At 41.0% G+C, this 72,089-nt stretch overlaps 2 protein-coding genes across 5 annotated transcripts; both read right to left on the bottom strand.

The window, feature by feature from the left end:
* Positions 1-25,866: 25,866 nt before the first annotated feature.
* Positions 25,867-32,711, bottom strand: LOC116312283 (granzyme K-like). 3 transcript variants are annotated; one of them, XM_031729659.2, is made up of 5 exons: positions 32,635-32,711; positions 31,062-31,203; positions 30,074-30,212; positions 26,789-27,058; positions 25,867-26,672 (listed from the first exon to the last, which is right to left on the bottom strand). In XM_031729659.2, the coding sequence occupies exons 1-5, from the start codon at positions 32,696-32,698 to the stop codon at positions 26,508-26,510; spliced, it is 780 nt and encodes a 259-aa protein (XP_031585519.1). In that variant the 5' UTR covers positions 32,699-32,711; the 3' UTR covers positions 25,867-26,507. The 3 variants fall into 3 exon arrangements, with proteins under 3 accessions (XP_031585519.1, XP_039476965.1, XP_039476966.1); XM_039621031.1 differs by lacking the exon at positions 32,635-32,711 and adding an exon at positions 31,274-31,295; XM_039621032.1 differs by having other exon boundaries at positions 26,629-26,672; positions 26,774-27,058.
* Positions 32,712-55,105: 22,394 nt separating this feature from the next.
* LOC116312282 (granzyme K-like) lies at positions 55,106-58,762 on the bottom strand. 2 transcript variants are annotated; one of them, XM_031729657.2, is made up of 5 exons: positions 58,645-58,762; positions 58,244-58,385; positions 57,281-57,419; positions 55,882-56,151; positions 55,106-55,750 (listed from the first exon to the last, which is right to left on the bottom strand). In XM_031729657.2, exons 1-5 carry the CDS (start codon positions 58,706-58,708, stop codon positions 55,586-55,588), a joined length of 780 nt encoding a protein of 259 aa, XP_031585517.1. In that variant the 5' UTR covers positions 58,709-58,762; the 3' UTR covers positions 55,106-55,585. The 2 variants fall into 2 exon arrangements, with proteins under 2 accessions (XP_031585517.1, XP_031585518.1); XM_031729658.2 differs by having other exon boundaries at positions 55,660-55,750; positions 55,867-56,151.
* Positions 58,763-72,089: the final 13,327 nt, after the last annotated feature.

Below are 72,089 nucleotides of genomic sequence, written 5' to 3'. Positions count from 1 at the left end.
GATACAGAGAAAAACCCAACAATTATATGACCCCCTATGAGCAAACACTTTGGCGACAGTGGGAACGAAAAACTCCCTTTTAACAGGAAGAAACCTCCGGCAGAACCAGGCTCAGGGAAGGGCGGCCATCTGCTGCGACCGGTTGGGGTGAGAGAAGGAGAACAGGATAAAGACATGCTGTGGAAGAGAGACAGAGATTAATAACAGATATGATTCAATGCAGAGAGGTCTATTAACACATAGAGAGTGAAAAAGGTGACTGGAAAGGAAAAACTCAATGCATCACTGGAGTCCCTCAGCAGCCTAGGCCTATTGCAGCATAGTTGAGGGAGGCTTCAGGGTCACCTGATCCAGCCCTAACTATATGTTTTAGCAAAAAGGAAAGCTTTAAGCCTAATCTTAAAAGTAGAGATAGTGTCTGTCTCCCAAATCCAAACTGGAAGCTGGTTCCACAGAAGAGGTGCCTGAAAAATTAAGGCTTCCCCTCCCATTCTACTTTTAAAAACTCTAGGAACAACAAGTAAGCCTGCAGTCCGAGAGCGAAGTGCTCTAATGGGGTGACATGGTACTACAAGGTCATTAAGATAAGATAGGGCCTGATTATTTAAGACCTTGTATGTGAGGAGCAGGATTTTGAATTCAATTCTGGATTTAACAGGAAGCCAATGAAGGGAAGCCAAAACAGGAGAAATATGCTCTCTCTTTCTAGTCCCTGTAAGTACTCTTGCTGCAGCATTTTGGATTAACTGAAGGCTTTTCAGTGAGTTTTTCCTGATAATAATGAATTACAGTAGTCCAGCCTAGAAGTAATAAATGCATGAACTAGTTTTTCAGCATCACTCTGAGAAAGGATATTTTAGAGATGTTGCGCAAAGGGAAGAAAGCAGTCCTACATATTTGTTTAATATGTGCATTGAAGGACAAATCCTGGTCAAAAATCACTCCAAGGTTCCTCACAGTGTTACTGGAGGCCTTCATGGATAGATAGAGTTGGGTGTCATCAGCATAGCATTGAAAATGTATGCTGTCTTCTGATGATACTGCCTAAGGGAAGCATGTATAATGTAAACAGAATTGGTCCTAGCACTGGACCCTGTGGAACTCCATAATTAACCTCAGCGTGTGAAGAGGACTCTCCATTTACATGAACAAATTGGAGTCTATCTGGAGACAGATAAGATACAAACCACTGCAGCGCAGTACCTGTAATACCTACAGCATGTTCTAATCGCTCTAATAAAATATTATGGTCAACAGTATCGAACTCAGCACTGAGGTCTAGCAGGACAAGCACAGAGATGAGTCCACTGTCAGAGGCCATAAGAAGATCATTTGTAACCCTCACTAAAGCTGTTTCTGTGCTGTGCTGAGCTCTGAAACCTGACTGAAACTCTTCAAATAAGCCATTCCTCTGCAGATGATCTGTTAGCTGTTTGACAACTACTCTTTCAAGGATTTTTGATATGAAAGGAAGGTTAGAGATTGGCCTATAATTAGCTAAGACAGCTGGGTCTAGAGATGGTTTTTTAAGTAAAGGTTTAACTACAGCCAGCTTGAAGACCCGTGGTACATAGCCGATTATTAGAGATAGGTTGATCATATTTAAAATTGAAGCAGTAATCAATGGGAGGACTTCTTTGAGCAGTTTTGTGGGAATGGGGTCTAAAAGACACGTTGATGGTTTGGAGGAAGTAATTATTGAAGTTAACTCAGAAAGATCAATTGGAGAAAAAAAGTCTAAATGAATATCAGTGGTACCAAAGGTAGCTGTAGATAATATTACATCTGTGATGTAATCTGTGAGAACTATTTCTCCAGGCTAAATGATGATCTTCTAAATTTGTGACATGCCATTTCCTCTCCAGCTTACGAGTTATCTGCTTTAGGCTACGTGTTTGAGAATTATACCACGGAGTCAAATACTTCTGATTTGAGGCCTTATTTTAAACAGGAGAGACAGTATCCAGAGTCATAGCTAGTGAGGAGGTAAAATTATTAGATGATCGACCTCTGTTGGAGTAGCGTTCAGGTAGCTGCTCTGCTCTATGTTGGTACAGGGCATTGAAGATGATAACAGTGGGTGGATTATATTCTTAACCTTAATTACAGCAGGGACCCACCCACAGCTGTCTGTCCAGTATTTGATTAGTCCTGCCACTTCTGTCCCATGTGAGAGACTGTTCTCACTTGCAGATCACATAGTAACAAAAAAGAGAGCTGCCTTGAGCTCTGAAAATATGAACAGGCTAGTTTATCCAAGTCGAAGTAACTGGCTGAAAGAGATGGGTAGTAAATAAGAATGGAGGTATTGTGAGTCCAATGGGTTTGTTATTTTTTTTGCACTAAATTGTTCAATGATCACACTGTTTTAGCCTAATGTACCACATAATGTTGGCTAAGGTTACCCAGAGTTTAAAGGTGAAGCTGTTCAAACAACCTTTTGTTTCTGCCTTATTTTTTTAAGAAGAAAAACTGCACTTCATGTTGAAATTTGTTATTTAAAAACAATACTATTTTGAAAATGTACTTAAAATAACACTTTATTTTTAAGTCTTCCCAATTTTGGCCAGGGATATTTTTTTCTGTTTTCCACTGAAATGCAGTTCAAATGCCTTTGTTCCCCATAAATTAAAAGAGCTTGAGTTTACAATATTCATGTCCATGTCTATTACTTATGTCACTCACTAAAACCCCTTAAAAAAAACAAACATTTGGGCTTTGGGGCAAATTGTCTTGTGCGATTATTTGATTACAAAGCGTCTAATTAGATAACATTTTTTTAATCAAGTCCCACCCCTAGTATAAATGTTTAATGTGATCATCCCCCCCCCTTCCAAAATACACAACAACCTGTCAGAAACACATACAGGTGCATCTGAAAGTGTAAGTCATATACCTACATGTTTGCTGCCTCATTAAACCTTCATCACACAACAGTTAAATAAAATTGTTAATATTAATGATACATTTGACTATAGGCTTTGAAACAATATATCACAATGGCCACAGGCCGATAGCTAAACTGGACTCGCAGAGAACCACAACAGAGACGGCATTTTACAGTTTTTTATTATTAAGTCAACTGATGAATTCGTGGCAAAGTGTTACTAATGATGCGGCTGTGGGGGTGAACGGAGAATTGACAGATTGTGGCAGGGACGGAGCGGGTGCGTCTGGGAAGAAAAGAGAACAAGGTTAGCAAGGTGGCAGGCGCAGGGTATTTTGCGGAGGCAGTAATGTCTGATAATGCTTACTGATAGCCGGGGTGAACTTGGCTTTGAGGGAGAGGTGGTGAGAATCCAGGTGAGTAGTGGCAAAGGCTGAGTTCCACTGTTTCTGAGGCAGTGTCTGGTAGCTGGAGGGCAGGCAGATGAGGTTTTTTGTATTTTTCCAGAATGCTAAGATAATCCGAGGAGAGCTGAAGTTGAAGGCAATGGCAAAGAAGGGCCAGGAAAACTGCAGCACAGAAAAACCAAAGTAAGCAACAAAACAAGTCGCAAGAGCATGAAAAACCTTAGAGCCAATACCAACGTGAGGTTGTTGACCAACTGGCAGTGAAGGAGAGTCTGAGTGGAGCTTAAATCCTCAACCTGATTACACAGAATCAGCATCAGGTGTGCTGCAGGAGAGATGATGGCTCCGACGAGGGGTGGAGACCAAGAAACTCACGTGCCTGATGGAACTTTCTAGACAAACCTTCAGATCCTGACACAATGGCTGTATCCCAATTCAGGGTCTGCAGCCTTAAAGTACGCAGCCTTAACACTCCTCAAGGGCCACGTACTCAAAGACCGCTAAGGCTGGAAGTGCGAGGCTTGTAGGCTTGTGAAATGGAACGGTCTAGCCTCTGTCGCTGTACAAAAGGCCCCGTAGTTACGGTTTTATTCTGTTCAGTTGTTCACCTGTAGTTTCTTAGAGTGGCCAGTAGAGGTCACCCCACCGCTTTGTATGAGAGAGGATTTGGGCAGGGAGATACGTGGGTGAGATATATGAGCGTTTCCGCTCCCGATTACCGGCGGAGAAGTGGTCATTTTGTGAGAAGTGTGCGTTACTGAGCAATGCAAGTCTGTGATGTGTGAGGATGTGGGGATAAGATGCGTTTGTGACTCTAATCGAAGTTAGAGGGGAAATGACTATGCTTCTGTCTATGTTGCTAGCGAGTGCTAAGCGAAGCCAAGCTAAGCTAGGCTAGCTCTCCTGCCGTGTGATTGGGGATAACTGTGTGCTGGGTTAGCTCAGTGGGTTTATATGTGAGATGTGGGTAATAGATGGCTTATGGTAGCAAAGGGGATGTTAGTTTATTTCCCACCTGTGTTTCTGTTGATGGACTCTGAGTTACTATTGTGAACATTTCAGTGATGTACTATTTTCTTTCTGTTCATTTCAGAGACCACACACACACACACACGCTCATATCCACACCGATGCACCCCCCACACTCCTACCGGCGCACCTAAACTTGCATGTAACACCTGCTCCTCTGACAAGCCTGTTACCTCTGATCGTGTGAAGGCAATACATGAGTCTTCACTATCCTCGGTGTCTTCATTGTCTCTCTTCTGAATATTCATCCGGGCCTTGAGCAGTGTTCTGGCCGACACTCCGGGGAGTGGTAGTTGCAAATCTGAACCAGCACCTTACAGTCCTCCCAGTCTGAGCTATCTACCCAACATTTATGGTCCTTCGAGTCGGATGTAAGCTACCTCTACCCTAACAAGATGGATGATATTCAGAACTTCTCAGCCCTTGGTGCGCGCCCACGGCGTAATGTACGTCGTCCCCTCCGCTATGAAGCTTATGAGACTGACTTCTCCGGGCTTGGTGCAGGTTACCAGGAGGAAAGTGAGACAGGAGGCGACACCCGTTCTTCCCACCATCCTCCGTCTGACCCCTCTGATGACCGCTCACACGGCCATGTCACACCATTGAGGGCAGAGTTAGAAGATATGCAACGTGAAAGGTTCCTGTTCCAGCAGTCCCATGACCAGATGAGAGACGGGCTGGCTGATTTCCAGGCCTTTCATGCTAGTTTGCTGCAGCTGCTGGACCGTGCAGAGAGTCTGCAGGTCAGTCCACCGCCCAGAGCCCCTGCTGTTCATCTCCAGCCACCCCCTGCTGAAGAGGAAGTGGACTGGCCTCCACCATCTCCTCCGGTTGTGTTCAAGGAGGAATCTGTCTCCAGCCAGGGCCCAGTTGCGGACCGCATCGATACAATGATGAAAGAGCTCCAGGATCTGAAAAGGGAGTCTATGGCTGCACAGAAGTGTCAGATCATCCCCCCACATGAATCTAAGCCAGGGTTCACTTCTCCTCAGCCAAGGACCACCTACCCTCCAGCACCGCCTCCGAGAGCACACCCCCTCCATTGCAACCACTGCCAGCTCCACCTCCGTCCTCATCTACTCCTTTCTTGACCTCACAGATGTATAGACCCCCCGGCTTAGCAGCGGCCCCAGATTTGACCTACAGGGGGCCTCATCCGAGCATTCCTAAGCTCACACGCTGTGATCCTGGGGAATTTGCTCGTCTAAAGATGGCGCTAGAGAACTTATTGCCCCCGGAGAGTTCAGAGCTCTTCAGGTACCAAGTCTTGTTAGATCACCTACACCTGGAGGAAGCAAAGTTGATAGCAGACGCTTACCTCCATTCTGCCACGCCCTTCAGTGACACCATGAATGCTCTTAACGACAGGCTTGGGCAGCCCCACCAGCTTGCCCTGAGAAGAATTGCTGCTGTCATGGACTCACCTGACATCCACCGAGGGGATGCAGCAGCATTCGAGCGATTCTCTCTCCACATCCAGTCGCTCGTGGCCATGCTGAAGACTTTATTCAATTCAATTCAATTCAATTCAATTTTATTTATATAGCGCCAAATCACAACAAAAGTCGCCTCAAGGCGCTTTATATTGTACAGTAGATAGCACAATAATAAATACAGAGAAAAACCCAACAATCATATGATCCCCTATGAGCAAGCACTTTGGCGACAGTGGGAAGGAAAAACTCCCTTTAACAGGAAGAAACCTCCGGCAGAACCAGGCTCAGGGAGGGCGGCCATCTGCTGCGACCGGTTGGGGTGAAAGAAGGAAAACAGGATGAAAGACATGCTGTGGAAGAGAGACAGAGATTAATAACAGATATGATTCGATGCAGAGAGGTCTGTTAGCACATAGTGAGTGAGAAAGGTGACTGGAAGGAAAAACTCAATGCATCATGGGAATCCCGGCAGCTCACGTCTATTGCAGCATAACTAAGGGAGGATTCAGGGTCACCTGGTCCAGCCCTAACTATATGCTTTAGCAAAAAGGAAAGTTTTAAGCCTAATCTTGAAAGTAGAGATAGTGTCTGTCTCCCGAATCCAAACTGGAAGTTGGTTCCACAGAAGAGGGGCCTGAAAACTGAAGGCTCTGCCTCCCATTCTATTTTTAAATACTCTAGGAACAACAAGTAAGCCTGCAGTGCAAGAGCGAAGTGCTCTAATAGGGTGATATGGTACTACAAGGTCATTAAGATAAGATGGGGCCTGATTATTTAAGACCTTGTATGTGAGGAGCAGGATTTTGAATTCAATTCTGGATTTAACAGGAAGCCAATGAAGGAAGCCAAAACAGGAGAAATATGCTCTCTCTTTCTAGTCCCTGTCAGTACCCTTGCTGCAGCATTTTGGATTACCTGAAGGCTTTTCAGCGAGTTTTTAGGACATCCTGATAATAATGAATTACAGTAGTCCAGCCTGGAAGTAATAAATGCATGAACTAGTTTTTCAGCATCACTCTGAGACAGGATATTTCTAATTTTAGAGATGTTGCGCAAATGGAAGAAAGCAGTCTTACATATTTGTTTAATATGTACGTTGAAGGACATGTCCTGGTCAAAAATGACTCCAAGGTTCCTCACAGTGTTACTGGAGGCCAAGGTAATGCCATCCAGAGTAAGAATCTGCTTAGATACCATATTTCTAAGATTTTCAGGGCCGAGTACAATAACCTCAGTTTTATCTGAATTAAGAAGCAGAAAGTTAGCGGCCATCCAGGTCTTTATGTCTTTAAGACATTCCTGCAGTTTAACTAATTGGTGTGTGTTACCTGGCTTCATGGATAGATAGAGCTGCGTGTCATCTGCATAGCAGTGAAAATTTATGCTATGTCTTCTAATGATGCTGCCTAAGGGAAGCATGTATAATGTAAATAGAATTGGTCCTAGCACTGAACCCTGTGGAACACCATAATTGACCTTAGTGTCTGAAGAGGACTCTCCATTTACATGTACAAATTGGAGTCTATTAGATAGATATGATACAAACCACTGCAGTGCAGTACCTTTAATACCTACAGCATGTTCTAATCGCTCTAATAGGATATTATGGTCAACAGTATCGAATGCAGCACTGAGGTCTAGCAGGACAAGCACAGAGATGAGTCCACTGTCAGAGGCCATAAGAAGATCATTTGTAACCTTCACTAAAGCTGTTTCTGTGCTGTGCTGAGCTCTGAAACCTGACTGAAACGCTTCAAATAAGCCATTCCTCTGCAGATGATCTGTTAGCTGTTTGACAACTACTCTTTCAAGGATTTTTGATATGAAAGGAAGGTTGGAAATTGGCCTATAATTAGCTAAGACAGCTGGGTCTAGAGATGGCTTTTTAAGTAAAGGTTTAACTACAGCCACCTTGAAGGCCTGTGGTACATAGCCGATTATTAGAGATAGGTTGATCATATTTAAGATTGAAGCATTAATTAATGGCAGGACTTCTTTGAGCAGTTTTGTAGGAATGGGGTCTAAAAGACACGTTGATGGTTTGGAGGAATTAATTATTGAAGTTAACTCACTTTAGGCCCTGATGGGGAGGTCAAACTCCAGTGTGGCTCCCATGTGGCTCGACTCCTTAGTAAGCTTCCTTCAGAGCAAAGAGTTGATTTCTGTCGGTGCATGTACAGCCATTCTGGTCAGGCTTACACCCTGGACGACCTGGCTACCTGGTTAAAGTACGAATCCTGGTGTCAGGGCTATGACGGTTTGCCCACTCCAACGATCACCAAAAAGAAGCCTGACGTCAGACCAAGTAGGCGCCCTGTTACGGTTCTTCACGGTGCAGAGACCTCACCCAGGTCACTAGGTACCACTCCAAACAAAGCTAGGCCGCAGCCCTACTGTGCCTTCGGCGATAACCGTGCCCATCACCTGAGTCAGTGTCCAGAGGTCGTTAAGCTGAGTCGCGAACAGCTCACAGACTGGATAAAGACCAACAAGAGGTGCTGGCGTTGTGCTCGTTCCCATCAGACAGCCCAGTGCACCCTCAAGAAACCCTGCAGCCTGTGTCAGGGTCGCCATCTGCAGGTCCTTCACGACGTGAATTCTAAGCCCTTAAAGACACATGGCCCAGTGTCTGCTCCCCCATGAGAAGGTGAGAATCCTACGGGCATCCTGTACCTCGATCATCCTATAGAGAGCGGCCAAGTCCTGTTAAAGGTTGTCCCAGTCATCCTTCACCATAATGGCAAGACTCTGAGCACTCACGCGGTTTTGGATGATGGGTCAGAGAGGACTATGCTGCTACCCACTGCTGCCCAGAAGCTTGACCTTCAAGGCATCCCAGAGACACTTCCATTGCGCACTATAAGGCAAGATGTGCAAACTTTACATGGATCGTGTGTCTCATTCGAGATCTCCCCTGGTGGCAAACCTAAGCTGAAGTATAAGGTCCGCAACGCCTTCATCGCCACCCGTATCGACCTAGCCGAGCACAGCTACCCTGTGGAGTCCTTGAAGCGGAAGTACAGACACCTCAGAGGCCTGCCTCTCCAGTCCTTCAAGAAGGTCAAACCTCTCCTTCTCATTGTCAGTGACCATCCACAGCTCATCACTCCAACTGAAGCTGTCCGTCTTGGTCCACCGGGTGGTCCCGCTGTTATGTGCACCAGGTTAGGGTGGACACTACAGGGTCCCTCCAGCCTTATCGGTTCATCCTCGCTGCCACAACAGTGCCTCTTCACGACTGCTGTTCCTCCCCAGGTGAGTGAGCTACTCAAACATGTAGAGAAGTTATGGCAGGTAGATGTCGTCCCAGTGCCAGAAGGCAAGGTGGTTACCCGTTCAAGAGAAGATAACTATGCAGTTAGCCTGCTAGAGCAGAAGACAGTTCGTGTAGAAGTCGAGGACATCCAACGCTATGCCACCCCCCTCCTTCGCTGCCAGAATATGTGACACCTTAAAGCTAGCCCTAACGCGGTTGTTCCCAGTTTGAGAAGTGTGGAGAGAAGGCTCCAGAAAGATCCAGAACAAGCTAAGATCTACAGGGCGGAGATAGAGAAGTTGGTCCAGGCCGGTTCGGTGGTTAAGGTGTCCCCCTCTGAGGTTGCTCAAGCAGATGAGTCATGGTACATCCCTCACCACCTTGTTAGCCACAATGGCAAAGATCGCCTTGTGTTTAACTGTTCGTTCCAGTTCCAAGGCCAAGCCCTCAACGAACATCTTCTACCTGGGCCTACCCTGAGCGCATCGCTCCTTGGTGTCCTCCTTCGCTTTCGAGAGAATGCCGTAGCCATTACTGGTGACATTAAAGGTATGTTCCACCAGATTCGCCTTCTTCCTGAGGACCGTTCCCTCCTGCGGTTTGTGTGGCGGGATCTGCACCCTGAGGAACCTGTGGCCGTTTATGAATGGCAGGTCCTCCCCTTCGGTACAACCTGCAGCCCATGCTGTGCAACCTTTGCTCTGCAGCGCCACACCAGGGACCACACTTAAGGAGATGATCCGCTACGTCACTCTGTGGGACAGTGCTTCTATGTTGATAACCTTCTCCAGAGTGTGCCAACCCCTGAAGGAGCCCGGGACCTAGTGGACAGCCTAAGAGCCCTCCTGTCTTCTGCTGGATTTGTCCTTCGCCAGTGGGCCAGTAATGAACCCAGCACAATTGGCCACCTACCTGAAGACCTCAGATCCACAAGTGCAGAACTTTGGCTCACTCAAGACAAATCAGACACCTCTGAGCCGACTCTGGGCCTTAGCTGGCACTTCCCCACGGACACCTTGGGTTACAAACACCGCAAAATCAGTTATGGCGCCCCCACTATGCGGAACATTTATAAGGTTCTCGCAAGCCAGTATGACCCACTTGGCTTTATCCTACCATACACCACCTGAGCCAAGATGCTGGTGAGGCGCCTTTGGGATCAGCAGAGGGGGTTGGATGACCCGCAGCTTCCGCCAGAACTACTGCAGCAGTGGGAAACCTGGGAAGAGGAGTTGCCGTTCCTTGCACAAATCCTGCTTTCTCGCCCTTATCTCCCAAAGCATGTCACGGAGTCAGTTAGTGAGAGAGAGATTCACATCTTCTGTGATGCGTCAGAGCAGGCTTATGGCGCAGTGGCCTACATGAGAACGGTGACAGGTGATGGCAGCTCACATCTGGCCTTCCTGATGGCTCGCTCCCGTGTTGCCCCTAAACGCATTCTCTCCATGCCTAGACTCGAACTCTGTGGGGCCCTCTCCGGAGCTCATCTCTCCCGTCTCCTTAGAAATGAGCTCACTCTGGACATGGGGAGAATAGTGCTGTGGTCTGACTCCACAACTGTACTCACCTGGTTGAGGTCCGAGTCATGCCACTTGAAGGTCTTCGTCGGCACCCGCGTGGCTGAGATCCAGGAAGTAACTCACTCGCACACCTGGCGCTATGTGGATTCAGCCCAGAACCCCGTGGATGATATAACCTGTGGGAAGTCCCTTCCAGAGCTAACCAGACCCAACAGATGGAGTCAAGGGCCTCCTTTCCTGCTCCTAAGTCCAGAACAGTGGCCTCCAGAGCCGAGCGGCACCCTGGCTGAGCCACCAGGCCCTTCTGAGCTCCGTAAAGAGACCTTTTGTGGAGTTTCTACCACCTTTGACCCCGCCACCTCGAACTTCAGCGGATATGACACCTGGACACAGCTGCTGGAGGCTGCTATTACGCAGTTGCATGGGGCGGCCAAAGGCGGTGGAACTTCATCGGCTTATGACTATATTCAAGCGGAGATGCACGTTCTGAGAGAAGCTCAACAGGAGAGCTTTCCTGAGGAGTATCGACTCCTTAAGCAGGGGAAATCTATCAGTCGCAGCAGTCGTCTCCTTGCACTATCCCCTGAGTTCCACCGCAAAAATGAGGTCATCCGTGTAGGTGGACGTTCGCCGCTCTGAAGATCTCGCCTTTACCAACTCCCATCCTTTAGTTTTGGATCCAACACATCCAGTCACCCACTTGCTCATCCAGGATGTCGACAGTCGCCTGTGTCATCCAGGGCCAGAGAGGGTCTTCGCGGAGATTCGGCGCACTCATTGGATCCTGAGAGGCCGGGAAGCAGTTAGGCATTTTCAAAGGACCTGTCTTGAATGCCGCAGATGGAGAGCCCGCCCAACTGTTCCCAAGATGGCTGACCTGCCAGTTGCGCGCCTCCGCCTTTACAAACCTGCCTTTTATTCGACAGGCGTGGACTGTTTTGGACCCTTTGAGGTCAAAATTGGGCACCGTGTGGAGAAGAGGTGGGGCATCATCTTTAAGTGCCTTACTATCAGAGCGGTCCACCTTGATGTCCTAACCTCCATCGATACAGATGCCTTCCTAATGGCACTTCGACGGTTCATTGCCAGGAGAGGAACCCCAGCTGAGCTGTACTCAGACCAGGGGACCAACTTCCGTGGGGGAGAAAGGGAACTCCAAGCAGCTTTTGCAGCCATGACCACTGACCTGCAGAAGCTCCTGGCTCCTCAGAAGATCATCTTCCACTTCAATCCACCAGCGGCTCCTTATTTCGGGGGAGTGTGGGAGCGGGAGATTAGATCTGTCAAGACGGCACTCTACACTACAGTAGGATCCCAACCCCTTCAAGAAGAGGTCCTCCGCACGGTCCTTGTGGAGGTGGAAGGCATCTTGAACTCCAAACCACTAGGTTATGTCCCATCTGACATCAGTGATCCTGATCCAGTGACCCCCAACTGCTTTCTGATGGGGCGGCCTGACGGAGCACTTCCTCAAGTGGCTTACCCTAAAGAAGAGCTCCTGAGTCGCCAGAGGTGGAAGCACTCCCTGGTGCTGGCTGACCACTTCTCGTCTCGATTCATCCGACTGTACCTTCTGAGCCTGCAGCTTCGGCCCGAAATGGCAGTCATCCCCCGCGGACGTCACAGAAGGTTCGGTGGTGATGATCGTAGATCCTCAGCTGCCTCGCGCTTCCTGGCTCGTGGGTCGCATCTCCAAGGTCCACCCCAGTCCCAACGGGCACATCAGGTCTGCTGATGTCAAGGTGAAAGACAGGACCTTCACCCGACCTGTGGCGAGGCTGGTGTTACTGCCTGCCCTCCCGGACGAAGGCAAAGGACAATCACTGTGACTTTGTTAGAAGTTGCCTTTTGTTGTGTATACTGTGGGTACTTCATACATTTGGGGGCGGCTGTACAAAAGGCCCCGTAGTTACGGTTTTATTCTGTTCAGTTGTTCACCTGTAGTTTCTTAGAGTGGCCAGTAGAGGTCACCCCACCGCTTTGTATGAGAGAGGATTTGGGCAGGGAGATACGTGGGTGAGATATATGAGCGTTTCCGCTCCCGATTACCGGCGGAGAAGTGGTCATTTCATGAGAAGTGTGCGTTACTGAGCAACGTAAGTCTGTGATGTGTGAGGATGTGGGGATAAGATGCGTTTGTGACTCTAATCGAAGTTAGAGGGGAAACTACTATGCTTTTGTCTATGTCGCTAGCGAGTGCTAAGCGAAGCTAAGCTAAGCTAGGCTAGCTCTCCTGCCGTGTGATTGGGGATAACTGTGTGCTGGGTTAGCTCAGTGGGTTTATATGTGAGATGTGGGTAATAGATGGCTTATGGTAGCAAAGGGGATGTTAGTTTATTTCCCACCTGTGTTTCTGTTGATGGACTCTGAGTTACTATTGTGAACATTTCAGTGATGTACTATTTTCTTTCTGTTCATTTCAGAGACCACACACACACACACGCTCATATCCACACCGATGCACCCCCCACACTCCTACCTGCGCACCTAAACTTGCATGTAACACCTGCTCCTCTGACAAGCCTGTTACTTCTGACCGTGTGAAGGCAATACAAGCGTCTAAACCATCCTCGGTGTCCTCATTGTCTCCTTCCTGAATATCCATCCGGGCCTAGAGTAGTGTTCTGGCCAACACTCCGGGGAGTGGTGGCTGCAAACCCGAATCAACACCTTACAGTCCTCCCATTCCGGGTTATCTACCCAACAGTTGCGCTGCCCAGGTTGCCTAGCAACCATGATACTAACAGCTGGAAACGTTTCATACAGCTTTGTTTGACAGAAGGAGAACATATTTTGTTCATTTGTTTCTACATCAGCTCTGTGTGATTTGATAAGTATCTGAGGCTGAGACAACAGGACTGTAAAACATGCTTGTTGGGCTTCATTTCTGTACTGAACAGTCATTTTAAGCTAGTAAATAACAATTAGCTAATGTTGTTCATGAGACCAAAGTAATCTCACTTTGGTAATGTAAATATAATATGGCCAATATAATAGTTATTATATTAATCATTATTAGTTATTACAGCAGTGAGTTTGAACTACGTGTCAAATACTGAGCTTCAGTAAAGATTCAAGTTACATTTATTTATATGTCCAATCACCTTAAATCTTCACTCAAAGACAATTATCTTTGACAGTGTATATATAGATGTATTATATATAAGAGACAAATATTGTTCTTTTAATATGTCGGCATTACTAAATTTGGCTCAATTCTTACATATATGTGTAAAAAGAAAATGTACGAGCTGTGATAACTGTTTCTGATAGAATGAAGAGTAGACTGATATATGAAATATTCCTTTATTGGGTGAGAAAATCATACCATGTCATAACTGCTTTAAGTCATACAGAATAGATATCAGAGCCTTAAACAGGCTGACTTCTGCTAAATGGGTCAAACTAGGCAGAAAGTATACAAACACATAACATCCTTATAGAATATGATGTAACACTATAGATCAACTTACCTCAGAAAATATAAAGCATATAAACAATTACAGCAATATGATGCAACAAACACAGCAGTACTACTAATCCAAAATACTCAAGCTTCATAGAACTGAAACAAACATTTATTTTTAGCTCCATTCTGCTGCTGATACATACTTTAGGTTTCTGAATATTAAACTTGTTTCTGCCTTTCATAGTGTTTAACTTGAAGGCCCTGAGTACTTTCTCCCACACTGAAAACACTGGAATGATAAAATTATTTGAACATTACCTAATAAGACTGATTCAGGACAGACAATTAGTTATGTTAAACTTTTCTAGTAGTCCTTCACAAACAGGGAACAGTCTGTCTATTCTCTCCATCTGTCAGCTGCTGCTGGCTCTTCCTCCTCCTCTTCCTCACACATTGCTGAGTTTGTCCTGGTGGATCATCAGGGGTGCAAAGCCTCACAGATGATGTGCAGCAGTGGGTCCCTCAGTCTGTCCTCACTCTGGACACTCGCAGTTGTCACACATGGAAATCAAATGTGTGATAAGCTGCAGGATTCAAACACAAGTGTAACTTATAAATACATGTTCATACTTTTATTCCACAATCAGAGAGAAAGAAACAGAGAGAGAGTGCAGGACAGACAGACAGGTGACAGTCTCAGGTGTACACACTGCTACAAAACAGCACAAGAGAAGGAGGATTTAGTGTTTGTGTTATTACGAGTGCTAAACAAGAAGAGTTCCCAGATGGTACAGTGGACACATGTGTGACTCCTGTGATTAAAGCATCTTTCTTTCAGCTTAACGAGTGAACCGTCAGCTCATTCAAACACACGTTAAAGTCCGTTTGGCTCGACACCACCGAACAGAGGCAGCAATATAACATAGCTAACATTAACAGTGCAGTGAATCCTGCTTGTGCCGTGATTGTCACGGTTCTGGGTCCGTTGGACCCAGTATTTTGAGTTTATTATGTTTTGGTTTATATTTGAATGATGGATTGTTTTCTTGTTCTCTTGTTGTGCTGGTGTTGATGATTATAATGATGTCTAGTATTAAGAGTTTCATGTTTCGGTTTATCATTGTTTTTAGGAATTGTGGTCTCACATATTGTTTGAGTTCCATGTGTTATTTTCTGTTTCTCAGTGTCAAGTCTGCGTGCTTGTTTAGTAATTCATGTTTCCTGTTTTATTGTGAAAGTCTTTGTCTTATGTTAGTGTGTGCAGCTTGGTTCCCCCGTCTCGTTAGCCCTGATCCTTCCCAGCTGTGTCTCCCTTCTGTTGCCCATTCCCTAGTTACCTCAGTATGTATTTAAGCCCTGTGTTTTTCCCTGCCAGTTGCTGCATCCTCCACGTTTGTTGTGTGTGTATTCTTTGTCGTCTACCATCAGCATCTCTAGTCTAGTTAGTTTAAGTTGTTGTTTATGTATTGCCAAGCGTGACTCACCAGCAAATAAAGCTGCCGTTTAAGTTCATGTTTTGTCTCCGAGTCCTGCACGTGGGTCCAGCCACTGACAGCCACACAACTCATCATAACAGAGATATTCAGGACTGCAAACCGAGCAGCATTCACTGACTTTCAGCTTGTTGTGTTTGTGGATATATGACTGACTTTAATTATCTACAAAATCATCACATTCTCTGTAAGATAAAGGTCAACTATTGAACGGCATATAAAGTAAAGGCTTTAAAACAAAGTAAACGCTGAAAGTACAAACATCACTAATGTCACATAACGTTGCCGACATGTGGCCAACAGTAATGTTTTAATGTTCTTCATTATTAAACATTTACACATATATAAGTGACATAATATTCAGTACTTACTTTTGAAAGTTTACTCTTTGGCCGCTCCGCTTCCACTGTTTTTTTTCGGCAAAATTATCCACACCCACCGCCGCGCTATGAAGTCTGGGATATGTTGGGCCATGAAGTCTACACCGTCACATCCTTAAAATTCAGGGAAATGAAGGACGCATTTGAGGGCCGCATTTTGAGCAGCCTTTGAATTGGGACAGCCTTCGTCACGTCGCTGTGACGTAATCGGCCTTAAAGTGCGGCCTTTAAGGCTGCAGACCCTGAATTGGGATACAGCCCATATCAGCATGCATTAGTTCCCATGAGCCTATTTTGTTGACTCATGGTTAGATCAAATAATTTGATCGGAAGATAAAAAGCTCTGCACCACTTTTGGTTTCAGTAATTAAGAAAAAAAAGAGAAGACGATAAGAATAAGTGTTCTGCCTGTTACAATGTTCAATATCATATTGGTCAGACGTGTCTGGTCCAAGAGTATCAAATAAATGGAGGAGAAGTGTACCGGTATTCATTTTCAGTTAGAAAGGTGATGTGTAGAGCTGTAGTAACTACCAAAGGAGAAAGTTGATGAGTCATAAATTGAAGCTATGGAAAATAGTTGATGAAGCGGGATGAAGAACAGAGACGATGATTAGTGAGGAGCAGTATGGCCTAGGAAAGAGCATTTCCTGGCATGAAACCAGGATATCCTATACTAGTTGATCAAGTAGTACAGGGAAGGTCAGAAGGAACTGTACTGTATTGTGTGTCTAGAGAAAGGAATTGATAGAGCTGTAAAAAAGAAACTACAGTACTGGGTGTGGAACCCAGGAGTGGCAGAGAGGTTTGTGAAGGTGGTGCAGGACATCTATGAGACAGTGCTGAGCTGTGCAGTAGGAGTGACAGATGGGTTCAAGGTGAGGGAGGGGTTACATCAGGGATCAGCTCTGAGCCCCTTCTTGTTTGCAGTTGTGATGGACAGGCTGATGGATGAGGTCAGTCTGGAGTCTTTGTGGACTATGATGGGAGGAGCTGCAGCTTAGGCTTGTCTCTTTCTTTTGGCACTCGGTCTGGTGTCCAGCTCATGTTACATCTTCTGCAGTGGTCTTATCCCTGCTAAGAAGAGCAAAATGACAACTCCTTCCTATCAACTCACACACACACCTATACACACGGCCTCCAGTAGTTTTCCAGAGCAATCTGACCCTGACTGCAGATGCACATGGATTCTTTTCCAGACCCTACACAATGCACAAATGTGTAAATTAAAGTTAAAAAAATAAATTCCAAGTCCATCATTTTACACCTTTTAATATGTAAATCCATATTTTACATGTAAGCCTCATGTCTGTCCTTCAGCATCCTTCACAGATGTGAGATTAGATGACACCTTCAATAAAACAATTATTGTCTTGTATTTCCCAATTTCATTAATCAGCCAGTCACTTAATGGGTCGTCTGTTCTGATTCATCGGAAACTGTATTATTAGAAATGAGAGTCCAGCACATAATGCCAAACACTGAACACACACCTCCCATCTCTGCCAAGTGCATGTCTAAGGCCTTCCCCCTCTATACCACCATCAGTGATGTGAAAACGAATTGTTCAAACAGGCCTGCAGTGGTATCTCAGCTTAAGCTGGCCAGTTGGATATCATAGTTGTACTTGGATTAGTGTGGATTCTGCTCCAGACCATACAAAATGCAAAAGTGTGTAAATTAAAGATAAAAAATAATTTCCACAGCCTTGGCTCAACTCTCTATATCTGCCCATTTTGGCTAAACCCAGGCTGTAGTCAGAGAAGGTTTCTCCACACATATTTTCAGAAGCCTGGTCTCCAGATGCCACCTCAGTAGTGAGTAAAATTGCCTTTTTCCATATGTGCTCACACTGAGCCATAAAAATTAAATCGCTTCCCTGAGTCCTAAGACTGAGTTTTGTTTTCTGAGCTGGACGATAAACATTCTATCAGTCAAGACATAATTAATGTGTTCCCTCCATGCATGTGAGTGTGTATGAATCCAGATCATCCTATTGTGAAGGAAAGTAGACAGTGTATGTAATAATCACTCTATATTAGTGACAGGTGGATGCAAAACTCACAATTACAAAGAATGAATATCCAAGAAGAGATAATATATACAGAACATGTCTTTAGTTGAACATTGTGACCATTACCATGTCATTATACATTCAGTCATTATACATTCTCAATAGTTGCTCTTTTCTGCTGTTCTTGCAAAGCAATAAAAAAAAAATCAATCAAAACATTTTCTCCTCTATTCCTCTGATACTCTTGCCCAAGACACATCTGACCAATATGAAGACTGAACATTCTGGCATAGACTGCAGTGACACACGTTGGTTGAAATGGCGTGCCGTTTTCTCCGTGTGAAAAGAAACCAGACCACAGAAAAAGCTATTTATCTACTGATTCCGATTAGAGTAAAAAAAAAACTGTAGTTGTGATATTACCCTAACTTTCCCAGGCAAAACATTTCTCCTTATCTTGTATTTTTTATTTTTGATGCATGTATGCACAGAAACCAAATGTTGTGCAGAGTTTTTTTAATGTTGACCTTAAATTATCTAACCATGAGTCAGCAAAACAGACTTATTGGAACTGATGCATGCCGATATAGTTGCAAAGCCTCTGGTCAAATTTAAACAAACGTAAACAATTTTATTTAGCTGCTGTGTGACGGAGGTTTTAGTAGGTATATGACAGACACTTTCAGATATACCTACATGTGTATCTGCTGTCACTGTATTATTTAGGAAAAAAGGTCTATTTTAGGATGAAATAACAAAGATCTGTGAGTACATCAGAAAGATGGGCACAACGGATCATGTGTGTAATGAATACTTCAGGCAGCAGAAACTTAAAGAAGAAGAGGAGCAAGAACAGGAACCATCATGGAAGCACAACCACTGCACGATTTGTACAGACAGATCCCAGGCCAAGCAAATAGATGATGTGGCTGATATTGAGAAATCCTTCCAATGGTGGGACAAAGCCAGTTCATGTCTCCCCATGTTTCCTCCTTTATTTTGAAAGGTCTGCTGTTTCCATGTTCAGTGTGTTTAGTTTTACTTTTTCCTGTGGTGTCATGATCATTTGTGTCAGCTGTGTCTCCCCAGGTTTTTCCACTTTTCCTCTGTCTCCTTCTGTTCTTTGTTGGGTCATCTGTTTGTCTTCATGTTGAGTCACTAAAAGCCACAGAGTTTTTGCTACTGCTCAGGTTCATGTCCATGCTCATGCTTAGACTTTTTCGAGTTTATGTTTTGCATGTTCCTGTTCAGTTTTAAGTTCTTGCCTCTCGTCATTGTTTTCATAGTTTGTTAGTTCTTTCCCAGTTTAGGTTTTAGTTTAGTTTCACCCTTGTTCCACCTTGCCTTGTTTTTTTTTGTTTTTGAACGTCAGCCTGTGTCTGCCGTATATCCCGTGTCTGCTTTTGGGCCCACTGAATAAACACCCCGGCTTTCCCCACCATGACAGGCTGTGCACATTTATCATTCACACTGTTTTCATATATTAAATTATTATTCACGGTATTTATACCATGAATAATAGTAATACTATATACCCTGATTAATAAACGTGGTCAGCCTATACATATGTGACCAGCAAATACATATAAAGGAACCTTTTCATCTTTTGACCAGTGGGCTTTGATCAGTGGTTGTTGATCAAGGGTCATGAGAATTTGCATAATTATGATGAAGGAACTGACCTTCCAACCCATTGTTCCTTCAGTGGGCTGGTTTCAGTCATTTTGCAAATGTACTGTTTATAAGATTGGGGAAACCTGCAGTCAGCTGAGACTGAAGAAGTCACTTGGATGAGTGACGAAACGTTTCTCCCACTGAAAAAGCTACGTCCAGATGAACAGAACCAACCTTTGGAGATTTTCATTTGATATTTGATGACTGAACCTCATTTACAGTGACACTGAGATATAGTGTGAAGGTTAACTACTTTTTGTAACAACAAAATTTAGAATGATTTAAAGTGGGGAGTAAATATTAGACTCTTCATATAGGAAGAGTGCAAAAAACCAATTGCCTTTAGTATTCTGTTTTGACATTACTTAAATTGCTTTTTACAGGAACCTGAAGTGGAGGAAGTTCAAAAGTAACAAAGAAGAAAGGATATTTAAATTCAAGCTCAATTACTCAAATTAAGAAATGAATAAACTTAACATGCTAAAGAATTTATCTGTGTTAAAAAATGTTCACAAGCATCACTTTACAATTAAAACAATACAATTTCACTGGTTTATTGGAGCACTGTCAGTTATATGCTACCAGGGGTCGGCAACCCTAGGCACGCGTGCCACCGTTGGCACGCGAAGGGTTAACTGATGGCACGCACGACCATAGCTGGACTGGCCATCGGGCATACCGGGCATTTGCTCAGTGGCCCGATGATTTTTTTTTTTTTTTTTTTTTTGGTGGTGGATTGGCCAGAAGCTGGTCGGTGTGTAAAAATAACTCAGTTGTTTGGTGTTGGCCATGGCGGAGCTTCCACAGATTCAGTAAAATTAACAAGTGGTGGAGGCCAGCAGGTGGATGAGGGAAGGGGAGGCAGGAGGAGGAGAGACCCGAGGCAGCCGCCGGTCGGAGTGTCAGGTGAACTAAACTTCAGGTAAGAAGTTATTACCTGCAGTCTATCTGGGTCAGATATAAAACAAGTTTAGGTGGAGTTTATTTTCGTTGTGCTGACTTTTTACAGTCAGTTACAATAACTCGTACTGCGTGCTAGCTAGCATGACGGAGTTTCTATACAGCTGGGCGGGTGCTATGATTTTATTGCTAGTGAACTTTATTTTATTCATAAGGTTAGTTAGTAGAGTTGCCAACCGTCCCGTACAAACGGAATCGTCCGGCATTCAGAGAAATTATTACGCGTTTCGTGTTGAGCTGAGAAGGAACACAGTTTGTCCCGTACTTCAGCTAGGATGGAAAAAGACACAAAGCTGGAGTTATTCTGTGTCTTTGCTGCACAGCTGCATCTTCTTCTCCTCTCATTCTCTCCCCTCTCTCTCCTGTTGCTACTTCAATCATAAAACTGATCAATGATCAGCTGATCAGCTTTTCTCTCTTGTTTGTTTATCACTCACTTTGCGCCAGAAAGAGGAAACTGCCGGATGTCGCACTAAACAACAGCAGCACGTTTAAGCTTGGTCAGCTGTTGTTAGAATTTATTTAATATTAATTTCTAGTATCAGCTGATGTTTGCTGGAGCCACAGCTGTAAAAGCTGCTGGTCATGATATCGGTTTGTATATCTGGTGAGAGGGAAACATGAAGATGAAACCAGGAGATGTCCTTACTGAATCATTACAGCTGAACAGGTGATGGAGAAACAGGTTTACCTTTTAGGTGACATGAATGAGTTGAAGGGAAGTTGTGAACTGTTTCTGAGAGACAAATAACACCAGGATCCTTTTCTATGTAGCTGACAGCTGGTAACTGTGCAGGGGCGGGTCTAGCAAAGTTTTGCCAGGGGGGCAGGTAGGGCATTAACAGGGAAAGGGGGGCACAAAGAAATACTTTCTTATTCTCATTTAAAATGTCTGGCTGTTATTAAATAATTATCTGAAGCTTACAACCAAAGTTTTTATCTGACGTAAAATGAATAGAAATCATACTTTTACCAACAAGACAGTGTACATCACTGTCACAACAGCGTTTGTTTTCATTCAAAGGCTTTATGGCTTTAATATCTGGGGGGCTGGTCTTTAGTCAAAATGCATCCATAGACTCGAGACACAATGCATTTTTGGGACTTTCAGGTGTATGGACCAATGTTTTATTTTCTGATCAAACCAGAAATCTTTAATGAGCAGCTAGATTTGTCGCGCATTAACTGGCTGAGTTAATGCCAGTTAATGCGACATCGAAGCAGCTGGAATCTACAGCTGTGCGTGTTCATGGAGCTTGCATTTTCACCTGCTGGACATCACTACCTGACAAGTTTAACTGTCTTCAGAACACTGCAGAGGCCTTATTGACAGTATTTGGCTCTACATATCTGTGTGAGCAGATTTTCTCTCACATGAGTGTCCTCAGGTAGCCGTCTGAACGTTGGACACTCGGAGACTTCACATTAACATGTGTGTCTCTGTATTAACAAACATGCCATATTGGCCCAGTTTATTTTTCTTATCATTGTTGTGAGGAGACCATAAATAGCATTTGTATTTTCTGTTGTACAGTTCATTTGCTGTTATGGAGTTCTTGTTATGAATAAAAAGTGTCTTTTTTTTTGTTTCAAAATAGCTGATAACTATTCGCTGATAGCTGCCAACATTTGCAAACAAATATAATTCTATAAAGTGGTTCTATATAATGTGTAACTGTTCATATAGAGCGTTATTAAATTTATTGCTAATGCAATCATATGGCACACTGACTTCTGAGGAAATTTTAAATGGCACTCGCCATCAGAAAGGTTGCCTACCCCTGCTGTAGAAGAAAAAAGTATTAGTGAAATTTCACTTATATAAAAGGTTAATAGGTCAGATTAACCTTTTTAAATAAAACAATTATCAAAATATCATAACTGCATAGTTACTTCAGTACATGTGTGTTATTATATACATTTGGTTTATGGCTATTATAGAGACTGCATGGAGTTTTCCTCCAGCTGAATTTAAACAATATTAATGTTGCAGTTATGAAAATTTCAGAGTGCAATTTCTCTTTCAGTGACAGTGATTACCACACATTTCTTGTTTGTAACATGATTATTCTGGTTTAAATAAACATTAAATCTTTCTCTTCTCATTTCTTGAATTATGACCAACATCAATATTTGCAGACAATGCACACAAATCTACATGTGTCTTACAGGCTTACAGGCCTGTCTATAAAAACAACAGACAGTATGTTTGATGCCAATTTGATTTCTATATTTCTATCTATGGTAAGAAAATAAAGAATTTGTGATATGTATATATAGAACCATATACTTCTTTGTGTGTGTGTGTAAGGTCTCATGTTCCTACTTGGTGCAGTGTGCAGCTGTCAGGACCCATTGTGGATGGATTAACGTCCCTCCACAGAAAGATTTTTTGCTTTCCACATAGGCCATGAAAGGCAACGAGTGTGGCTTGACTTCTTTCCCTTCAATAATTTCAGACCCATGACCTAGAAAAAAAGGAGATATCCGTCACATAAAGTCAGCAGACGATAAAGCTGAAAACAGATTCATGTAACAAACCTCTTTCACCAGCTGCTTTTCTAATGCTGAAAGATATCAATAATGTGACTATGCATTCTGCTTGTTTAAATGCATGAGAAAATGATTTACAAGTAAATTAAAGTTCAGTAGAAATCATTAATCACCTGGCTGAATGATCAAGAGGAGCATGCATGAAATTAAAACACTGAAATTACTCAGGCAGAACATTTTGCGTTTCGTCTATCATAGATGCTGTATGCACTGAAACCCACTGTGATGCTCACCATATAGAGAGCTGAAAGGATGTGGTCTGACAACTGAAATGAACAAGTCAGCAAAATGGGCTCCTAAACACTTCTAAGGTTGTGATCAAATATATCATTACCAACCTTACACCATTCACCATCACCACCGCCAACAACAATAAAAACAGCAACACACACATATACTTACCCACTTTTTGATCGTGAGAAATTTGACTTGGTGTAGTTCTCATGGATGAATACTTCATTGTGCTTGTATGATGGTTAAACTAAACTTAGATTATTGTAATTTTCATTCTGTGCTTTAAAGACTTCCATATTTCATGACATATTGTCATTCAAACTTATGGGACAACTGAGAGGAATGTGTAGGCTGGTCAGCAGGATACAGCTGAGACAATGTCTCAGCTGTACTTGGAGTAGAATCCAATTGCTTTGCATAATGATTAGTTGAATTTCTTTTAATGTTACTGGTCAAAAGCCATGTTTGGACAACGTGTAAAGCAAACTAAAAAGTAATCTGTTTGTTATATTTGTACTGTTTACTAATAGTTGATCTAAACTACAGTGGTTTACAAAAGTATTCGGCCCCCTTGAACTTTCCCACATTTTGTCACATTACAGCCACAAACATGAATCAATTTTATTGGAATTCCACGTGAAAGACCAATACAAAGTCGTGTACACATGAGAAGTGGAATGAAAATCATACATGATTCCAAACATTTTTTTTTACAAATAAATAACTGAAAAGTGGGGTGTGCGTAATTATTCAGCCCCCTGAGTCAATACTTTGTAGAACCACCTTTTGCTGCAATTACAGCTGCCAGTCTTTTAGGTTATGTCTCTACCAGCTTTGCACATCTAGAGACTGAAATCCTTGCCCATTCTTCTTTGCAAAAATCCGTTCCTCAGCAAACAGGTTAGCAGCTAGAGAAAGGCGTACTAATGATGCAACCCTGGGAATATAATGAGTATGAGGATCGAGGCCTGTTTTTTGTTTTGGTTTAACTAATGAAGTACATGTGTAAGTGTATGTGTCTATGTTTGTCTGGTGTAAGGAGTTTAGAACAGCAAGGAGGGAGCTGCAGTAGGCGGGATTTCTATTCTCAAATTCTGGTGTGTATTTGTTTTTGTTGTTGAGTTTTTCTTATATGGTAATATGAAGAAATGAAGAAGGATACTGTGGTGTCACAATATGATTCCAAGTCATGTCTGTCCAAAACAAGCCATTAATTCTTGCTTGTTATGAACAATTTTGGCTGATATTGCTGAAGTCCCGCCAACCTGCTGTCCACATCTTACGTTTATGAGGGGCAGCCACTCAGAAGACAGATGGTTTAAAGAATGGGAGATGAGCTAAACCAGCTTGTTTTAGTAGCTGCACATGACTAAATCACCGTGGACTGTCAGACATGCAAAGCTGCAAAGCAGTTCTGATTTTAAAGAATTGGCTAACTTTGACATAATTTTCACTTATTCAGCGTCCTTTTCAAGTTTCTTTCTTTACACAGAACATTCTTATGATGACTACCAGCCTTGAGTGGAGAAAACAAAGTCACTAAAAGTGTTTGATCACGTACTGAAAAAAAAATCAAGCAAAAAGAGAACAACAGTAGGGAAACCACAGCAACAACAAAGACAAGTAACAGTAAAAAATGAATATTGAATGTTACTACGCAGCACTCAAGACCAATACTCAAGGGGTGGCTGTAGCTCAGTTGGCAGAGCAGGTCAGTCAGGCCACTAACCAGAAGGGCGGTGGTTCGATCCCAGGCTGCTCCAGTCTGCATGCCAAATATCCTTGGGCAAGATACTAACCCCATGTTTCTCTCCGATGCATCCATTGGAGTGTGAATGTAGATGAATGTTAGATACTCAGCACTTAAGAGCTTAGAAAAAGTGCTTGTGTGATTGGGTGAATGAATTAGTTGTATAAAGCGCTTTGAGTGCTCAGACAGAGTAGAAAAGCGATATATAAGAACCAGTCCATTTACCAACAACACATCTTTTATCTGTACAACCAGGTTTTTAGGTGTGAACACAAATGTGCACACCTGTATGTGTGTGAGCGCCCTTGTATTCACAAGGTTTCTCCATGTAACTCTCTTATAGTAGATGTGGCGAGCTATAGCCCTGCCACCCAGGGCAACACATTCTCATCCCAACACGTAACATACCAATGCTATGTGGCAAATCCTCGTTATGTTCGGAGGCATGAGAGCCATTTGGAATGAATTTATACATGTAAATGTGTTTTACGTTCTGATCGCTTTGGAAAACAAAGCTATCATGTTATGGTTAAGGTTAAGGTAGGGCTGGAATGGACAGCTGGAGCGTGTGTTACCGACACGAGCGGCATTCTATTGGAGTCGATTGAGAATCCAGAGTGTCTCATACGGACGCAGAAGATTACTTTGCATCTGCTGGTTTGTTTCCTGAAAATACAATTACTAAAATGTTTCTTATCCATTAAAAGTTAATCAATTTGAATACTAAAAATAAAAGACTGTCAGTTTTGGATCACAAACATTTTTAAAGGTTTCAGAGGTAGTGTAAAAAGACAGAATTTTAAAAGAATTGCTGTACAAATAATGAAAGCGAGAAGGAAAGATCTGTTTTTTTTATTCATGCCATTAGCTTTATTAGAAAATAGATAATAGATAAAGGTATATAAAAATGTTGCCTGGGGGGTTTCAAGAACAAATCTTTGTTTAAAAAAAAAAAAATCTTTATCCAAATTTTTTTTCATCTTATCATGCTCAAAAAGCAAACAAACAAACAAAAAAAAAACTGTTTACTTGGTTTTATTGCAGTAGTAGCAGACATCTGCTGGAACAAGTAGCACTCATATTTCTGGCTACTTTATATTATTTGGAAAAAGATTAACAAAATTTTGTAGTTAACAGTAGTAAGTTTTATTTTTTCACAAGTAGGACAATAAAAGATGGGTAAAGGTCATTTTCCACTGCAAGAAGAAATTATTTTAGGAACTGTTCTTGTAGAAATTCTTTCAGAAATAACCACATCTATGTAGACTCTACAGTAACAGCAGCCAAAATGCAGTTTTGGAAAATCAAATAATCCACAAACCATCACAATGATTGCCCTAGAGAAAGGCTAAAAAGACGATTTGGATTTATGTTTCTGCAGTGGAAAGTACTAAGGGCTGATATCATATATGTGTAGTTTCTATGGTGAAAGCAGTGACAGATTAAGCGTAAAAGCATTCAAGATTTTTGTCTTGCTTAGCTCATATGTATTGATGCCTGTGGATTCATGGCATTTCATATGACTTCATTGTTTCTTTGATCCAGTTGAGTTGTTTGTTTGAGACAAATGCGTAGACTCCTGGTACGTTCTCTTTACTCTCACACTTCTTTCCAAAAGAAGTAACTCCAACCAGCACCCCATTGCACAACAGTGGCCCTCCTGAATCCCCCTGCAGCAAGAACAAATACATGGTAGTCATTCTTTGACTACTTGTGGATCTGAAAAAGCCAAAATGCCCGTTTAATTCAGAAAACTAATAAAAATACACACATTTTATATACTTACTCTACAGGCATCAGCCTTTTCTTTACCAGTCGAACCAGCACATATCATGTCACTGGTGATAACAGGGTGATGGTTGTAATAATCACGAGAATTGCATTTTTGTCTGTCGATCACAGTCACATTGGCAGACATGAGGACATCAGATGGTTGGTTGTTTTTGGTTAGTCCCCATCCAGCCACCATGCATTTGCTGCCAGCTGGAGGCTCCTTGACAGTGTTGCCCAACCGGAGACATTTCACTGTCTTGTTTAGCGTCACTGGTTCCTTAAGCTGAGCAACAATTAAATGGACATGTTACATACTGATAATGACTGTTTATATTTGACCTTTACAGAGCAGGTCATGATGTAAGTATTCATGCAGCACTGTGCTAAAGTCTTGAACCCCCACTCATGTATTTATACATTTTGTTTTGTAAATGGACAACAGGTGTGTTAAGTTATTGAAAAATCTAATTATATATACACAAAAATACATTAAAGAGAATAACTCTGCTTTTACCTTTTATCCTCCTAGTAATACCCAGCAATTAATATTTGTCCTCTATCAGGGAAATGAGTCTGAGACTGCACTGTCAACCACTGTTTATGCAATCTATATTTTATGCCAAAGCCGAGGTTAAGTGATACTTTTTTAAAATGTTTTTTATAGATATTATAATTCTGCTGCTTAAACTTACATTTTTTCTTCAATTTGAGAGCCTCAGCTTTGATTTAGTAGGATTTCAAAAATGCACAGTAGTTTTACCCCTTCCAAAACAAAACTTATTTATTGTCCTTTGTAGTGGACAGCAGGATTTACCTCACATTTTCAACCAATGTCAGGTAATCTCAGAGGACATATCAGCTTTTGAGGAGCCTGAGCAGGGACTCACAGCCCATAATAACAGGAGTTATTACCTAGGGCTGCCACGATTAGTCTAGTAGTCACAATTACGTCGACTATCAAAATTGTCGACGACCAATTTAATAGTCGACGCGTCGTTTGAAGCTATGTAAGATCCCAAAAGACGCAGGAATAAGTAGTAGGATTTAAGAGTGTAATAACGGACTGAAACAGAAGGTGGCAGCACTGCATGAAGAAGGATGACAGCTGCCGTTAAACCCCGAAGAAGAAGAAGCTGTGTCCCAGAATTCATAGCGTGGCCCTGCTCAGTTTCCAACAATGGCAGCAGCTAGTTAGTTTTACTCTTATTATTCTTTCTGGGTCACAAAATAAACGTTTAACATGTTTTCAGGCGAGAATATAGCTGTTTAAACTTCAAATATCTGCTCAGTTTATCAAGACATCACATATTTTCAAAAGCGCTCCGACGTTTTCGGAGACGTCTGTTACCCACCAGCTCGATAGCTAGCTGGGGTTCAAGGCTCACTAGAGTCGGTGAGAACACCGGACTCCCGACAAATCATTTTCAAACCCACCGCCGTCTTTTGCTACTCAGGTTAAACATGATATATAAGTCACTTAGATAACTTAAAAATGATATTGTTTGGCTTTTTTTTAGTATTTTATTTGTTCCTGAGTAAATCGGTTTGGCTGAGATTAAAGTTATAGTTTTTACACAGCTGAATAAACATCAAGCAGACAACTGATTATCAGAAGTGTGAGATGCTCGAGAATATACTCCGGTGTCCCGTTATATTTTAGATAGCAAGGAGCAGACGACTGAGTTTATTAAACTCCACCAGACAAACTACAAATGTCATTAAAATTTAAAAAACTATCATCTTGTCTTTATTTTTAGTTAGCACATACCTTAAACACTTAAAGTTGTAAGCTAATGATAGTTATATAAGAGCAGATGCATGCTGGTGCAATAAGCTGTACGTTTTACGTCCAATGGATGCATGATCTGATTAGTCGACTAATCGCAAAAATAATCGGTGACTAGTCAACTATCAAAATAATCGTTTGTGGCAGCCCTACTATTAACTGCAGGTCTCTGACATTTTAGACGATATCTAGAAGAGGAGATAAGAGCCTTTTGAACTGAATTTAATCAAACTGAATTTTGTTTCTTTTAAGTGTTCTTTATTTTCCGGCATCGCCTTTCAACAATTGTTTCACAAAACATAAGAACCTGGCAGTCAAAATCTCACCTGCTTTATACAGAATTCCATTTACATCTGAACCTCATTAACCTCTACCATTGAGAAAACAGGGTTGACTAAAGAACACAGTTTAGACAAAGAAACAGGAATAAAATCATTGTTTCACTTAACAAACTCATTCACCCAACTAAACGGTTTGAAAAGTCAATCTCTGCACAAAGTCCGACTCATGAGGTTAGTTTAAAGGAAATAAACAATTTTACACAGAAGAAACACCCCTTCATTTGGTTACACCCAATTGACATGACCAATGACATTATATCCTATAAAAAACAGGAAGTACTGGGGCTGCCGTTCCCATATACCTGTTTCACAGATAGGACATGCACAGAGGAACACACAATGGTAAGTATAAACAAATGAAAGATTCTAATCAACTAAGGACGAAGTGACATTTAGCTTTAAGAACATTTGCACAGATGTAATGAATGTAACCAGTGCTACCACAAACAGACCCGGGATAGTATGCAGAGGCAAGGTTACATGTGCTGTGTTTACATTAAAGCATTATGATCAACTATAAGATAACAGAACACAAAATAACAATGTATGCAAGTGACAAATGGTAAATGAATTCAGTCCTAGCCACTTTGTCACACACACACACACACACACACACACACACACACACACACACACACACACACACACACACACACACACACACACCAACTAAGAGTTTGAGTGGAAAATGAGTACTCTAAATCAAAATGCAACAAGTCTGCCATGGAAAGGCAATTCTCTTCACAGGCTTGTCTCCTGTGTGGTGGTTGATAAACCAAATTCCAGAACTTCAGAGCCCTAGCTCATTTAATACTTCTTATCACTAATGAACTCTGTCTGTCCTCATTTTGCTCCTTCTCAGGCTCCTCAAAAGCTGGTATGTCCTCGTTCTGAACTTTCACTTCTTGCTCTAATGTCTGGCCCTCCTCCACCTCATTCCCTGACAGTTCTAAGTATGACTTTGCTTCGTCATATCATTTTGTGATCTAACAAGACCTTATGTCTGTTTCAAGGGACAGAAGATAAATTAATAACAATAAAAAAGATACATGTTTAGATAATACTTCAATTATCTAAAAATAAAATCTATATATTAATTAAATTAATAAGTATTTTTTTCTGGGTTTATCTTTTACTTCACTTGGTATTTATCAGTAAATGATCAGCTTACCTTGAGCAACATGAGGTCATTGACCGTGGTTACCCAGGAAAAGTCAGGATGAGGAAATTGTTTCTCAACCTCTCTGACCTGCCAAGAATCAACTTCCACTTTCCTGAGGGAGTGTGCTCCCAGGATCACTATAGTCATACTGTAAACAATGACAGTTCATGTATATAAAATGGTAACATGGTGGTAAAATGGTCAGGAGTTTGTAAAACAATCATACAATAATCATAGTATCCCCATTATATGTGTAAAATTTTAACAGTGCTGTTATTGAGCCTTAAATGAATTTCAAGATACTTTCCCACAGCTGAATGAAAATTTCAACACTACAAAGTGTTTTAGATTATGAAATATATTGCATATTTCATGTGTATGTAGCTGTGATGTCTATTTTTTTTTAACTGAGTGCAATTTTGTCTCTCAGACAATGACTATTGCAAACAAAATACTCTGTGAAGATACAACATACAAGAAAATGGACAAAGTATAAATAAAAAATGAACAATAACTTATTTCCCAGTGCTGTAAATGTTGTTGTTTTTTTTATTTTCTCCATTCATTTTAGACAGTTATACATTAATAACTGCAATAAAATGTATTATATGTCACTTGAAAAGATTCTGGACAAAATAAACTGGCACATTTTAGTGTCTCCTTTCTTGTTCTATATCTAAAGCAAGGGTAGCAAAAATACCTTTAAAGAAGATTATATGTATTTATCTTATTTATATTTTATGTATTTTTATGAATATTTTGAAGGCTAGAATAGAAAAAATATATATATATATATTTTTTTTTTTGTCATTTCTTGGAGTGTAATCGACCTGTGGTTTCATTAATCTACCAAGCTGTCAGATCAAGTCATGTCTTACAGACCTTTTCCTTGTGATCTCTTTTTAAATCTCTTTATGTATTATCTTTCACACATTCAGTTAAACATAAATATTGCAATATTTTCATTTGAAAGTTTAAGAAAAGTAAGCGTTCCTACTCCGTGCAGTGGGCAGCTGTCAGGACCCATTGTGGATGGATTAATGTCCCGCCACATGTAAATCGTTCACTTTTCACATGAGCCAAGAAAGGCAGTGAGTGTGGCTCGACTTCTTTCCCTCCAATAATCTCCGAACCATGACCTAAAGTAAGAAAAAAAATATCCAGTCACATAACAAAATCAGCCCATGTTTAAATCAAATTTGCTTTCACCTCTCATCCAAGAAGCTTCTTCAGTTCTAAGGTCAAATGGTGGAGAGTCCCAGATTTAAGGCCTTAGGGAGTGTCCCACCCAACAGGGACAATGAACCCCCTAATGATCCTCTACCTAATCACACGAGCCAAGGTGCGAAAACGGGTGAGGGTCACAATCAGCCAAGGTTTCGGGTGAACTCATTGTGAATCCTAGCCCCACCCTATTATGTGATTTCCTGAAGTCAGATGGCCCAGGATGTGAGTGAGCGCCTTAACACCCACACACTCTGAAGAAGCTTCTCGGATGAGAGGTGAAATGTCTTCAAGCAACTTAAAGAAGTCCAGACGCTTTTTTCTTTCCAAGCTCCTTAGACTACGATGACCTGGATGACTGAGAACCTTCACAGACATAAAACACCGTGTGACAACTGCTTTATAATACATGTGTAATGCGTGTTTTACACGTCACATGTAATACATTTAATAGATGTAACACAGTAGTATATTACCGAGCCCTACAGGGGACATGGGAGAAAAAAAAAAAGATGAACTTTTGCGAGATCTCGCAAAACTTCAAACTGGCGGGTAACAGACGTCTTCGAAAATGTTGGAGCACTTTGGCAAATATGTGATGTCTTGATAAACCGAGCAGATATTTGAAGTTTACACACCTACATTCTTGCCTGAAAATATGTTACAAGTTTATTTTGTGACCCAGAAAGAGTAATAAGAGTAATATTAAAACTTATTTGCGCCCGCCATTGTTGGAAACTGGGCCGCACTATGAATTCTGGGATATGGTTGGCCATGAAGTATACACCCGACCCATCCTTCAAATTCAGGGAAAAGGAGGACGCATTTGTCGGCTGGATTCGGAGGAGTCTACGAATTTGGACAGCCTTCATCGCATCACTGTGACGTAATCGGCCTACAAATGCGGCCTCAGGAGGATGCAGCCCATGAATTTGGGACAGCCTTCGTCGCCTGGCTTGTCAGCTATCCCAGAATTCATAGCGCGGTGCAGCCAATTCCAGTTTCCAACAATGGTAGCAGCTACTTAGTTTTAATATTCTATTTCTGGGTCACAAAATAAACTTTTAAGATATTTTCAGGTTAGAATGTAGCCGTGTAAACTTCAAGACATCACATTTTTGCAAAATTGCTCCGATATTTTTGGAGACGTCTAACCACCAGTTCAAAGTTTTGTGAGTTCTCGCAAAAGTTCATCTTATTAATTTTTTTTCTCCCATGTCCCTTGCGTTGCTCTGTAGAATCTTTTTCAGACATCATTGATGTTTTGCATTCAAAATGTTTTCAAGATGGGGAAAAATATATTATTTTAAAAATACATGTAAAATAAAATAGAGGAAATTGCTTGCCTGGCTGGATGATGAAGAAACACATGCATGAGATGAAAACACTGAAATTCCTCAGGCAGGACATTTCTTCTTACCTCTTTGATCAGTTGTTGAATGTTGAAACTCATAGTGACGCTCAGTTTTATATGTTGAGCAGCAAGGATGTGGTTTGACCGCAGAATTAATGAGTCAGCAAAATTAATATATCCACACAGATGGTAAAATGGTTACTAATTTGTGGTCAAGTATATTTTTACATTCTGTCCCCACTGCAATTAATATCTCTCTGTAAATGAGGGACAGTCCTCACAGACTTTTTTGGAGTAAATTAATTAAACGTCTCTATTTTTATGACCCTACTCCCATTGTGGCACTGACACAAAGTTTTAATGCTACACCATTAGATGGTGGTATTTACTATATTTTGTGGCCACTGTGTGGCTTCAACCCAGTTCACAGTGATACATATTATTAAAAAGGCCAGGTTGTAATTACTAATGACAAAAACAGAGTGTTAAGTAATGCCTAGACTAGTAATTTGCCATCTTCTGGTAAAACTACTGCATCTACAATTATTCTCAGTAACTATTAAGGCATTCCGCTTTTTGTCATAATTTATCTTCATAAATTCATTTTTTTTTCAAAGTCTTATAGTTTTACAGCATTCTAACAAAGCATTTGGAAAACTTTATAAGTACATATGTTTCTATGACCGGAGCTTGAGACTGTTTGAGCTCCACCATTACATCGCATGTTTATGTGTGTGTCTGTGTATTTGTGTTGGTGATGATATAAAGCATATAAAGTGGGTTTCAGTGGATTCAACATCTGATCAAAAAGAAGTAAGAAGGCCTCCTTCTTCATTATGTTCTTCCAGAGCAATTTCAGTATTTTCTTCTTATGCGTGCTCCTCTTCATCATTCAATCCAGTGAGCAATGTTTTTAACTGTACTTAGATTTACTTATTCATAAATGTATCTTTCATGTAAACAAGCAGAACACAAAGTCACATCATCTGCAGGATTTTTTTGTTACATGGCAGAATTTTTTTTAGGTCATGGTTCATTAATCCATCCACAATGGGTTTTGACAGTTGCCCACTGCACTGGCTAGGAAACAGAGGCCTTACTTTTCTTAAAATTTAAAATTAAAATATTGCAATTTTTAAAAAAAAATCTTTATCTATCTTGTAAGTAATATCTTCACAGAAGTATTATAGAGAATCTTATTTATTTTGGAACAATAATCAAAGAAATGTGTGCTAGTAATTGCCATTAAGACAAAATTACACTTACACAAGGCCCAGTAACAGCCATTATCCAGGGATATGGAATATTACACATATTTCATAAGTGTTGTTTATACTTCTTGGCTCTTGAAGGAGGCGGTTGCTTTTTCTTCTTCTCCCTCTCCCTCCCTTGTCTTTCCTGCTTGGCTTCTCATGTCTTTTGTATAGTCTTGCCTATCTCTAACCCTCAGAGAGTCTCCCAGACTTGTTCTCTAAAAACCTAATGGATTTGATCAACTGGTCCCGTAACAAAATTGACACCCTCCTGGGCTTGGGAGAGCCTGATTGTCCTGCTGAGACATTTGCTGCCGGATACTTGATGGTCAGTTGCATCGTGTGTCTGGCGACAGTCTCGTTGGAGGACACTGAACGACATCTACCAATTCGGAACCACGATAACAGAGTTCTGGCTGTTTGGAGCTGGCTGGGACCTGGCTTATCGAAGAACAAGAAGCAGCTACAGCTGTTCAAAATCCCACAAGGCTGGCCGACATGATAGATGATGGGCAGGGCTGTGAGTAGTCAGACTGTGTTTTTTGAACGCAATATGGATAAGATCTTGGAGAAGAAGAACGGGAATTGAGAGAATTGGTGACCAGTGATGGACATTAGACCAACTGTAAAAGTTGGATGCAGTTGTTCGCACTAAACCCAAACATTCACCATCTTCGTCTCATGCGGCCCCCCTGGCACCAGCTGGATGCTCAAGGCAAAAGCTGACGGGAATAACTAAATTCTCCCTTAGATAACAAGACTGTTCATTGTGACTCTCTCACCCCTCCTTCAAGGCCAGCCCCGTCAACCGAAGATTGTCGACTTTTGCCTAACCGAGTGAAGGGACACTTTCTCTCGGCTGAACACGGAACACACACACACACGCACACATATGCATACATACGCATGTACACTGACACAGACCTACACTCACCCGCTCCAAATGCCTTCGAAGCTTATGTCTTCAATTTTGTGAGATGTGATGATTTATATGCTGTGTGCTGAGGTGTTTTTTTTTCTGTTCTCAAACTGATCTCCCTGTTGGAGCTCAGTCTGGGGGGAGTTCTTTTTTCTCCTCGTCTTTTCTCATGTTGTGCATTTTCTATTGTTCGGTTCTGGGTTGCTGCTCATGTGGTTGACCGGCCAGTGCTACCTAGCCTGACCAGTCTCCCCAATGTGATGTTTGTGTATTATATGTACGGTCGGCAAAGTATCTATTGTAATTGCCCCTTGGGGATAAATAAAATCTCTCTGACTAACTGTCTATACAAATTTTTTTCTTTTACAGTATGGTTAAGGTGACGCTGGGAGCGCATTCCATCAGCTTAAGGAAACAGTGACTAACCAAGACAGTGAAATGTCTCCGGTTGAGCAACACTGTCAAGGAGCCTCCAGCTTGGAGCAAATGTCTGGTGGCTAGATGGGGACTAACTAAAAACAGCTGACCATCTGATATCCTCATGTCTGCCAATGTGACTGTGATCAACAGACAGACAACTCTTGTGACTATTACAACCATCACCCTGTTATCACCAGTGACATGATATGTGCTGGTTCGACTGGTAAAGAAAAGGCTGATACCTGTAGTGTAAGTATACAAAATGTGCACAACAGTAACAGCCTGTACCTAGGAGGCAAAACAATCGCATGACTACTGCTGTTTGACTGAGGAAGAATAAAGTAGTCATGGAAAGCTAATCACATGACCACTTCAAGATAACAAAGCAACAAGGTGGTATATACCAGTTTTTAAAATTGTGTTGACAGACCACGTAAAACCAGAGTAATGATAAACCTCGTGCTTTCAGACCTGCAGGTATCAGGCTGTGATGTTCTCCTTTATAGTAGACAGAAATTTTTGGATTGGCACAAATAATTTGTGCGGCATCTTATTGAATGCAGAACACCTGATGGTTATGTAAATAGTTTGAAATGGTTATTAAAAAAGGTGTAAAAGGTAAATGGCTACAAATAACTTTATTTGCAAAACTTGTGCATATGATTTTAAAATTGACAATTTATATTTGCATTTAAAGTTATGAAATATGATTCATTAAACATGTTTGTGGTTGTTACAGTAAAAAATATAACTTTTTCTACTCGGATTTTATGTTTTTTGTCTGATTTTAGATCAATTGTGTTAATACAGTATGTCAAAATGAAAACATAACTGTAAATTCAGACACGTGAGGTTGTGCTGAAAAGGATGATACCAAACAAGGCAAAATAAATCATTTTTAAAGATGAAATGTAGAGGTAAATAAAAAGTAGTTAAAAATGGCCAATTATACCCTGGACCCCAGAGGGTTAAACATTTTTTTTAAAGTAATGCAATAGTTACTTTTCAAGTAATTAATTACTTTTAGAATCTTGTAACTCAGTTACTATCTCAGTTACTTTTTTGAAGAAGTAACTAATAACTATAATTAATTATTTTTTCAAAGTAACTTGCCCAACACTGCTTGGTACAAATAAATGATACAAAATCTTAAAACTTTTAGTTGCAAATGTTGAAGACGCTTTCCTTTGAAAAGTGAGAACCTGTGACAGTGCCCATATGAACACTTTTTTTAAGGGGATTTCTGATGTGCAGCACATTCATGGATGATGTCACAATAAACAGATGATTATTTGTAGAAATACAGATGAAAAAAAAAAACAAGGTAATGACACAGTTCAAACTTACAGAACATGTCTTTAATTGAACATGTGAACATTAGCATGTAATTATACATTCTCAGTAGTTGCTCTTTTTTCTTGTTCTTGAACAAAATCAGTCAACACACTTCATCTCCATTTCTTTGATACTCTTACTCCAGACACATCTGACTAATATGAAGACTGAATATTCTGGCATGATTAGCAGTGACACATGTTGGTTCAAATGGGGTGCAATTTTCTACTTGTGGAAAGAAAACAAGCAACAGGAAATAGCTACTTATCTACTGACTCAGATTAGAGTAAAAAAAAACCTGTAGTTGCGATATCACTCTAACTTTCTCAAGCAAAACATTTCTCCTTATCTTGTTTTTTGTTGATGACTATATGCACTGAAACTGAATGTTGTGCAGAGTTTCTTTTATGTTGACCTTAAATTATCTAACGAGTCAGCAAAACAGACTTATTGTAACTGATGCATGGCGATATAGTTTCAAAGCCTGTGGTCAAATTTGTTGTAAACATTTTATTTAGCTGCTGTGTGATGGAGTTTTTCTTTACATGATAGTAAGTATATGACGGATGCACCTGTATGTGTTTCTGCTGTCACTGTATAATTTAGGAATGTCTATTTTAGGATGAAACAACAAAGATCTGTGAGTACACCAGAAAGATGGCCACAACTTGGTCTTGGTTTGTACTTATAACTGTTTAATGTGATAATCTTAACATTTTTCTCAAGGGGCCTTTTTTTCTACCAAAATATACAACAACCATTCAGAAACACATACAGGTGCATCTGAAAGTGCCAAAAATATACCTACATGTCTGCTGCCTCATTAAATCTTCATCATACAGCAGTTAAATAAATTTTTTAATAATCATGATACATTTGACCATAGGCTTGGAAACATCAGCATGCTTTAGTTCCCATGAGTCTATTTCATTGAATCATGGTTAGATCACTTTAATCTCAAGATAAAAAGCTCTTCACCAGTAATTTTTTTTTAAAAAAAGGATAAGAATAAGAGTTCTGTCTGAGAAAGTTACACACATAAATATATATATATATATCTACAGGTGCACATGTTGAGAAATACTTTAAGAATTCTAGAACTGTGCTCCAAAAATAAGAACTTGGTCTTGACAAGATTGTTTGTTAAACAGTTCTAGAATTCTTAAAGTATTTCTCTGAAAAAATCTCAGCTCTGAGGGCTTCTCTTCCATCTCATTCATCGTCAGTTTTAGATCCAGTTCCAGTCTCTGAATGCTTGACTGCCTTTCAACAGTTTGAGCCAGTGTCTTATTCTGCTTTAAAAGATATAATTGATCATCTCAAAATCTCTGGTTCCCCGCACAATATTCTTTCTTCTCGTTTCTTTAAGGAAGCTTTACATACTATAGGTCACTGTATCTTACTTCTACTGAATGCATCATTGTCATCAGGTTGTGTACCGTCTGTCTTTAAGCATGCTGTTGTGCAACCTATTATGAAAAAGAAAAACCTTGACCCCAATGCTCTCACTAACTACAGGCCGATCTCCAAACTCCCTTTTATCTCCAAAATATTAGAAAAGGTAGTTCTAAAACAACTTTAGACCGTTTTAGATGCTAATGGTATTAACGAAAAATTTCAGTCTGGTTTTAAACCTCTCCACAGCACAGAGACAGCCTTACTTAGAGTTTTTAATGATCTTCTTTTAACTGTTGACTCTGGCTATTCCGTGGTTTTAGTTTTACTAGCCTTGACTGCTGCTTTTGACACGGTTAACCACAACATTCTTCTATCAAGACTGGAACATGCTGTCGGTCTTAAAGGTACAGTTTTATCCTGGTTTAAATCTTACCTCTCAGAGAGGTCGTTCTCTGTTGCTATGGGTCTACACTCCTCGGCCTCTGCCCCTATTGATTGTGGTGTGCCTCAAGGGTCCGTGCGTGGTCCTGCTCTTTTCTCTTTGTACATGTTGCCGTTGGGATTAATTTTTAAAAAAATATAACATCTCCTTTCACTGTTATGCCGATGATATCCAGATTTATTCACCTTTGAAATCCGATGTGTCTGCTTCTTTGCAACCTCTGTTCAACTGTCTGCATGAAGTTAAAATTTGGTTATCACATAATTTTCTTACACTGAACGAGAATAAGACCGAAATCATAGTTTTTGATAGTCACATTCCGCCAGACCAGTTAGCTGATGCCCTAGGCCCTCTTGCTAGCCATCTCTCGCTCACTGTAAGAAACCTCGGAGTGTTCCTGGATAGCTCTTTTAAACTTGAGAAGCAGGTCTCCACTGTGGTAAATAACAGCTTTTACCAGTTGCGTCAGATATCCAAAGCAAAGCCATTCCTTCCTTCAAAGGACCTTGAAAAGCTTATCCACGCATTTATCACATCCAGATTGGACTACTGTAACTCCCTCTACTTGGGCCTCCAACACTCTTCTCTTTACTGGCTTCAGTTAGTTCAGAATGCAGCTGCGTGTCTTTAACAGGTACTAGAATCTATGAAAATATCACTCCAATTTTAGCCAACTTACATTAGCTCCCTGTTAAATATCGTATAGATTTTAAAATTCTTTTGTTCACTTTTAAAATTCGAAATAATTTAGCGCCCAGCTATCTTTCCGAACTCCTCCACTTGTACAATCCCAATAGAGCACTTAGATCGTCCAATCAGATGCTCCTAGCACAATCTAGGTCTCGACCGAAGTCGAGAGGTTACCGGGCCTCTGCAACTGTGGCACCTAGACTCTGGAATAACCTCCCTGTTCATATTTGTACCGCCGAGTCTATCCCGTCTTTTAAATCACGTCTTAAAACCTATCTTTTTACTTTGGCTTTTGATTCTAACTACAGGGAGTGCAGAATTATTAGGCAAGTTGTATTTTTGAGGAATAATTTTATTATTGAACAACAACCATGTTCTCAATGAACCCAAAAAACTCATTAATATCAAAGCTGAATGTTTTTGGAAGTAGTTTTAGTTTGTTTTTAGTTTTAGCTATTTTAGGGGATATCTGTGTGTGCAGGTGACTATTACTGTGCATAATTATTAGGCAACTTAACAAAAAACAAATATATACCCATTTCAATTATTTATTTTACCAGTGAAACCAATATAACATCTCCACATTCACAAATATACATTTCTGACATTCCAAAACAAAACAAAAACAAATCAGCAACCAATATAGCCACCTTTCTTTGCAAGGACACTCAAAAGCCTGCCATCCATGGATTCTGTCAGTGTTTTGATCTGTTCACCATCAACATTGCGTGCAGCAGCAACCACAGCCTCCCAGACACTGTTCAGAGAGGTGTACTGTTTTCCCTCCTTGTAAATCTCACATTTGATGATGGACCACAGGTTCTCAATGGGGTTCAGATCAGGTGAACAAGGAGGCCATGTCATTAGTTTTTCTTCTTTTATACCCTTTCTTGCCAGCCACGCTGTGGAGTACTTGGGCGCGTGTGATGGAGCATTGTCCTGCATGAAAATCATGTTTTTCTTGAAGGATGCAGACTTCTTCCTGTACCACTGCTTGAAGAAGGTGTCTTCCAGAAACTGGCAGTAGGACTGGGAGTTGAGCTTGACTCCATCCTCAACCCGAAAAGGCCCCACAAGCTCATCTTTGATGATACCAGCCCAAACCAGTACTCCACTTCCACCTTGCTGGCGTCTGAGTCGGACTGGAGCTCTCTGCCCTTTACCAATCCAGCCACGGGCCCATCCATCTGGCCCATCAAGACTCACTCTCATTTCATCAGTCCATAAAACCTTAGAAAAATCAGTCTTGAGATATTTCTTGGCCCAGTCTTGACGTTTCAGCTTGTGTGTCTTGTTCAGTGGTGGTCGTCTTTCAGCCTTTCTTACCTTGGCCATGTCTCTGAGTATTGCACACCTTGTGCTTTTGGGCACTCCAGTGATGTTGCAGCTCTGAAATATGGCCAAACTGGTGGCAAGTGGCATCTTGGCAGCTGCACGCTTGACTTTTCTCAGTTCATGGGCAGTTATTTTGCGCCTTGGTTTTTCCACACGCTTCTTGCGACCCTGTTGACTATTTTGAATGAAACGCTTGATTGTTCGATGATCACGCTTCAGAAGCTTTGCAATTTTAAGACTGCTGCATCCCTCTGCAAGATATCTCACTATTTTTGACTTTTCTGAGCCTGTCAAGTCCTTCTTTTGACCCATTTTGCCAAAGGAAAGGAAGTTGCCTAATAATTATGCACACCTGATATAGGGTGTTGATGTCATTAGACCACACCCCTTCTTATTACAGAGATGCACATCACCTAATATGCTCAATTGGTAGTGGGCTTTCCAGCCTATACAGCTTGGAGTAAGACAACATGCATGAAGAGGATGATGTGGACAAAATACTCATTTGCCTAATAATTCTACACTCCCTGTATATTAGAAAATATATTCCTTTTTTTTAAAAATTTTACAGATCGGTAAGCTACTTTTTTTAACGTTTAAGCAGGATTTTAAACATAAATCACAGTACTGAGGATAAAACACAGAAAACCATGAAGGAGATTTTCCTGGCTTTTTATAGCAGATAACCACCTTAAAAATATTCCGCAGTAGAACAAAAACAGAAGAAAACCATGAGTCATTGTGATTCAGTCTAATAAACTGAACATCCTTAAAGTACACACAAAATGTAATGAAAATATATATGCACTAACTAACTGATAATTGCAGTTGTAATGGACACACTTGTCTGACATTTTGTACTCTTCCTGCATAGGATCTCAACATTATATTTCGAGGGGTGTGTGTGTGTCTGTTTGAACGCCCCACCCTGTTTCCGAAAGTCTTAGACATTTTGAAAATTAAAATAAAAACAATGCCATCAAAAAAATCCAGGTGGCGACAAAGATCAGCAATTCAGTCTCCATGTAGATTGCCCACAGTGATTTTTCTTTCAGAAAGTGTCACCACCTGCTGGCCATCAGAAGAAATGCAGATTTGAAGCACTTTTGGACTGGCTTCTTTTCTTCTTTCTTTTTGTTTTGTAAATGGAAATAGTGGAGTAATTTATTGAAACGTCTAATTATATATATATATATATATATATATATATATATATATATATATATATACACAAAAAATACATTATACATTAATGTGAATACATTTGCTTTTACCTTTTATCCTCCTAGTAATACTCAACAACTAATTTTTGTCCTCTGTCTGGGACATGCGTCTGAGACTGTAGCTGTGTCCCAAAACGTCGGCTGCATCCTCCGGAGGCCGCATTTTTTTTTTTTTTTTTTTTTTTTTTTTTGTGGCCTTTTTTTTTTTTTTTTTTTTTTTTTTTGTCTGTCCCATTTGGTTCTTAAGCCGTCAGAATTGTTGTCTGAAGACCAACAAGGATACCAAATGGATTTATTTTGCCAAATGGATCATCATGGCATTGCCGTATTGGTCCATTTGATCAAACTTTGTTGTTATTATTTATTTTATTTTCAGTTGTTACAGATGGGACAGACATGACGGGGGATAGGAAAGGGAGAAAGAAAGAGAGGAAGGAAAAGAAAAACAGAAGGAAAAGGGACAGTGAGAAAGGGCACTTATAAAGACAAAGAGAAAAAAAAAAAAAAAAAAAAAATCTCCTGGATCACCTGTTGAGAGAAAAAGAAGAGAAGACAAGCAAAAAAACCAAACAAAAACAAAGCAACATACTAAACACAACACCATCACGTTAATCTAGCTGAGTGTGAACAGCAGTAAATACTAAATATTGAAAGTTGTTGTGCAGCACGCAGGACAGACAGCGCACAATGTGCTTTGAAGTAGCAGCTAAGAAAGGTGTAGTTTATGTCTCACGAGCAGTGAACACCCGTGTGCACACCTGTGTGGATCAGCGCTTGTATTCAAAAAGGTTTTCCCATGTAACGGTCTGCTAGAGGGTGTAGAGGCCCATAGCCCCGCCCCCAGGGCATGAAGCAGGCATGGAGGAGATCCAGGCTCCAGACATCCAGAGGACCCAGAGTGCGAGAGCCCAAGGAGCACCACCGGAGGGGCATCCGTGCCACCTTCCTGGGAAGGGCTGAGGAGATCCCCAGACGAGGGGTCACCCAGTAGCCACGGAGCAGAAGCCAGAGGGGCTGCACCGGCGTGCCCGCCGGCTCTGCCGGCAGCCAGCTGTGCCAGAGTGAACCGAGTTGCAGGCCCGAGGCGGAGGCCGAGGGCCCCTTTGCCCCGGAAGAGGCCTGACCGGCGACAGGCATCGGGCCCCGCCAAGTAGCCACCGGGAGTGAGCGGTGCATACCTGAGCGCCCAGCCCGGACACCAAGAACCACCAATGCACCAACCCCTGAGGGCATCAGCCACCAGCAGGGAGTGTGGTGAGGGGAGATAGGCCTCCACACTTGGAGGGCCTGGGAGTACCCAGGAGGTGGAGTCTAAGACCAGACCTGACATATAGACACAGACAAACAGGCACATACAGACATAAACATGCTTTCCCACCCTCATGCACACATATACAAACACTCAGCACTCACCCAACGTAGGGATAGACATACATAGACATGTACACACAATCATACTCCCCAAACATACTCTATGCCCTGGGTCCAGGTACCCTCGCCCCAGAGGGGGAAGCGGCACCAGACCCAAGAGATGTGACCCTTTCCCCGGGGTGGAGGCAAGCAGACCGCCCCAGGCTCCGCAGCAGCAGGGAGGCCAATCGGACAGCCAACACCTCCTCCCAGCCCCCGCCCCGATGGCTAGTAGAGAACGGGGTGTGTGAAGACCCCATACCTCCCTCCTCCCGCCGTGTGTAGTGTTGCTGCGTGTTGTTCTAAAGTGCATTTAAAACAAGGGAGGGCATGGTGCTGCTGCCAGAGAGCAGCAGGTGTTAGCACGGCCTCTCCCGAGAACCCTCAATGTCTACATGGATTTAAAATTGAGAGGTGGGCACCGCGCCAGAGGTAGGGTTGAATACCCAGACCGCCCCTCTGGACGCCGTTAACGTGGTCACCCTCAAGGCCCTATATATATATATGTGTGTGTGTGTGTTGAGAGTGTGAATAATGTGGATGTCTAAGTTGTGAAATAAAATTGAGGCACAGGTGGCCAGAAGGGGACAGAGGGGGGAATGCCTCCCTGCACCCTGGTGACACACCCGCACCCCAAGGCCCTACCTGTGTGGGTGGGTGTGGTGGAGCGGGAAGAGGAGGCAGCCGGGGATGGGGAGGAAAAGAAGGGAGGGCAAGATGCCTCCTTAGGGCCAACTCCCGGCTGACCCCAGTAGGCACCCCCGTCCTCTAGTGCCCACTAAGGCAAGGGAGCCCAGGCCCATCCCGATCGGGGCCCACGGCAGCAGCACCGCTAAGCCCCACAGGACCTGGGAAGCCCACCCCACCCCACCGAGAGGAAACTATACCCATCCCAACATTCAATCATCTCCAGACTACACAAGACAACAGACACCCAGGTTAGGTTTATTCTCCACCTCTCCTGTGTCTCTCCCCCACCTGCAGAGTGGACTTCTGCAAGGATGGAACAACCTCCTTGCCAGTTGAAGAGTCCCCCAGTTAGGTCGATGCACCAGAGGCCCCCTGCGCCAGGGCTGAGCCCCGTGCACCCACGGCCCACAACCTCGGCGACACACCGACGAGGACCCGAAGCCCCCAAGGCCCAGCCAGAGCCCCATCACGGAGACAAGCACCCCCAACCCCAAGCCCCCGCCTGCCCCGGATCCACTCAGGGGCAGCCAGGCCACCAGGCCAGTAACCTACGTCCGCCAGTACAGACCATCCCCCAGCCCCGCTGCACGCAGCCACGAGGAGAACACCCTCTAAGAGCGACCAGAGCCACTCACCAGGTTATGACCACAACCCCCCGGGTTGTGCCCTCCAGGGATAACGTCTCTAGGGGTTCTCCTGGCGCCCTAAGCCGCATTTGAAGGCCGATTACGTCACAGCCAGGCGACGAAGGCTGTCCCAATTCGTCGACTCCTTCAAATGCGGCCGACAAATGCGTCCTTCATTTCCCCGAATTTGAAGGATGGGTCGGGTGTGTCCTTCGTGGCCCACCATATCCCAGAATTCATAGCGTGGTCCAGCCAAATTTCAGCTGCCAACAATGGCGGCTACTAAGTTTTAAAATTAGTCTTATTAATCTTTCTGGGTCACAAAATAAACTTTTAACATATTTTCATTCGAGAAACTGGCGGTGTAAATTTTAAATATTTGCTTGGTTTATCAAGACATCGCATATTTGCAAAAGTGCGCCGACGTTTTCGGAGATGTCTGTTACCCACCCGCTCGATAGCAAACCGGGGGGTTCAATAGTCTCCCGACTTCATCATTTTCAGACCCCCGCTCTTTCGCTACTCAGGTTAAACATGATATATAAGTCACTCGGATAACTTAAAAATGTAATTGTTTGCCTTTTTTCGGTGTTTTATTTGTTCGTGAGTAAATTGGGTTGGCTGAGATCAAAGTTATTAGATTATTAGATTAAATAAAACTTTATTAATCCATCGGGTGGGTTCCTCCGGGATTTTCACGCAGCTGAATAAACGTCAAAAAGAAAACTGATTAAACAGAAGTGTGAGACGGTCGAGAATTTACGCCAGTGTCCTGTTATATTTTAGCTAGCAAGGAGCAGACGGCCGAGTTTATTAAACTCCACCGACACAGCGGTGACGCAAATCTGAAGGCTAGACCGTCCCATTTCACAGCCTTGCACTTCCGGCCTTCTCGGTCTTCGAAGGACCTGGCCCACGTAGACCGCGAAGGCCGGGTCCTCCGAAGGATGCAGCCGACGTTTTGGGACACAGCTTGGGCGTTTATCAATATGTACTTGCGTTCTCGTGTACTCGTGATACGTCATCAGTCGGAGACCAAGTATTGTTCCAATTCGAAGTACGCATCAAGCCGAGAACGCGAAAAAGTCCCGGATGTGTTCTCGATCCGCCCGTTTTATCGAGCATGCATCGGTGTGGACTTGGGACATCTATATATCCCAGAATGCATTTCGTCCAAAACTCAACAGCAGACTCCCGGCACATCGTTTTCAACCCCCCCCCCCCCCGCTCGCGGACTTCTCACTACTCAGGTTAAAGAAACCCCAGCAGCTGTCTATAGTATTGAGTGTCCACTAGAATAGAAATAAAAGCGTTCTAACATCTCACCTGCTTGTTTTTATTAAGGTATGTACACGTATGTACAGTTAAGCCCAAAATTATTCATACCCCTGGCAAATTTTGACTTAAAGTTACTTTTATTCAACTAGCAAGTTATTTTTTGACTGGAAATGACACAGGCGTCTCACAAAAGATAATAAGATGATGTACAAGAAGCATCATTGTGGAAAAAAATATGTCTCAGCTTTTATTTACATTTGAGCAAAAAGTATCATGTCCAGAATTATTCATACCCTTTACAAACTGTCACAGTCTCTGGGAAAATCCAAAGTTCCATACCATTCCAAATAGTCAAAGCTGTTCTAAAGCATCCTAATTACCCTGATTAATTGGAAATAGCTGTTTTAATCAACTCAACAGGTGAAAAACAGCAGCTCTCTGCAGGTGGTCTGTGGACATTCATGGCTAAGACAAAGGAACTCAGTGAGGACCTGCAGCTGTGCATTGTGGCTGCTCACAAGTGAGGAATGGGCTACAAGGCCATATCCAAATGTTTTCAAGTTCCAGTGGCTACAGTGCAAAGTATTATTAAAAATACAAGATGTTCCGCACTGTGGAAAATCTCAGAGGACGTTGTCGGAGGCCAAAAGTGAAACCTGTGCTGGCCAGGAGAATAGTGAGAGAGGTGAAAAAGAATCCAAGGATCACCACCAAGGCCATTCTGGTGAATCTGGGCTCTGCTGGTGGCAATGTCTCAAGGCAGACAGTCCAACGGACACTGTTGGGTTCCACGGATGCAGACCAAGGAAAACGCCACTTCTCCAGGCACTTCTAAGGCATGCAAAAGCTCATTTGGCCTTTGCAAATGCTCATCTGGACAAAGAAGAAGATTTCTGGTCTTCAGTGTTATGGTCAGATGAAACAAAAATTGAATTATTTGGTCACAATGATGTTGCCTTCATTTGGCATAAAAATGGAGAAGCCTTCAACCCAAAGAACACCATCCCCACTGTCAAACATGGTGGTGGGAACCTAATGCTTTGGGGGTGTTTTTAGCCAATGGACCAGGGAACCTAATCACAGTAAACAGCACCATGAAAAAGAGCAATACATGAAGATTGTCAACAACAACATCAGGCAGTCTGCAGAAAAACTTGGCCTTGGGAACCCGTGGACATTTTAGCACGACAATGACTCAAAACATACAGCAAACGTGGTGAAGAAATGGTTAGCAGACAACAACATTAACGTTTTGCAGTGGCCTAGCCAGAGTCCTGACTTGAATCCAATTGAGAATCTGTGGAGGGAGCTAAAGATCAGGGTGATGGCGAGAAGACCCTCCAACCTGAAAGATTTGGAGCTCATTGCTAAAGATGAATGGGCAAAAATGCCTGTGGAGACATGCGAAAAGCTGGTCTGCAATTATAGGAAGCGTTTGATTGCTGTAATAGCCAATAAAGGCTTTTTTCTATTGATTATTGAGAAGGGTATGAATAATTCTGGACATGATACTTTTTGCTAAAGTATAAATAAAACCTGAGAAATATTTTTTTTCCACAATGATGCCTGTTGTACATCGTCTTATTATCTTCGGGGAGACACCTGTGTCATTTCTGCTCAAAAAAGAACTAGCTTGTTGAACAAAAGTAACTTTAAGTCAAAATTTGGCAGGGGTGATGTCATGTATTGATATTTGACTATGTCTTAAGGGGATGACCTTTGAACCGGATGTTGTTGTCCGAGGGCGGCCCCCGTTAGGTGGCTAGTTGTCAGATTGACAGTGTTCAATAAAGCCAGATAAAGACCGTGCTTTATGTCCTGATTTAATTCAGAGTGCTCCGCCTAATTCAGTAATAAGGTGGGCACACAACAATGGCGACGAGGATGGGATAAACAAGGATTTGTTTTTGTGAGAAGTAGACCCAGCGGCGGCGCGGTGTTAGCGAAAACTTGTGGGCTAACATGGAAAAGTCAGGTATTCAACCGTTCGCCTGCTACACTGATCCAGCTACACTCGGACCAAGATGGACGCGGTGGTTAACATCCTTCGAGTTGTTTGCTGATGGGAAAGGTCTTATTTTGACGGATAATGCTACGGACGCGATCAGACAGCGGAGACGTGCTCTTCTACTGCACTTGGCCGGACAGGACGTGCAGGACGTTTTCTCCACTCTACCACAGACGGGAGAGGCAAAGGATTACACCGCTGCGGTGACTGCGCTCAACACTTATTTTGTTCCTCAAGTGAATGCAGCATACGCACGCCAAACTTTCCACAAATTGTCCCAAACACCAGGTGAGACTGTGCAACAATTTTGTACGCGTTTAAGGCGAGCTGCAAAAGACTGTGACTTTCAAGGTGACACTGATAACCAGATAAGGGACGCTATCCTGAGTAAATGCACTTCTGAATATGTACGGAGAAAGCTGCTCGAGGAAGGTCCAGGCTTAACTCTAACTCGCACGTTGGAGGTGGCTTCACACTGCAAACGCGTGGAGGAGCAGATGGCGGCGATGAGCGTCGCCGGGGAAAAGAAAGGAGAGGACACGATCAGCCGGATTTTTACAGCAAAGAAAGAGAAGAACAACAGACCAAAAGGAAAAATGAAAGATGATAATAAAACAGACAGACAGTGTTACAGGTGTGGTTATACTGACCACATGGGCAAAGATCCCAAATGCCCAGCACGAGGACAAACATGTCACAAGTGTAATGGTAAGGACCACTTTTCAAAAATGTGTCGTACAAAAGGACAAAAGAAACAAAATGTGAATGCTGTTGAACAAGATGATTATGCATTTACTGTAAATGACGATAATGTACCTGAGAAACTTACCTTTTCTGTTGGGGGAATAGAGTTGAAAATGTTAGTTGACTCTGGAGCTACAAGTAATGTGATGGGAGAAAACATATGGGAAAAGCTAAAAGCTAAAAAGATAAAATGTCACTCATATGTACCCAAAGAGCAGAGGAATTTATATGCATATTCCTCAGCACAGGCACTCACGGTTAAAGGTGCATTCAGATGTGAAATCAAGATTGGTGACAGGACTGAAGAGGCTGAATTTATTGTAATTAGAGGTCATGGTGAACCACTCCTGGGGAAAAAGACTGCCATAAAGTTAGGAGTGTTGAAAATAGGTGAAAACGTGGCGGCTGTCACAGATTTAAAGCACACTCTTAAAGAAAAGTATCCAAAAGTGTTCAAAGGAGTAGGAAAGCTAAACACCAAACAGATCAGCCTGTACATTGATCCAAATGTGAAACCAGTAGCACAGCCACTGAGGCGCATACCTTATCATTTGAGGGATGCAGTGGAGAAAAAGATCAATGAACTAATCGACATGGACATCATAGAACGTGTAGAAGGACCTACACCTTGGGTAAATCCTGTAGTGGTACTCCCAAAGAAATGTGACAGAGATATCAGAATGTGCTTAGACATGAGAAAAGCAAATGAGGCAATAATCAGGGAAAGATACCCCATACCCGCTGTGGATGAAATCTTGCAAGGACTACACGGCTCTGCAATCTTCACCAAACTTGATCTCAAGTGGGGATACCATCAGCTAGAGCTTACCCCGGAGTCAAGAGAGATAACTACATTTGCAGTGCATAACGGAGTATACCGATACAAAAGGCTGATATTTGGAGTCTCATCAGCTAGTGAGCAATATCAGCATGAGATCGCCAATGCACTAGCTGGCATTGAAGGAGTTGAGAACATTTCAGATGATGTAATCATACATGCACCAGACCAGGAAACCCATGATAAGCGCCTGCATGCTGTGATGCAGAGACTCTCTGACTGTGGCCTGACACTAAACGCAGGGAAATGTCAGTTCAACATGGACAGACTTGTGTTCATGGGAATACTGCTGACGCAGAAAGGCATCGGCCCAACTGAAGAAAGAGTGAGAGCTGTGGTGGAAGCCCGAGAACCGAAGAATGCTACTGAGGTGAGAAGCTTTCTTGGACTGGTAGGTTTCAGTAGCAGGTTCATACCACAGTTTGCTACACTCTCCGAACCGCTTAGACGTTTAACTCGAAAAGAAACTATGTTTACATTCGGGCCAGAACAAAAGCAAGCGTTTGAAAGACTAAAGACTGAGTTAGCCAGAGCAGGTACCCTAGCATATTTTGACAAAGAAGCCCCAACCAGAGTCATAGCAGATGCAAGCCCTGTAGGCTTAGGCGCAGTGCTAATACAAATACAGAACGGAGAAGAGGTACCAGTGTGCTATGTAAGTCGGAGTTTAACAGACTGTGAGCGAAGATATTCTCAAACAGAAAGAGAAGCCCTAGCACTGGTATGGGCATGTGAGAGACTACATCCATATGTGTATGTGTCCATGTATATATTGGAAAAAAAAAAGGGTACGTGTGGTGAGACAGTTAGAAAATATAATTGTTAGAAAGTAAGACAAGAAAGAATGTTCAATGTTGAGAGAAAAAAAAAAAGACATCAAAGTTATTAAGACTGAAGTTTGAATCTAAGGAAGAGGGGGATGTCATGTATTGATATTTGACTATGTCTTAAGGGGATGACCTTTGAACCGGATGTTGTTGTCCGAGGGCGGCCCCCGTTAGGTGGCTAGTTGTCAGATTGACAGTGTTCAATAAAGCCAGATAAAGACCGTGCTTTATGTCCTGATTTAATTCAGAGTGCTCCGCCTAATTCAGTAATAAGGTGGGCACACAACAGGTATGAATAATTATGGGCTTAACTGTACATGTACACTATTTTTATTAATAGAGGTTTCACTACTGAGGTTAAAAATGATATATAAGTCACTTAGATCACTTCTAAATGTTAATGTTTGGTTTATTTCAGTGTTTTATTTGTTCCTGAGTAAACCGGTTTGGCTGTGATTAAAGTTAAGCTTCATAACATGTTACTCACAGTTAAATTAGGAGGGGACGGCAGTAAAAACTCCGGACCTGTGACATCATCACGTACACAGGTGTTCCAATTGTACATATCGCGAGTCCGTGCTCGCGTTCTCGGCGGGTACGTACTCCCGTGCGTTCTCGGCGAGTACGTACTCACCGAGAACGCGAGTACGTACTCGCGTACTTGGGCATTGATAAACGGCCCCGGTGTACGCTTCGTGGTCCCATATATCCCACAATTCATAGCACGGCGGTGGGTGTGGATAATTTTGCCGAAAAATCCGGCAGTCCCTGAAGCGGAGCGGCCAAAGAGTAAACTTTCAAAAGTAAGTACTGAATATTATGTCACTTATTTATGTGTAAATGTTTAATAATGAAGAACATTAAAACATTACTGTTGGCCACATGTCGGTAAAGTTATGTGACATTAGTGATGTTTGTACTTTCAGCGTTAACTTGGTTTTATAGCCTTTACTTTAAACTATACTCCGTTCAATAGTCGACCTTAATCTTACAGAAAATGTGATGATTTTATGGATAATTAAAGTCACAAACACAACAAGCTGAAAGTCAGTGATGCTGCTTGGTTTGCAGTCCTGAATATGACGGCACAAGCAGGATTCACTGCACCGTTAATGTTAGCTATGTTATATTGCTGCCTCTGTTCGGTGGTGTCGAGCCAAACGGACTTTAAGGTGTGCTTGAACGAGCTGACGTTTCACTCGTTAAGCTGAAAGAAAGATGCTTTAATCACAGGAGTCACACATGTGTCCACTGTACCATCTGGGAACTCTTCTTTTTTAGCACTCGTAATAACACAAACACTAAATCCTCCTTCTCTTGTGCTGTTTTGTAGCAGTGTATACACCTGAGACTGTCACCTGTCTGTCTGTCCTGCACTCTCTCTCTTTTTCTTTCTCTCTGATTGTGGAATAAAAGTATGAACATGTATTTATAAGTTACACTTGTGTTTGAATCCTGCAGCTTATCACACATTTGATTTCCATGTGTGCCAACTGCGAGTGTCCAGAGTGAGGACAGACTGAGGGACCCACTGCTGCACATCATCTGTGAGGCTTTGCTCCCCTGATGATCCACCAGGACAAACTCAGCAGTGTGTGAGAAGGAGGAGGAGGAAGAGCCAGCAGCAGCTGACAGATGGAGAGAATAGACAGACTGTTCCCTGTTTGTGAAGGACTGCTAGGAAAGTTTAACATAATTGTCTGTCCTGAATCAGTCTTATTAGGTAATGTTCAAATAATTTTATCATTCCAGTGTTTTCAGTGTGGGAGAAAGTACTCAGAGCCTTCAAGTTACACACTATGAAAGGCAGCAACAAGTTTCATATTCAGAAACCTAAAGTATGTATCAACAGCAGAATGGAGCTAAAAATAAATGTTTGTTTCAGTTCTATGAAGCTTTGAGTATTTTGGATTAGTAGTACTGCTGTGTTTGTTGCATCATATTGCTGTAATTGTTTATATGCTTTATATATTCTGATTTAAGTTGATCTATAGTGTTACATCATATTCTATGAGGATGTTATGTGTTTGTATACTTTCTGCCCAGTTTGACCCATTTAGCAGAAGTCAGCCTGTTTAAGGCTCTGATATCTATTCTGTATGACTTAAAGCAGTTATGACATGGTCTGATTTTCTCACCCAATAAAGGAATATTTAATATATCGGTCTACTCTTCATTTTATCAGAAACAGTTATCACAGCTCGTACATTTTCTTTTTACACATATATGTAAGCATTGAGCCAAATGTAATAATGCCAACATATTAAATGAACAATATTTTTCTCTTACATATGGTACATCTATATATACACTGTCAAAGATAATTGTCTTTGAGTGAAGATTTAAGGTGATTGGAAATATAAATAACTGCAACTTGAATCTTTGACACAGAGTTCAAGCTCACTGCTGTATATCATAATAATCTGACAATAAATATAATATTGGCCATATTATATTTACATTACCAAAGTGAGATGATTTTAGTCTCATGAACAACATTAGCTAATTGTTATTTACTAGCTAATCTTAAAATGACTGTTCAGTACAGAAATGAAGCCCAACAATCATGTTTTACAGTCCCGTGGTCTCACCCTCAGATACTCAACTAATCAAAGCGATCACATAAAAAAAATTAACGAACAAAAAAACATTTGTTTCTCCTTCATTTCTGTCAAACAATGCTGTATGAAACGTTTCTTGTGGTTAGTATCATGGTTGCTAGGCAACCTGAACAGCGCGACGAAAGCCATACCGTCCCATTTCACAAGCCTCTCACTTCCGCACTTCTCGTACTTCCTAGTACGCACCGTACGTAGTACGCGAACTGTGCGTACTCCGGAGCGTGGGGTCGCTGGATTGGGACACAGCCTGAGACTGCACTGTCAACCAGTGGCGGTCCTAGCCTGTTTGGCGCCCTGGGCGAACACTCCCTCTGGCGAGACTTTCTATAGACCCTGTGCACGAGAAAATGCTAACTTCCTGATTTGAGACCGGACGTAGTTTTGTACATTTCCGGTAGCTTTACTTTGCGGTCAATCGCTACTGCAAAGATATACTCCAAAATCATGTCCAAAACTCAAAAACGGAAAGATCACATTAAGTTACAAAGAGCATAAGGTGGGAACACTCACCACTGTTGTGTCATAAAAAATCTCTTTTTTATGACACAACACACGAAATAGGTATAGCGTGCCCACAAAATGCTCATTTGTGGGCACGAAACACTTGACCGATAACCGTGATCCTTCCCAGGCCCTTGCAGTTGGTTGACAATAAAATCTATCCCGGCGTCCAGGTCGTACTTACGTCTGTAAAGCAACTGGGCTCTCAATATCCTGTTTAAATGTCTCTCCGTTATAATGGTTCCTTGCATTGCCAGGCTTTTCAAAATGCATTTGTAGCTCATTCCCAGCCTAAAATAAAACTCAATCATACTGTCTCTGTCCATGGTGTATAGGTTTAGCCTACTCTTATGCTTATGTCTCTACACAGCTGTCCAGGAATTGTATCAGTATGTTGAGCGCACGTTATCTATTTCGTTGCCACAAATGGGTAATTCGTTGCCACGTTATACCCAATTCGTGCCCACAAATTAGCATTTCGTGCGCACGTTATACCTATTTCGTGCCCACAAATTAGCATTTCGTGCGCACGTTATACCTATTTCATGCCCTCGAAATAGTATTTCGTGGCCACAAATAAGTATTTCGTGGGCACGTTATACTATCTTGAGGGCACGAAATAGTATTTTGTGGCCACAATTTATTTATTTTTTGGACCATGTCATCAGAGGGGCTCCGTAAACCTTGATGTACCACACCGTATAAAAGTTGACGTATCGTAAACCTATGTATACGGATCATTATTTAAGGTTTGAGTCTCATCATCCACTGGAGCACAAACTGAGTTTCATCAGGACGCTACAACACAGAGCAAACACCATCCCCACAGACACATCGGCCAGGGAAGCAGAAGAACATCATATCAAGAAGGCCCTGAGTAAATGTGGTTATCCCAGCTGGACATTTGTCAAAGCTGGGAAGGCGTCTAAAAAAATCTCCAGGCGATCCAGGAGAGAAGGACAACTGCTGCCTAAGTGAAAACCCATAGTGATCTTTTATGTGTGAGGAGTATTGGAGACACAGTTTTTCTAAACACTGCTCTCTGTTTCTTTTAAACACCAAAACATGCTGCAAGAAAAAATGGTCCACCCCAAGGATCGGGTCCCTCAACACAAACAGTTAAATGCCAGGAGGATTGCTATGATTTATACATCAGGGAAACCAAACAACCTCTGGCTAAGCAGATGGCAGAACACAGAAGAGCTAACTCATCACCCCGGGTCTCTGAAGTCTATTCACACCTACAGGCCAGTGGCCACTCTTTCAATGATTAGGACATAAATATCCTGGACAGGCAGGAATTCAACTCTCTGTGAATGGTACTCATGGCCATTGATCAGTGGTCTTTGATTAGTGGGCTTTGATCAGTAGTTGTTGATGAATGGAATGTTTTGTTTTATATTTTTTCGGTGAATATTCTCTCTAAATATACTGTTGTAAATGTGTTCTGAAGAAAACTTTTAAAGTTGATGCAAAGAGCAGGACGAAAAGAAGTGAAAAAGTATCATTTTTCTTAGGGCTGTAATTATCACTTTCCTGCAATTATTTATTGCATTTATATTTATGTACAACCATAAATATTCAACACAGTGATTGTTGTCTAAAAGGGGTTTACTAACTATGAACTTTTGTTTTTATCCTAGCTCAGGAACCTACTTTGATAAGATCAGAGAATAATCACATCATGCATCTGCTGGTTTGTTTTCTGAAAATACAATTACAAAAATCTTTCTTAGCCATTAAAATTTATTAAATTTGAATACTAAAAATAAAAGACTAAACTATCAGTTTTGGATCACAAACGTTTTTAAAGATTTAGGAGTTAGTGTAAAAGACAAAATTTTGAAAGAATTGCAGTACAAACAATGAAAGAGAGAAAGAAAGAAAGAAAAAAGACAATTTTTTATTCATGCTGTTAGCTTTATTAGAAAGTAGAAAATGTAAAAGGTATATAAAAAGTTTCTTGGGGGTTTTCATAAACAAATCTTTTTAACTCAATTTTCTAGTTAACAGTAGTAAGTATTATCTTTTCACAAGAGAATAAAAGATGGGTAAAGGTCATTTTCCACTGCAAAAAGAAATTATTTTAGGAACTGTTCTTGTAGAAATTCTTTCAGAAATAGCCACATTTATGTAGACTCTACAGCAACAGCAGCCAAAACGCAATTCTGGAAAATGAAATAATCCACAAACCATCACAATGATTGTCCAAGAGAAAGGCTACAAAGAGGATCTGGTTTTATGTTTTTGCAGTGGATAGCACTAACCATGAGATGGCTGATATCATATATGTGTAGTCTCTATGGTGAAAGCAGTGACAGATTAAGCATAAAAGCATCAAAGATTTTTGTCTTGCTTAGCTCATATGTATTGATGCCTGTGGATTCATGGCATTTCATATGACTTCATTGTTTCTTTGATCCAGTTGAGTTGTTTGTTTGAGACAAATGCGTAGACTCCTGGTATATTCTCTTTACTCTCACACGGGATTCCAAAAGAAGTAACTCCAACCAGCACCCCATTGCACAACAGTGGCCCTCCTGAATCCCCCTGCAGCAAGAACAAATACATGGTAGTCATTCTTTGACTACTTGTGGATCTGAAAAAGCCAAAAGAGTGTTGAGCTGAATGCCCGTTTAATTCAGAGAACTAATAAAAATACACACATTTTATATACTTACTCCACAGGCATCAACCTTTTCTTTACCAGTCGAACCTGCACATATCATGTCACTGGTGATAACAGGGTGATGGTTGTAATAATCACGAGAGTTGCATTTTTGTCTGTCGATCACAGTCACATTGGCAGACATGAGGACATCAGATAGTCGGTTGTTTTTGGTTAGTCCCCATCCAGCCACCATACATTTGCTGCCAGCTGGAGGCTCCTTGACGGTGTTGCCCAACGGGAGACATTTCACTGTCTTGGTTAGCATCACTGGTTCCTTCAGCTGGACAATAATTAAATGGACATGTTACATACTGATAATGACTGTCTATATTTGACCTAGGGGTAATCATGGCTCAAGAGTTGGGAGTTCGCCTTGTAATCAGAAGGTTGCCGGTTCGAGCCCTGGCTTGGACAGTCCTGGCTTGTGTCCTTGGGCAAGACGCTTCACCCATTGCCTACTGGTGGTGGTCGGTGGCGCCATTGTTCGGCAGCCTCACCTCTGTCAGTGCGCTATATAAATACAGGCCATTTACTTTACAGCGCAGGTCATAATGTAAGTATTCATGCAGCACTGTTCTAAAGTCTTGAACTCCCACTCATTTATTTATATATTTTGGTTTGTAAATGGAAAATAGGTGTTGTAACTAATTGAAAAGTCTAATTATATATACACAAAAATACATTATACATTAAAGAGAATAAGTCTGCTTTTAACTTCTATCCTCCTAGTAATACCCAGCAATACATTTTTGTCCTCTGTAAGGGACATGAGTCTGAGACTGCACTGTCAACCACCATTTATGCAATCTATATTTTATGCCAAAGCCGAGCTTAAGTAATTCTTTTTTTTTCTTTTTTCTTTTTTTTCTTTTTCTTTTTTTTTTTTTTTTTTACAAATATTATAATTCTGCTGCTTAAACTTAAATTTTTCTTCAACTTGAGAGCCTCAACTTTGATTTAGTAGGATTTCAGCAATGCAAGTTCATTTTACCCCTTCCAAAACAAAAATTATTAATTGTCCTTTGTAGTGGACAGCAGGATTTACCTCACATTTTCAACCACTTTCTCTCTGTCTGTCATCATTTTGCTCCTTCTCAGGCTCCTCAAAAGCTGGTATGTCCTCCTTCTGAACTTTCACCTTGTTGCTCTAATGTCTGGCCCTCCTCCACCTGACAGCTCTAAATATGACTTTGCTTCGTCATATTATTTTGTGATCTAACAAGACTTTATGACCACTTCAAGGTACAGAAGATAAATTAATAAGAATAAATCAGATACAACATGTTTCTTTGAAACAAAATACCTAAATTATTTAAACATAAAACCAAATTATCAAATTATTTTTCTTCTGGGTTTCAGGAGGGTATCTTTTGCTTCACTTGGTATTGAGCAGTGAATTATCAACTTACCTTGAGCAACATGAGGTCATTGACCATGGTTACGCTGTCATAGCCAGGATGAGGAAATCGTTTCTCAAACTGTCTGACCTGCCGAGAACCACTTTCCTCTTTACTGATGGAGTGCACTCCCAGGGTCACTAGAATCATGCTGTAAACAAAAACAGCTCACGTATATAAAATGATAATAGATCAGGAGTGTGTAAAACAATCATAAAATAATCATAGTTGCCTCATTATATGCAGTAAATTTCACCCGCACTGTTATTGAGCCTTAAATGAATTTCATGATATTTTCCCACAGCTGAATGAAATTTTCAACATTACAAAAATGTTTTAGATTATGAAATCTATTACATATTTCATGTGTATGTAGCTGTGATTTCTGTTATTCTGTAACTGAGTGCAATTTTGTCTCTCGGACAATGACTAGTGCAAACAAAATACTCTGTGAAGATACAACATACAATAAAATGGACAAACTATAAATTAAAAAATGAACAATAACTTATTTCCCAGTGTTTTAAATGTTGTATATTCATCCTCTCCATTCATTTTAAACAATTTTACATCAATAATTATAATAAAGCGTTTGATATGACGCTTGAAAAGAGTCTGGACAAAATAAACTGACACATTTTAGTGTCTACTTTCTTGTTCTAGTTCTGAAGCAAATGTAACATAAAATACCTTTAAAGAGGATTATTTATATTTTTGTTATTTAAAAGGCACCTTTTATACATATTTATGAATATTTTAAAGGCTGGATTAGAAATGCTTTTTTGTCATTTCTTGGAGTGTAATCATCCTCTGTTTTCATTAATCTACCAAGCTGTCAGATCAAGTCATGCCTTACAGACCTTTTCCTTGTGACCTCTTGTTAGATCTCTTTATTTATTATCTTTCACACAGTCAATTAAACATAAATATTGCAATATTTTGATTTGAAAATTTAAGAAAAGTAAGTGTTCCTACTGAGTGCAGTGGGCAGCTGTCAGGACCCATTGTGGATGGATTAATGTCCCGCCACATATAGCTTCTTCACTTTCCACATAAGCCATGAAAGGCAATGAGTGTGGCTCGACTTCTTTCCCCCCAATAATCTCAGAACCATGACCTAAAGCAAAAAGAAAATATCCAGTCACATAACAAAATCAGCAGATGATCAAATTAAGAACAGATGAGTGAAACGACCACCCTGTGACAACTGCTTTATAATACATATCTCGTGTGTGTTTTACACATCATATGTAATACATTTAATACATGTAATACAGTAATACATGTTTCTCACATTAGATTTTAATTGTTTCCAAGATGGACAAAATATTTTATTTTAAAAATACATTTAAAATAAAATAGAAGAAATTACTTGCCTGGCTGGATGATGAAGAGAAACATGCATGAGACGAAAACACTGAAATTCCTCAGGCAGGACATTTCTTCTAAATTGTTTGATCAGATGTTGAATGTTGAAACTCACTTTGATGCTCCGCTTTATATGTTGAGCTGCAAGGATGTGGTATGACCACAGAATTAATGAGTCAGCAAAATGAACATATGCACACAAATGGTTAATAATGTGTGGTCAAGTGTACACACACACACACACACACACACACACACACACTGTAACAATAATTTGGTGACAAGAAGTATTTTGAAGGAGTAAATATTAAGCCAGAACTATGTCAGGAGCTTGCTGATGGCTACCAAAAGCCTCAGGTCAAGGTGGGGCATCTGCATATATTTGAGTCTCTATGTATATTTTTGACCTCATCTTGATTAGAGAATAAATTTTACCTTGTGAACCCAACTCAACCCATTGACAAACAATAATTCAGAGAAATCATTAAAGCATCCAAATTTATCAGACATAACATTTCTTCTTATCTTTCGTTTATCAGGTGTAGAATGCACTGAAAACCAATGTTGTGCAAAGCTTTTTATGTTGAGCTCAAAAGATGTGATCTAAAATGAGTCAGCAAAATAGCGACATGGGAACGGATTCATTCTGATAAGCTTGTGGTCAAATTTAATATGATTAATAACCATTTAGTGTCTGTGTGATGGGGGCTCACCACATGTCACATTGCCACTGGGTGCAGTGACAGCATGGCGGTATGTCACTGATACTTTCAGTTATACCTATAATGATTCCCAAACGCTGTTTTTAATTCAGAAACACTATAAGACTTTCTTCAAACAAAAACAGTTACCAAACGCCTTAAAATTAGATGCTAGAGGGTCAGTAGTACCGATGCCATTTTCACCAAAGTCCTGTAAATGTGGACAATTAATTATGTTGCAACAATAATTAGTAATGATCAAAATAAAAATGACCATTTGCTAGTTTGTTAATGTGTTATTTAGTGATAATTATTATTGTCCTGTTTTACCATCACTGCTGTGAACTGTGTTGGAGCTCCACATTTCTCTAAAAAAACAGCATGAATACGCCGTGTCAGTGCCACGGGGTCATAACAGCAAAGCTGTTTAAATGTTTAATCGAAAATATGTTTTAGGTCTGTACTTCAGTTACAGTGATGTCAAAATGGAGTATGAGAACTAAGGCCACAAAATTTAAAGTGGGAAGCAAATACTGCATAGAGACTGAATGGCTGGCAGTGAAAAAGGACTAGCCACAAGGGGGCTGGAGAGACAGAATCACCCATTTAGAATCACCGAGTAACCTAACCCCTCTATATGCATGTCTATGGACTGCCAGAAGCCAGAATATCTGGAGAGAACCCTCCCAGACATAGGTGAAAATGCAAGCTTCACAAAGAAAGGGCTTTTTTGATTTTGATTGAAAGGCCCCAGCCAAATAAACAGTAAACATTACAAATATAAACAAAATATTCCATCCAGCTACTATGAACTATGAGTATCCAGAGAAGAGAGAGTGATAAAAAGGAGTAAAACCCCAAGCCATGATCATAACACCTGTGACCCCTACAAACATGGTTACTAGTATTTTTCCCCAATATCATTATTTCTGACCCCACTTGAAAGCTATGTGATTTTTCGTAATGCAACATAGGGCAATTAACAAGCTACACAGTGAGGCTTTCGCTATAAAACAAGTGTGAAAATGTACAATCTCTAACTTAAAGTTATGTATTTTTCAGAGCCTTTTATGTGTTTTACTGTCAACCAAACCAGGTTTAGCGTGTTTTTGTTTCTTGGAAACTCTGGTGAGTTACTAAAAATGATAAGTTAGCAGGAAAATCTATTCTAATTTTGCATGTGGCAACCACTGCAACAGTGTAAACTCTGTATTATCTTTAAAAAAAAAAAAAGCCAAAACTTGCAATGTGTGTGAAATGAAGTATTATGTTTTTATTTTATCGACTATTTAATTAAGCATTTTCACAAATGCACAGAAATAACGCAAGATGCACCTTTCTTTTAGTTGTAGATGTTATGAGTCCCTTTTATGCACTTTGTCATTTCAGTTAGTGGTTTATTCATATAAATAAGTTGTTTAAAATTCATTAAGTTACAAATATTTCACAATTTGATTACACATTAAGGTTGTGCCATATGTAAAAATTTCTAACCGACAATCGTCAGTCCAGTAGGCGATATATTCACGCAGGCGCAGACTTTTTGATGGGTGGAGCAATGTAATCATGCTCGGACTGACTTGCCTGTTTAGAATTTATACATTTTGTTTTGAGGGAATATTTTACCTTCTTTTCTTGTTTGTTGCTTCTTTTTAGATGTGCCAAATTGCACAAAAGACTTAACATTATGGAGGGTTTTTTTAAAAAAAAATGTTCGCTGGAAGACACATTTTGATTTTTAACTTCGTGTTTAATTTGTTATTTGTTGTTCGGTCGAGCGTGTAAGACAGAAAAACACTGGAACGGCCTATAAACACAGTTATAGTGGAAAAAATAAGCCAGTTTCTCTTTGTTTCCTTCCCCACCATTGTATTTTTTTTTTATTTAAATGTTTTTTTGTTTTGTTTTTTCTGAACATAGGCCACTACCTTTCTTTCTTTCTTTCTGTTAGATATTTGATTGTAATGCTGTAAAGCAATACAATTTGAATTCATAGAAACAGAAACGATGTTAAAACAACAGTATAATTGATTTTGAACACTTTATGGGATTTTTTTATTTAGGAACAACTGTAAGAACTATTTTGTTCATTGCTCTGTACTGTATGGGCAGACTGGGTTTTTTGTGATTCTGGATCTGATCCTGAAGTTGGTTCCAGATATGGATTGCTAGCCAGACCCTGTGAAAACTGGACGGATCCAAAAGCAGTTTGGCCATCTGCTCTGGATGCAGGAGTAGATCTACAGACTGAACCACTTCAACTTGCAGGATTTCAGATAAGCAAGAACAAAACCACTTACTCCATACAGATTGTTCCTTGTGAAAACTATCGAACTCACCATATCCTGTTCATCAGGAGTCGGGTCTAAAGAGACTTACAGATTTTATTTTATTTTGCTTTTATTTTCAAAAGAGCGCTCTTCTCGGTTATCTACACTGGTTTATCGTATCATTTTAAAATTGTAAGAAACCTGCCGGCTGTTCAATGTTCAATTCTCTCAAATTCCTTTTACTCCTCTCAAATCTAGTCTATAAGCCTATCCTAACTATACTAAGCAGGTGTTCACCCATCATAGTAAACGAGAATCGCAGCGGTGATGGGATTTAGTAAGGCAAGGCAAGTTTATTTATATAGCACAATTCAACAACAAGGTGATTCAAAGTGCTTTACAGAGACATTAAAAAACAAAAACAAATAAAAAGCATGATTTAAAATTGATTAAAAAAACCAAAAAAAAAAACAGTAGATAAAATCAGAACAGTAGATAAAATCAGTAGTTAAAATGTAAGTTTTGAAATTTAAGCTTAAAAGTGTGGATTTGGTGTTTTATTCAAATGCAGCTGAGAATAGGTGAGTCTTCAACCTGGATTTAAATAAACTGAGTGTTTCAGCTGATCTGAGGCTTTCTGGGAGTTTGTTCCAGATATATGGAGCATAAAAGCTGAATGCAGCTTCTCCGTGTCTGGTTCTGACTCTGGGAACTGATAAAAAACCGGATCCAGATGACCTGAGGGATCTGGAAGCTTCATACTGGGTCAGGAGGTCACTGATGTATTTTGGTCCTAAACCATTCAGAGCTTTATAGACCAGCATCAGAACTTTAAAGTCTATCCTCTGACGGACAGGCAGCCAGTGTAAAGACCTCAGAGCTGGACTGATGTGGTCCACTTTTTTGGTCTTAGTGAGAACTCGAGCAGCAGAGTTCTGAATGAGCTGTAGTTGTCTGACTGATTTTTTAGGTAGACCTGTAAAGATGCTGTTACAGTAATCAAGCCTACTAAAGATGAATGCATGGACTAGTTTTTCCAGGTCCTGTTGAGACATCAGATCTTTTATCCTTGAAATATCCTTGAAATATAGCTGATTTTGTTATTGTCTTAATGTGTTTTTCTAAGTTTAGGTCTGCATCCATCACTACACAAATTTCTCGCCTGGTTTGTGGTTTTTAGGTGTATAGATTGAAGTTCTCTGGTGACCTGTAATCGTTTTTCTTTGGCTCCAAAGACTATTACTTCAGTTTTATTTTTGTTTAGCTGGAGAAAATTGTGGCACAACCAGTCATTAATTTCCTCAATGCATTTACCAAGAGCCTGTACAGGGCCTCGGTCTCCTGGTGACATTGTGATATATATGTGTGTGTCATCTGCATAGCTATGATAGTTTATTTTGTTGTTCTTTATAATCTGTGCCAGTGGGAGCATGTAAATGTTAAACAGAAGGGGTCCCAAGATGGAACTTTGGGGAACTCCACATGTGATACTTGTCTGCTCAGATGTGAAGTTACCTATTGATACAAAGTATTTCCTGTTTTCTAAGTATGTTTTGAACCAGTTTAGTACAGTTCCTGAAAGACCTGCCCAGTTCTCCAGTCGTTTGAGTAATATGTTGTGGTCAACAGTATCAAATGCTGCACTGAGATCCAGTAAAACTAAGACTGACATTTTTCCACTGTCTGTATTCAGACATATGTCATTAAACACTTTGGTCAGAGCGATTTCAGTGCTGTGGTTCTGTCTAAAACTGTCGATAACTGCTATCAGTTATTCTGTTTTAAGAAGTAATTGAGAAGTAATTGAGTAATTGATCTTACTTAAAAAGTAAGATCATTTGTGTCTTGTCAAGATTGTCCTTTTTCAGTATAGGTTTAATTACAGCAGTTTTTAGTGGTTCTGGAAACACACCTGACATTAAAGAAAAGTTGACAATCTGTAACAGGTCTGACTCCAAAGTCTTTGAGACCTTTTTGAAAAAACCTGTTGGCAGGACATCTAAACAGCAAGAGGAGGAGTTCAGTTGACCTAAGATGTCCTCTAGGTCTTTGCTGTTAATAGGGTGAAACTGTTTGATGGTGTTTAAACAGTTTTTCAGTGGACACAGTACATATCCTGAATCTGCTGTTGATGTACCAATTGCTTGTCTAATCTTTTGGATTTTTTCTGTGAAAAATTCGGCAAAGTCATTGCAGGCCATGGTCGAATGAAGTTCAGCTGCCACTGACACAGGAGGGTTTGTTAGCCTGTCAACTGTAGAAAATAAGACCCAAGCATCATGACTGTTTTTGGTGATGATGTCAGAGAAGTAGGACCTCCTTGCACTCCTCAGTTGTAAATTATAATTGTTATAAAAGTTTCTCTTTATAGATGTCATAATGAACCTGGAGGTTTGTTTTTCTCCATCTGCGCTCAGCTTTCCTACACTCTCTTTTTTCATTTTTCACCAGTGTGGAGTTTCTCCATGGAGACTTTTTCCTTCCAGAGATAACCTTCACCTTAATGGGAGCAATAGTGTCCATTACATTTAACATTTTAGCATTGAAGCTACTGACGAGCTACAGGAATCCTAGAGTGTAGATCAGGGGTCTCAAACTTCAGTGAGTTGTGGGCTTCTGCTGGCACTGTCATTTCATTGGAGGGCCACTTTAGTGTTGAAGTAGTCCAAAAAAACAAACAAGAAAACACCCACAAATATTTCTGAAAGTGTCGTGTTTTGTTTTGTTTTTTAAAGTTTTATTTAAAGTACTGTATGACAAATCTGGGTGCTCCGCCTGGGGACTCTGTTGTCCTACTGGGAGACTTCACTGCTCACGTGGGCAACGACAGTGAGACCAGGAGGGGCGTGATTGGGAGGAGCGGCCCTCCGGATCTGAACCTGAGGGGTGTTTTGTTGTTGGACTGCTGTGCAAACCACAGTTTGGCCATTACAAACACCATGTTCAAACATAAGAGTGTCCATAAGTGCACATGGCACCAGGACACTCTAGGCCACAGTTCGATGATTGATTTTGCAATCAGATCACCAGACGTGCAAGCATGTGTTCGAGACACTGGGGTGAAGAGAGGGGCTGAGCTGTCAGCTGATCACCACCTGGTGGTGAGTTGGATCAGGTGATGGGGGAGGATGCTGGACAGACCTGGTGTGCCCAATAGTGATGGGAATTCCGGCTCTTTTTAGAGAACGTTGTTTTGTTGTTTTTTTTATTTATATATGTTTATTATATAAATATGCTTTTATTTATTCACTCCACATAAAATTTAAAAAATAAATTATAAAATACAAAAACAAACTACTTACAATTCTACTTTTAACTAGAGATGGACCGATCCGATATTACGTATCGGTCTGATACTGACTTAAATTACTGGATCGGATATCAGAGAGAAATAAAAAAATGTAATCAGATCCATTAAATATCAAAAAAGCACCTTACAAAACTTGCGACATGGCATAATTCGGCTCATAACTGTAGCACGTCGGAGCAGTATGCATCACGTGATAGAGCGGCTGTGGTGTGCCAGACCTGTCGGTGGTCTGGTTGAGCCTCGCTACCAAACCGAGAAAGTTATTCCAGAGAGAAGTAAAGCAAGTGTGTAAGTTCATCGCTGAATGTTTGTAAAGCATTCCAGCGTTAAGCTTAACAATTGATATATGGAGCGACTGCCTCTTCTCTCTCCCTCCCTCTCCTGCTGCTACTTCAATCGTGAAACTGAATAATGATCAGCTGATCGGCTCTTCTGTCGCGAGTCCGTCTCTCTTGTTTGTTTATCGCCCACTTCGCGCCAGAAAGAGGGAACCAGCGGCTGAACAACAGCAGCACGTTTAAGCTTGATAATCTGTTGTTAGCATTTATTTAATATTACTTTCTACACCAGGATCTTTTTCTACGTAGCTGACGGCTGGTAACTGTGCAGGGGCGGGTCTAGCAAAGTTTAGCCAGGGGGGCCAATAGGGCATGAACAGGGAAAAGCGGGCACAAAGACATACCTTTCTTTCTTATTCTCATTTAAAATGTCTAGCTTTTAATAAATAATTATCTGAATCTTACACCCAAAGTTTTAATCTGATGTAAAATGTATATTAGTCCATTACTGTATATAGTAACTATTAAGTCTAATATACCCTAGTAAGCTATAGTACTTTTTCCTTTGGGAAGGTACCATCTGTGCAGTCTGCAGTTCTGTTGGAGAAAGATGTTGAATCTATTTAATTATTCTTGAAAAATAATTGATTTCTGTGCATTTTTTTTTTCCACACTGCATCAAATTAAAGTTGATTATGTCGATTAAGCATCATGAGGTGCAGGGTGGGTGGTTCCCTATTTTCTTTCTTTTTTTTTTGCTGGGAGTTTGCAACCCTATTAGTTAGGTTGCTTACTCTTTAAAATACCAGAATAGGGAGGATGGAGTAGGTTTAAGTTTATTAGATTGATCAGTATTGCTGAACTATGAAATATTTTGGGTGCAGTGTATTTTTTACATACAGGTATAACAGAATAATAGTCGGGGGGGGTTTAAACTTGAGTTTGAACTTATACAAAATGCAGCAAGATATTAAAAAAAACAGTTTTATTGATTAAAGAACACACTATATCGGATTCATATCGGTCGATATCCAAATTTATGATATCGGTATCGGTATCGGACATAAAAAAGGAGTATCGTGCCATCTCTACTTTTAACTATTTAAATTTTCAGCTTTTTCCTTTTAAACAAATTTAATGTGAAACAGCACAAAACACTGCAAACCACAACACAATAAAATATAAATTAATATGCAAAACAAAAAAGAAGATGCACGTCCTCTGTCATATAGACCTGGGATGATTATTGGGAGAATGTTTCCCTGCTTGGAATTGCATACATAGGATTCAGTGCATGAATAAACCTTCTGAATCCTATTTCGAATTATTTGAAAATGTACTTAAAGTACATATTTGAAAATGTACTTAAAGTACATTTTCAAATGTACTTTAATAGGGTGAGAAGTTGTTATTTTGAAACACTTAAAAATAAAGTGTTTCATAATAACACTTTATTTTAAGTCTGCCCAATTTTGGGCAGGGATATTATTTTTTTTCTCTGTTTTCCATTGGAATGTGTTTTTTCCCCATAAATTAAAAGAGCTTGATTTTACAATATTCATGTCCATATTATTTATTTTGTTGCCCACTAAAAACTAAAATTAAAAAAACATTTTTTCTTTACGGCAAATTTTCTTGTGCGATTAAATGCAATAAATCGAGATTTATTAATTAGAAAGCCTCTCATTAATTAGATTATTTTTTTTAATCGAGTCCCACCCCTAGTATAAACGTTTAATGTGATAATCCTTTTTTTTTTTCTTTTAAGATATAACAAGCATTCAGAAACATACAGGTGAAAGTGTAAGCCATATACCTATATGTTTGCTGCCTCATTAAAGCTTCATCACACAATAAAATTGTTAATATTAATGATACATTTGACCATAGGCTTGGAAACAATATCAGCATGCATTACTTCCCATGAGTCTATTTTGTTGACTCATTTTTAGATCACATCATTTTATCTCAAGATAAAAAGCTCTGCACCACTTTTGGTTTCAGTAATTTAAAAAAAGAAAAGAAAAAAGATGATAAGAATAAGTTTTCTCCCTGAGAAACTTACAATTAGGGGTGGGTTTTTTATAATCGATTTATCGATTAAAATCGATTCTTGCTTGGATAACGTAAAATCGATACATTAAAATCCTGAATCGATTTTTTAATATAAATTTATTTTGCCGGAAATGCCAGAGTCTCTGGTGAAATCTCACAAAATTTCAACAACCACCAAACAGCTAAGACAGTAAATGAGAGCAGGAACACGGATTGAACAAGATGTAAACACACAGCGGACCCGCGGATCAGAATCAGTGAGATGTCGCCTTTCTCACGGTCGGGGCTGAAAGCCGACAGCTCGCTGATTCTGATCTGTCGCCGGGTCCGCGCTTTGTGTGCACGCCCTTTTTGCGCTGATTCTAAAGCTGTTAGTTTTATCTCTCTCCAAACAATATTGACCGAAGCAGCAGCAAAAGAAGATCCAAACTACTCTTCACATAAACATCGTCATGAATTCACTCTGACTTTTACTGTTTTGCTTCCACCACGATGCACAGCTCTCTCTCTCTCTCTCTCTCTCTCTCTCCTTCAAGAACAGTTTCCCGTCTAAAAATCTGTTTTCTGCATTATTCGCTTGCTTGTTACGCACAAGTCTACCGTTGTTTACAGCGCTGTTGGCCGCTGTTTTTTCTTTCCTTTTACATTCTTCCGAAAAAAAACCTTATTTCTGCTGTTCAATACTGAACCAATTTGAACTTTTTAAAATTATGCAAAATGCAAAACGCTTAACCGTGTCTCTAATAAAACCGCTGTAACGTCAGAGGTAATGTTCATATGTTGATTAATGGTTTTCTTTCGTTTTTGATGTACTGCAGAATATTTTTTATAAAATCCCAGGCCAGGAAAATCACCTTCATGTTTTTCTGTGTTTTATCTTCAGCTACTTTGACACAAAGGCATCTGCTGTGACGCTCACACCTTTGATAAAGTCTTGCTTGTGTCAGCTTCCTTTTTATTGATACAACAATATGTAAATGTACTGATCTGAATTATAATATTTCTGACTGTCAAAAATTCCCAGATTCAAATCGAATTGAATCGAATCGAATTAAATCGAATCGTGGATCGAATCGATTCGGGACCTTGTGAATCGGAATTGAATCGATTCTAGAAATCAGTGACGATACCCAGCCCTACTTACAATGTTCAATATCATGTTGGTCAGATGTGTCTGGGTCAAGTGTGACAAATGAATGGAGGAGAAGTGTACCGGTATTGATTTCCAGAAGCAACGTTGATGTGTAGAGCTGTAGTAACTACCAACGGAGAAAGTTGATGAGTCATAAATTGAAGCTATGAAAAATAGTTGATGAAGCGGGATGAAGAACAGAGACGATGATTAGTGAGGAGCAGTATGGCCTAGGAAAGAGCATTTCATGGCATTAAACCAGGAAATCCTATACTAGTTGATCAAGTAGTACAGGGAAGGTCAAAGGGAACTTTACTGTATTGTGTGTCTAGTGAAAGGAACTGATAGAGCTGTAAGAAAGAAACTAGTACTGAATGTGGAACCCAGGAGTGGCAGAGAAGTATGTGAAGGTGGTGCAGGACATCTATGAGACAGTGCTGAGCTGTGCAGTAGGAGTGACAGATGGGTTCAAGGTGAGGGAGGGGTTACATCAGGGATTACTCAGGGCCTTATTGTTGTGATGTTCTTCTGCTTCCCTGGCTGCTGTGTCTGTGGGGAGTAGGTATGTGAAGTAGGTGGAATGAAGACAGTTCACACAGGTCTTCATTCCACCAAATTCACATATAAGATATAAGATAAAAGGCTATAACTGAGTACAAAAAACCCAAAAAGTACGGACAAAATCAGAAATAAATCATTAGAGCATAGTTTAGAAGATAAAATTACTGATTATTCATAAATATAAGTTTGGGGTATTTGTACAGTGGAACATTAGTAGAAGATAAATAACATAAGTGGACATAACATATAGTGGATTTGGATTCGCGTGGATTCTACTCCAGACCATACAAAATCCGCAAATATGCAAATTAAACATAAAAAATAAATTCCAATACTAGCTAGCTTAGTTGAGCAACTGGCCGTCAGGGCTGCATGCCCTACACAGCCTTGGCTCAACTTTCTATATCTAGCCATTTTGAAGACTGAACATTCTGGCAAGACACATGCTGGTTCAAATGGAGTGCAGTTTTCTCCATATGAAAAGAAAACAAATCAAAGGAAAAAGCTTCTTAACTACTGATTCAGATTAGAGTAAAAAAAATCTGTTTTTTTTTTCTTTTTTCTTTTTGCCTGTCCCGTTTGGTTCTTTAGCTGTCATAACTGATATCTGAAGTCCCAACGGATTTGCTTTACCAAGTGAATCATCACGCCCTTGTCGTATTGGTCCATTTGATCAGCCTTTGTTGTTATTATTGATCGTGGTTCAGGGGGTTGGGAAGCTCATCATGTAGCCAGAAGTTTGCCGGTTCGATCCCCAGCTCTGTCTGTCTTGGTCGTTGTGTCCTTGGGCAAGACACTTCACCTACCGCCTACTCCTGTTGACCAGAGAGGCCGATGGCGTGATATGGCAGCCTCGCTTCTGTCAGTCTGCCCCAGGGCAGCTGTGGCTACAACTGTAGCTTGCCTCCACCAGTGTGTGAATGAATAGTGCAATTGTAAAGTGTTTTGAGGGTCTCGAAAAGCGCTATATAAATGCAATCTATTATTAGTGATTTTATTTTCAGTTGTTACAGACGGGACAGACATGGCTGGGGGATAGGAAAGGGAGATAGAAAGATGAAGGAAAAGAAAAACAGAGGGGAAGAGGGACAGTGAGAAAGGAAACTTCCGGATTACCTGTTGAGAGAAAAAAAGACAAAAAGAGAAAACAAGCAAAAAGAGAGAGAGCAACATATTAAACACAGCACCATCGCATTAATCTAGCTAAGTGTAAATAACAGTAAATACTAAATATTGAATGTTGTTGCGCGCAGGACCGACAGCGCACAATGTGCTTTGAGGTAGCAGCCAAGAAAAATGTAGTTTGTGTCTATGAACAGTGAACACCTGTGCGCATACCTGTGTACACACCTGTATGGATCAGCGCGCTTGTATTCAAAAGGTTTCTCCAAGGTATGGGGAGCTGTAGCCCCGTCCCCCAGGGCATGAAGCAGGCATGGAGGAGATCCAGGCCCCAGACAACCAGAGGCCCCAGTGTGTGAGAGCCCAAGGAGGACCATCTGAGGGGCATCCGTGCCACCATCCTGGGAAGACCCGAGGAGAGCCCCAGACGAGGAGTCACCCAGAAGCCACGGAGCAGAAGGAAGTGGGGGCTGCAGTGGTGTGCCAGAGTGGGCTCTGCTGACAGCCAGCTGTGCCAGAGTGAACCAAGCCAGAGGCCCAGAGGGCAGGGGCCTGAGACAAACAGGCACACACAGACACAAACGTGCATTCCCACCCTCATGTACACATATACAAATGCTCAGCACTCACCCAACGCAAAGACAGACACAAATGGACATTGCACGCATAATCACACTCCCCGAACATACTCTACACTCCAGGTCCAGGTACCCTCGCCCCCAGAGGAGGAAATCGCACCTAGACCCAGGAGATGTTACCCTTTCCTCCGGAGTGGAGACACACAGACCGTACATGTATTTGCGATATCACCCTAACTTTCTCAGGCAAAGTCTTTCTCCTTATCATAATTCTTTTTTGATGACTATGTGCACAGAAACTGAATGTTGTGCAGTTTTTTTTATGTTGACCTTAAATTATCTAACAATGACTCATTAAACCTTCATCACACAGCAATTAAATTAAATTGTTAATATTAATGATACATTTGACCATAGGCTTGGAAACAATATCAGCATGCATTACTTCCCATGAGTCTATTTTGTTGACTCATTTTTAGATCACATCATTTTATCTCAAGATAAAAAGCTCTGCACCACTTTTGGTTTCAGTAATTTAAAAAAAGAAAAGAAAAAAGATGATAAGAATAAGTTTTCTCCCTGAGAAACTTACAATGTTCAATATCATGTTGGTCAGATGTGTCTGGGTCAAGTGTGTCAAATGAATGGAGGAGAAGTGTACCAGTATTGATTTTCAGTTAGAAAGGTGATGTGTAGAGCTGTAGTAACTACCAATGGAGAAAGTTGGTGAGTCATAAATTGAAGCTATGAAAAATAGTTGTTGAAGCTGGATGAAGAACAGAGATGATGATTAGTGAGGAGCAGTATGACCTAGGAAAGAGCATTTCCTGGCATGAAACCAGGATATCCTATACTAGTTGATCAAGTAGTACAGGGAAGGTCAGAAGGAACTGTACTGTATTGGGTGTCTAGTGAAAGGAACTGATAGAGCTGTAAAAAAGAAACTACAGTACTGGGTGTGGAACCCAGGAGTGGCAGAGAGGTTTGTGAAGGTGGTGCAGGACATCTATGAGACAGTGCTGAGCTGTGCAGTAGGAGTGACAGATGGGTTCAAGGTGAGGGAGGGGTTACATCAGGAATCAGCTCTGAGCCCCTTCTTGTTTGCAGTTGTGATGGACAGGCTGATGGATGAGGTCAGTCTGGAGTCTTTGTGGACTATGATGGGAGGAGCCGCAGTTAAGGCTTGTCTCTTTCTTTTGGCACTCGGTCTGGTGTCCAGCTCATGTTACGTCTTCTGCAGTCATCTTCTCCCTGTGAAGAAGAGCAAAAAGATAACTCCTCCATATCTACTCACACACACCCCTGAACACTGGGCCTCCAGTAGTTTTCCACAGCAACCTGACCCTGATTGTAGATGCACCTGGATTCTTTTCACATTAATCAGCCAGTCACTTAATGGGTCATCTATTCCTAAATGTTCTATTTCTTTTCTTTTCATTTCACTTC

The sequence above is a fragment of the Oreochromis aureus genome, linkage group 12 (genome assembly GCF_013358895.1).
Source record: "Oreochromis aureus strain Israel breed Guangdong linkage group 12, ZZ_aureus, whole genome shotgun sequence".
Lineage (NCBI taxonomy): Eukaryota > Metazoa > Chordata > Actinopteri > Cichliformes > Cichlidae > Oreochromis > Oreochromis aureus.
The sequence above is the reverse complement of the archived record's forward strand: the minus strand, read 5'-3'. Positions and strand labels throughout refer to the sequence as shown.

Excerpts from the sequence above, each read along its gene's own strand:
- LOC116312283 (XM_031729659.2), bottom strand. The coding sequence starts at position 32,698 with ATGTCCTGCCTGAGGAATTTCAGTGTTTTCATCTCATGCATGTGTTTC. Across the intron at positions 27,059-30,073 it reads ATGACCTCATGTTGCTCAAG|CTTAAGGAACCAGTGACGCT; the intron begins GTAAGCTGATCA and ends ATTGTTGCTCAG. Across the intron at positions 26,673-26,788 it reads AAAAGGCTGATGCCTGTAGA|GGGGATTCAGGAGGGCCACT; the intron begins GTAAGTATATAA and ends TTCTTGCTGCAG.
- LOC116312282 (XM_031729657.2), bottom strand. The coding sequence starts at position 58,708 with ATGTCCTGCCTGAGGAATTTCAGTGTTTTCGTCTCATGCATGTTTCTC. Across the intron at positions 58,386-58,644 it reads TCTCTTCATCATCCAGCCAG|GTCATGGTTCTGAGATTATT; the intron begins GCAAGTAATTTC and ends TTTTTGCTTTAG. Across the intron at positions 57,420-58,243 it reads ACAGCTGCCCACTGCACTCA|CATGATTCTAGTGACCCTGG; the intron begins GTAGGAACACTT and ends TTTTGTTTACAG.